The following is a 72,089-nucleotide window of genomic DNA, read 5'->3' as shown; positions in this document are numbered from 1 at the left end:
TATACATTTTGTAAATAATAAATGTATGAGCATGTCTGTAATTTTATCAGAAACTATAATATGTAATTAGTTACATATATTTAAATGAAATAATCATAATAAACGCATTTTTTATTATTTTTTTAAATCATACTTGTTTTTTTTTTTAATATATTAAATAATTAAATGTCTTAAAGTAAAAGCAACTTCGTTCTAATCGGATGTAACAAAATACTTTTTCTTCTTCTTAATTTCTTAAAAAATAGAATCAACTAAATAATCATTATTAATTTAAATAACATCTAGAGGTTTTTACTCCTAATGCGGCTGCCATGTTCTTTACAAATAAAATATGCCTGTATTTCGATGAGTTAATTTCCAATAACTTAATAGAGTAAGTTAAGCCTCATAGCCGGTAAAACTACTTCCATAAATATTATAATATAAAATATTTTTTTTATATAAAATGTCGAGCCGAGATGGCCCAGTGATGATTTCGAGTTCAAACCCAGGCAGGCACCACTGAAATTTCATGTGCTTAATTTGTGTTTATAATTCATCTCGTGCTCGGCGATGAAGGAAAACATCGTGAGGAAACCTGCATGTGTCTAATTTCAACGAAATTCTGCCACATGTGTATTCCGCCAACCCGCATTGGAGCAGCGTGGTGGAATATGCTCCAAAACCTTCTCCTCAAAGGGAGAGGAGGCCTTTATCCCAGCAGTGGGACATTTACGGGCTGCTAATGCTAATATAAAATGTCATTGATAAAAGATACTTTGTCTTATATTTATATAACAATGACCTTACATCTGGAAAGGTCCATAGTTATCCCAATTTTTAGCATTTAAACCAAATGCACGTTCACTTGGAGGTAGGGCTTTTTGCAAGCCTGTCTGGGTAGGTACCACCCATCAGATATTCTACCGCCAAACAGTAGTGATTACTCAGTATTATTGTGTTCTGGTTGGAAGGGTGACTGAACCAGTGTAACTACAGGCACAAGGAACATAACATCTTAGTTTCCAAGGTTGGTTGCGCATTGGCGATGTAAGGTATGGTTAATATTTCTAACAGTCCCATTGGCAATAGGCTATTTTAGCCCAATGTCATAAAAAAATGCTCTACGAACAACATCGGTTTGCTAACGAAATTAAATCAAAAACTATAACCTTCGACACATACCGAAGATCAATCAAATACATTAAAAAATCCTGTCACAAGGTTCAAGGCATAACTTTTATTAGGAGAATTAAAAGTAAATACTTAGAGGATAGTCCAAATATAACGTAACAACTCCAATTATGCTACTCGATATTTGAGTTGGCTGTCAAATACACTTCAGTATCTCTCCTTTATAAGGCTGTACTTGCAAAGTCGTGTGTATAAAAAGTAATAGTGGATTTTAATAACAGTTACCCGTTTGGTCTTTACACGAATAGAAAAAAGATCTTTATACAGCCTTTATATTGAAGACAAACAGATAAAGTTTTTTGGTGTAGGAACTTTCACAAACGAATGGCATACGACATAAAAATATTCATTCATATTTATTATATGTAACGGGGCGCGGTTACTTTGCTTGTTGATTTGGATAATTAATGAATCGAGTATTTGGCGATAAATTTGATGGCTGATTTACTTTTAAGAGTGGGACACCCCGAATGGAGTTGTAAGTGTCATGGCAACGCGAGACGTTATGTTTTGACAAACGACTCGAATTCGCATACGAGTGGTTGCTTGCAAAATCATTTGTTCTTAATCGAGATGAATTATTGTAATCCTTTGATATTTTTGTGTTTATTAAGTCAATTAATGCAATGATTAGACGATATTAAATACGTTTTATTTTGTGAATATCTCCATTGCATGCCAACATAATCTTCCAAATGTCGGATCAATCCCCGAACCCAACTGTTCGGCATCCTGCTCCTCCGAAATATGGATATCTAAAAACGTATTATTTTATTTTTATCATTAATCAAAAATACCTATTTCAGCCTACCGAGTTCAACCTGCTGTACCCATATATCATGTCTTGGGGTATATTTCAAATATCGTAAGCCTAATTTATTTATTCTCACTTTAGAAACAATATTAATCACATATTTACTAATTAGTGTTCCGTATATAAATATATTTATATTTTTTTATATCTAATTTATAATTTCCATCGAGCTATTCATATATAAAATATTATTTAGCCTTTTAAACCGAAGATGGTTTAAATATAAACAAAAATAAGATTTACATATTTCATGCGATTTACTAACAGCTCTGTTATATTATATCGACTTTAATTTTTCCTCCGAAGTTCCAACAGCAACATTGAGAACATACAAAAGGCCTTTTTTGCGAATCCATGATGAATATCATGGATTATATTCAAATTATCGACCAAAAAAATCAGATTTGTTTATATGGGTTCAGTCCTCTTATGGTTGGAAAAGGCTACAGTAACATATTATACGTACATTAACTTAGTTCGTACATATATTTCAGAAGTTTCATCAATTGAGCACAATTATGACGCCTTTCAACAATCGGATACTGCAATTCACGTCTCTTGTTTGTTTACTTTTGACAGTGAATAAATGAATTGCACTTTGATTTTATTTAGTGAATATAACTGAGACATTTCGAAAACCATAATAGAATAGATACTATCAATTACCATAATTACGTTCTGAACTTAATACCTTTATTTATATAAAACATTTTACAATTAAAAGGCATTCAGTTTTAGTTTAAAGTGGTTTGGATTCTAAACATTCCTAATTCACTCGTCTCTTATTTACGGTTAGTTATAAATCAAGCTAGCGATGACTTAGCTTTAAACATTTTGTTAGTATAATCCCCGAACATTTTAGTGGAACCAATCTTTACTATTCAATTTCGCTTGGACGTGGTTTTCACCTACAAATTTCAACCAGCACAATCTACCTCTCGCTTGTCGAATAAAAATATACGTAATTTGAAAATAGAATAAATGAAATGAAGACATAAAATTTATTTCATTTTAAAACCGAATTGTGTTACTTACTTAAATGCCTACAAGGACAACTATTGTTCAAATTATACATACAAATACAATGTTAAGTATACATACATTATAACGATGCCAAAAGCTTATTTTTTTAAAGATCGTACCTTTATATAAATATTTTTGATAAATATATAATTTATTTATGTTTTGTGTAGAAGTAGTGGCAAATGAACCACGTAAGTTGCCACCAGTACCCATAGACACTGACACCTTCTGAAATTTTAAGTTTTTCTTACACAACCGGTGCGAACTAAGGAATTTGGGAACTGAGATGTTATATCACTTGTAACTGTAGTTTTACTGGCTCACTCACTCTTCAAACCGGAACACAACAATACTAAGTATTATATAGAGGCAGAATATATGATAAGCAACTACCTACCTCCCCAGGAAGGGTCAAGGGGAACAAACAAAATTTATACATATTTGTGCATTTTATTTTTCAATTAAAAGCAATGCCTCTTTTTTTTTAGTTTTCCAATTAAACTTAAAAAGCTTGAGGAGTAGGGACTACAATAATCCAAAGGGAAGGTATGGAACCAGCGACATTTTACATCGTTTGGCGGCCTGTAAGCCATCCGTGTTATTGAAGCTTAGATAAATTAAATACATACATTTTGTAATAAATGTACTACATTTGTGTAAAGTCTTAGGAGGATGCAATTTCAACTTTCTTAAGAGCAATATAAAATCGATAAGCAAAATGAGAAGCCTTGCTTAAAACGTAATTTTACCAAAATAGTATGTACATAAATAAATTAAAGTTCTACCAAAAACCAGCCAGCTCTGAATTTGTAAGTCCAAAGTATTAGAACTTTAGCTACGTTTTGTAACATTCTGATATGTATTCAAACTCGCAGAACTAACAATAATTATTCATAAAATTCAGCATCTGACGGTTAAATTTTCAACATACCATCATCACATTCGAAAATTCACAAACTAAGAACTTCACTCGACTAAACTAATAACAATCAGAGTGATAGTTGAAACCAACAACGAGTGATGTGTGCGCTAGCTGTACTTTATTACATTTACTTTCACGCACACATTCAAAACTCGAATATTATTGCACAGGATTATAAAAAAGTAAGTTTAAAGCGCGTGGATAATACTGAAGCATAAAAGCGAATAGAAATTCCCGGTATTGTTGTTAATACGTCAATCAATTATTATATTAAAAATGCGAAATTAACTCTGTCTGTTACTTCTTCAAGAATTAACCGCTGAATTTATTTAGATGAAAATAAATTTCGCGCGTCTAAAGCCGCGGCTTAATCCAGTAACTAATAATAATTAGCGCTTTGAGGTACTCATCATTTTTCATGCTTTTATTTAAATTGCAATGTAAGTATGTACGGATGAAATCTTGCAAATCAATTTTTTAAAATATACAAGTTTAGTTTTGGGTGAGAATGCATGGTTAACTATGTGACGTCATTCTGATCCAACATGGCGGCATACCCAAAAAGGCGGATCAATTATTATAGGCGGAGGATTACAGTCAGTCCATAGGATTTAGTTCCTCGTTAGTGTAGCTCGGATAAGAATGATGACAATAGTAATCAATTTGTTAAAATCAATAGTATATAACAAATATATTTATTTATTACGAATTTTATACCATGAAAAGAAAGGTGAGGCACCACCTACTCATCACTTATTCTACTACCATTCTACCCATACTTAGTAATTTTGGGTTGTTTGAAGGTGAACCCGTGTAACAGCAGGCACCAACAACACAATACAATATCCGAATAAAAACTCGCGTGAAACACAAAGTGTCACCCACATTTTCCCGGGGCTCAAGCTATCTCAAGTCACGCCAAATCTAAACCTGTTCAACGGCTTAAATTGGTAACGAACAGACATATTTTCACATTTATAATATTAGTAGATTATATGTATATAACATAATAAAAAAATATAAGAAATACGATTTGAAAAATAAATAACCAAAATATACCTTCCTAAGATAAGATATCTAATTTTATTTCCGTATTACATAACTATATATATATATATATTAAATTACATTATATAAGCGTAATATCACATTACTTTGGCATAGCATAGTATTTATTATACTTCACATTGTATAAAGTCGCTTCCCGCTGTCTGTCTGTTCCTGTGTGTGCTTAGATCTTTAAAACTACGTAACGGATTTTGATGCGGTTTTTTTAATAGGTAGAATGATTCAAGAGGAAGATATATATATAGTAGAGATACACTGATAATTTTAGAGGTATCTAATGTGATGTCGTAAATAAACACAACTTTTGCGCTTACATTGCAAACGCTGGCTGAACCCTACGGAATATATAAAAAAACCAACAATATTGTACAAATTAAAAAGATCTCCCAATTAAGTACCTTAAATACAGTGTTAGATACATTTAATATAAAACAATACGGCCCTTTACAGCATGTTATTTAAGTGGATATTTTCGAAGATATTACAGATTTTAAATGCAGGGATATTTTTGATTTTTTAGATATTGATAACAATATTTTAATTAATTTAAAATATAGTTTTATAAAAAAGATCTTAATAGACATCCAGATAGAAATTTAAATTTAATATAGCTCTTTCTGACCCGAGGTACAAATTCCCAGAAGTCATAAGGCGATTAAATTACAAACGGAACAAAAACTTTTATGAATTCCGAACAAAACAAAAATTCTATGAAGAAAACTAACTAAAGTCTAACGAAGGAAAATTTTAAGCTTTTATATTAAATTTAGGTTGTTGTTGAGGAGGAGCTTTGCAGATCTTTGGGATAAAAAGAAATGTGCTTATTTTAGTCCAGACTATAATCATTACCGTCTTTACGATAAGGGCAAACGGGGCACGTGCTCAGGGCCCACATCCCGGAGAACCAACAATTTCTCTCACACTTTGACTGCTATGTATATTTCAAAATTGCCATATTTGTAAGAAGTGTGTAACATATGGATCTAAATGCTAGTGACGATAGTCGATATTAAAAGCCGAAAGCTATTATATAGACGTGCCATAAGATTGTACCACCAATTAGATTCCTGCGCCGTTTATTTGAAACTAAACTTATTGCTTGGGTATAAGCAAATATATAAAAAAAATTCTACATGGTAGACGAATTTTTAAAATTAAAAATAAATTATTTCATTGTTATTTTATTAAATATTTTACTAGACATGTAATTTAAGTAAATATCGGGCCCCAAATTCATTTGCGCCTAAGGGCCCCAGCATAGCTTGAGAAGGCTCTGACTATAATCTATCCTTTGATTCGTGATTGAGTCACATTAGCATTTATCAATAAACAGAGTAAATCAAGAGGAGGTTTATATGTATAAATGCATATTATATATAGTTGAGAAAAGTCGAGAATTTCAACTTTCGTAGACGTTATATATTTGTTTTTCAATGTAAAAGTTTGATATGTACCCTTATATTACCGTCTGAAGCCGGGACAGGTAATTAGTTTATTAATAAGATTGGAAGTTACGGTACGATTATTACCTAAATTTGTTTAGTGTATCGCATTATCTACTAACAAACACGAGATACTATTGTTTACCGATGACATTCTATAAGTATTTGTGATAAATACAATCTATCTTATTAGAAGAGGGCATGAACACTGCTCTTTGAATAGTACTAATTTACAGTTCAATGGTAAATAATTATTAAAACGAATGTAATTTTAAATTTAGAATCGACGAATTAATATATTTTATAAAGAATGCAATAGAATATATGTAGATATATATATATCTGAGGACATCAATGAGATCTTTATTACAAAGAAAAATAAATATTTGCGTAATCTAAAATCTGGGACATAGCTTTATTCTGATTTTAATTTTAAGACACATACATATTTACTCCGAAATATTATGTTTATATGTATAAGATATAGTCAGATGCATCGAAGAAATGAAGAAAGTGGGTTATAACTGGATAGACGATCTCAAGGAAACGGATATGCCCAGCAGCGGTCAAAAAAATTAGATTATTTACCGATGTTAATACGGCTCGCCTAGTTTATTTCAGTTACTTTCACAGTATAATGTCGTACGGTATTATGCTTTGGGGTAACGCAGCCGCTATCCATACTATATTTGTGCTGCAGAAGAGGGCTATTCGCGCAATCTATAACCTGGGAGCCAATGAATCTTTGAGGTATAAATTTAAAGAAATTAAGATCTTGACTGTTGCTTCTCAATATATATTCTGTAATGTTTTGTATGTACGGAAAAATATTAATGTTTTTATGAGAAAATGTGATTCTCATAACGTTGGTACAAGGAACAAACACAATCTTGTTACTCCTGTTACTCGACTGCATAGAGTCAGTAACTCTTTTGTGGGGCAATGTATACGCTTCTACAACAGGATCCCAGAAAGCGTTCAAAATGCTTATGTTGCGAAATTTAAAAAAATTGTTAAGGAACGCTTGTGTGCGAAAGGTTACTATACAATTAGTGAGTTTATGTTTGATAGCACACCTTGGGAATGAAACGATCGCCTCCTGGCTGTTTCTACTCATATATAATTATGTATATAATTAATTTGACGTAAAAAAAAAAGTCCCGCTGAGTTTCTTTCGCCGGTTCTTCTCAGGTCAGGGTGTTTTCTTTTTCCGAACCGGTGGTAGTGTTTAACTTGACAATCAATAAGAAAGTGTAATACTTCTATATTGAATAAAGGAATTTGAGTTTGAGTTTGAGTTTGAGTGTATAAATAGAGCAGCTGATGAAGAGATATTATGGTAAATTTTATGCGTAAATATACAAAAGGTTGTTGTCAAAATTGTAACATACTATTTCCCTCTGTTACGCGACTCTGCAGCTATAATAATACAAGATACACATAGTTACAAAGGTATTTAAAGGACTGGTTCACAATTTACGAATGCAATATTAAAAAAAATACAAGGAAATATTTACTCACTAGAAAATTGTTATATATTTTTAAAATAATGTAGTGGAGTTATTTGATTTGATGTTGAACCTAACTTCAAGTAAAATAAACCCCTACAATTTCACTATTTCACCAAATAATATTTGCATTTTATTTATTAATTGTTATTATTTTAAAATATTTATCTAATATATAAAAAAGCGGATATAATTGTATAATTCTACTAAGTAATGGCTACAGTGGTTACGGTCTTATGAGAAAATCGTGAAAAATGTCAAACAGCATCTGTTGCTAGACAAGAGAATCAGAATGTGCTTTGTGAAATCACTCAAAACAGCTACACAACATGCTTGTGGCACACAGAATACAATTTTAAGAAAATATAAAACAGCGTGTTATGACGTCACTCGACGTTCACGTTACGATTTGTGTCACAATTTTGTATGATATAAAAATAAAGAATTCTATCTTTGAATCGAGATGTAACAGTGGTTAGAACGCGTGCATCTTAACCGATGATTTCGGGTTCAAACCCAGGCAGGCACCACTGAATTTTCATGTGCTTAAATAGTATTTATAATTCATCTCATGATCGGCGGTGAAGGAAAACATCGTGAACCTGTGAAAAGTGTCTAATTTCAACGAAATTCTTCCACATGTGTTTTCCACCAACCCGCATTGGAGCAGCGTGGTGGTCTCCAAACCTTCTCCTCAAAGGGAGAGAAGGCCTTTAGCCCAGCAGGAGTAAATTTACAGGCTGCTAATAAAAAGATCTTAATTGTAATGTTAAACAAAATAAAAGGTATGATTGCGGTTGAAAATCAAGTGCCATAGGCATCATATGATGCTTCCCATTAATCATTAATTCGTCGTAATTAAGTCATCGCGAAAGAGACTCGAACAATCAGACCCATAAATAAAACTAATCATTTTAATATTATAAAGATGTAAATTTTGTATCTAGTGGATGAATTTAAAATTGGATCATTAGGATCCAATTTTATAATTCTCTTCACTGATAGAAAGCTACTTTATTCCAGAGCTTATTTAGAGCAGAATTATAATAAGATCATAACATTTTCTTTAATAATAATAAATTACTCGATACAAGATTATAATAAAGGATAATAGAAGATCAATGTAGTAATTGTTGATATCCAGACTGGATATATAAATTAATTAGTATCTTATTAACAACATTTATCTATGTTATATAATAGGTGGAAAAAAGTAGGTAGTCAGTTTCTTCTTGCTGGTTTTTCTGAGTATAATCTTGTAAATGATGAGGAAAAGTGCTTGTAAGGGATAACAATAAAACTGAAGATGCTAAGCAAAGCGAGACGGTGCTTCATGCTGGGAAACGTCTTTTGCTCTATGAAGTGCTGTTTTCATCTTAAAAAAAAACTACTCATAAAAAGTACATTTAGATTATATAGACTACTTAACTTACAAAGAGAAACGATTGTTTTATTTAAATCTAATCGTTATAATAACAATCTAACAAATTACGAACAAAAATACGGAATTAACGACTAAAGATTTATTCAAAAATGTAAATATTTATATATGTTATCGTAAAATTGTAAATACCATTAGATTATTATCTATCTCGCGAGATTGTGAACAGTCGAAAGATTGAGAACAGTAACATACAATTTAACGCATTACTTTTCGGTAGGTTATTGGTTAGGTTATCTACCGGAGCTAATATAAAAACTCTAACCTAACCTGAATATCAAAAAGTATCGAAATTTTTGATGTTTTATTTTGAGTTCAATCTCCGTACACAATATTTCGACTGTTTACAATATACGGTGATATATATTATATATATAAAAACATGGGCAGACTAGTTACAAACTTAATCAATTTGACCAGTGTACAAAGTCCTTCTGTGGCTTGTGAAATATGGCAACGTTGTGCACATAATCCGACTCCGTCCATACATCGAACATGCATCACGTCTCTTAGAATTTATAATTTGGTGTCAAGTCAAGGAGAAGGTGAGAACCGGTCTCTCAAATATTCGCCGCCTTTTTGAATGTGATTTTACTTTTTCATGTCGTAATATCACGAATGAACGAAAACGTTTTTGATCCCCGATTCTAATGGTTCCAACAGACTTGGACTCGAATTTTTCGTTTATGTTAGAATCGAATGAGTTTATTGTTATATTCGACAAAATCTACGACAAAACCTTTATAAGTAAATTCATACATTTAAAATAGCCAGAGGCGTTTCAAAGCAATCTGTTAACATGAACATAGAATTATCTCATTTTCCTTATGAAGCAGAAATGTATTCAACACATATACATATAAACCGGTTATTAATAATGACAAAGTACTAAGTAATATATATGGAATTATTTTATTAGTCTGCATCGTCAAAACTGAGATAGAGTCAAGAAAAAAAAGCATAAAGTACCTAACACCTGATCCTCCCCCTGCCGTTTCACACAAGGGCAAAACCGCCAGCAGAAACTAGTTGTACTATATAAACACAAAATGTGCATATAATTATAAATGTCTTCACAGAAGAAACAGCGCAAAACGAATCGTTCGCTTTGTATTTAGATGTATTCACGATTAAAATTTATCTTTTTACTTATCTACGAGTAGGGTGAGCAAAAATTATCTACATTAGCAATCTTAAAAAAAAAACCTTATTAAGTGTTTATATTTTATATTTAAAAAGGCTAAGTGGGCCACACTTGATTGGTGAATCTAAACCGAACGTAATAGTTCAAGCCTTGTTATATAACACTGAGTTTAAATATACTTGATTTGTCTTTAAAATTCATCTCGTCTTTGTTGTATGAAAACATTGTGAGAGAACCTGCCTGTGTTGTATCAGCACGGTGGCGGTAATTCTCGAGATTCAGCGATCAAGTCTTAGGTTGGTCAAGTCAAAATTCATTGCATTATTCTCAGTAGCAGCGTGGAGTATGGAATAAGGCAGTCCTTACATTTTCGTGTCTCGTAAGGTACGTTGTTCTTAAGGTCTCTCACCGGCCACGTCGAATTTACCCTCATTGCCTTATAAAGATGCTTTTGTGTCTTCAGCACCAGTGAGATTCTGTAAGAATTCACTTCGTATCTCACACGTATAGTGTACATTCTATTAATATGATGCAACAATGAATTTGTTGCATATATACTGACATTTCACGCTCGTGTTCTGCGACGAGTTTATTCTTTCATAATATCTGTACAGTTCACAAATCCACCTGAAAATTTCAGCCAATCGGTGAGTAGGACATCAAAGTTCGAATCACAACTAACGTATTATATATAGTTATTGCATATTTTCCTGTATTGTAGTTGAAAGGAATCGCAATTTCGACGCAACCATAAAAGAGTTTTCCATTGTAATATTTTTATTACATATCTTCTTAATCGTTTTTTTTCTATCATCACCTTCCTTCCCATCAATAAAACTTATGGTTTAATATGAAAAAAAATGTAGTAATATTCATTGTCATTTACTTAGATCAGAACTTTTTTGAAAACTGTAAAAAAACTATTATTGTCGATTCATTAAATTTAGTTATCTATCATAGATCGACAAAATTTGTAAGATTATATATATCTAGTAAGCCATGTAATCTACGACAAATTGAATAATAATAAGGTACTGTGACGTAACATGAATACCCTTATTTAGTAAGATACTTTAAAACACCCGACATACAGTAATGGAGCAGCATACTAATTTATGTTTCGTCTCCGATGAATAAGAGCAACGCTTTACGATATTTTGATGATAAATTTCATTGAAAAATATACTAAGAAATTACGTTTACATCCTGCTATCCTGCGATTGGTGTATTTTATACTAACTCAAGATAAGCTACACGTTATACATGATCTAAACAAACTATTATCTACTATATCCGAAATCACTCAAAAGAAAATCTGGTAATAATGATTAATGAACATTTAACTGTCCTATAGTTTTAACATTTTATTTGAAATTATTTATTTTGTCTGTTTAATGGAAAATATGAAAGATTTAAACCCACTTCAACACAAATCTCCGCCAATGACATATTTTAAAACATCCAAATACAGTGTCCCTCGTTAGCCTGTATTTTCTACACTATTTAAATTATTGGAAGGAGTTAGTCTTAATTTTAACAATCTATTTTATCTTTAGGATGTGATTAATCATATATAATACTCTTTTATATATAATAAGATAATTCGTTTTTCTTTTTCTTCGTTATAAAAATATGTACTGGACGTAAAATTATATTTATAGCATTGTCACCCTACAGTCAATTAAATATCTATGACAAGTTGCAAATACGCTCAGTCATACCTAACCATAATACAATTCTATACGTGTTATAAAATTCAAGCGCCGCAGTGTAATATAATTAAAAAGTGTCGAATGTTTATTTATGTTATTGTTATTTTAGTGTGACAAAGTGAAGTGTGCTGTATCTTAACCTCAATATGACAGAGGAGAGGTTAATATATCATTTATATACATTTTAATATATATTATAGTTGAGTTTGAATTTATAAACAGAAAAAATGACGACGAAAAATGAAAATATAATAATTCAAGTTATTTTATTTTCATAACGAATGCATAATGTTGCGTAATATTTTAATTTTAAAGTCGTGCAAAACGCGCAAAATATTATGAGCATGTTTTGAAATTCCATAAAAAATAAAACAATTAATAAAACGAAAACTTCCCGACCACTTACATGGTATTAAACACATTCGTCCCTTTTTGGAATTGACTTTATATAAATAAATTAATAAAATCGTGAAAAAAATATATTAATAATAGGTTCCTTTTATTTCATTATTTTCATTTTAGTTATATTATTTAAATTAAATTTCATTATTTGATTTCATGTCCGAAAATGCATAATATATCAAATTACTGTGGATGTCACGGTTACTTTAATCCGTGGTTAGTTTTTTTGCTATTGAATAAATCAAGTTTTTGATTTCGGTCTTGTAATGTTACTAAGTGCAAGGCAAGTGCTAAAAAATACCTTCAACTACTTAATACGAAATGAATAGACGACAAAAACTATGGAGTCTTTTAATGATCTCCTTTTAAGACATAAATTTAATTACACGTATGTAATGCATTTGCATTTGAGATAAAGACTACAAATTACTAGTCCTTTGTAGTTTTTTCTCAGTTGAGTTTACATTTCAAAATGGTACTTGCCTTACATATTTATTGCATACTTAACACGTATACAGGTCTTCCTTACTAGACTAAAGTTTGATTAAACGGATATAACGTACGTCGCTCAGTTTGTGTGGACTACTTTTACCTGACAGCTTCACTCGCTTGCATTTACGTTTATCTCAGATAAAAAAGTAATTACAACCGGTCCTGTACTACAAACATGTATCGAGTCCATCCTTGAACCATTGCGCGAATGAAGAAAAAAAATCGAATTTAAAATTGACGCTATTATATTAAAGTATAGGGATTTACTATTTAATTATCACTCGTATTTATCGTGAGACAAAATGTCGATTATAATGACGATTAAACCTAAAATCCTACACTTAACAATGATTATATATTTTTTGCGGAGACTGTTTATGTCGTGATTAAGGAAAAATCAGATATATTATTAAAATTGCGTACTCAGATATTTTATTTTGTCTCATATAATATAATTGCTTACAATATTGAATATTGATAGAAAAATACCGTCGAACAATCGCATCGCTTCCGAGTGAAGGGACACAATAACATTGACCCTTGAAGGTTGTTTCTCCATATATTCACACGTTACTACGTCACAAACGTGCGAGAAATGCGAGTTATGATACCCATTGTGTGATAACTATAGTTCAATTCATAACAATATATGTAAATTTAAAAACACTATCAAAACAAACTGTTCAAAAGACTATCATAAACTTTTGAATTTAAATTTTATATAGCTAATCATACATTATCGTGACCACAGTATCATTGATCACTTTGCTATAATCAGTGATAATAATCATTGCATGGCGTAAAAATAAGCTTATAACGCCAAGTTTCCCGCTCCGCAAATCAATAAATCCTTCTTGGGGCCAGGTATTCGTTTCTATAATGAAATTCCGCAGATATTTTTGTCTATTCCGATTCATACATCAATATAATTTGTTAAAAAATATATAATATTTAAAGCATACTATTCAAAAAAACATTATATAGATGACAAAAAGCATGGAGCTGATACTTGTTGATTTTCAGGTTTTATTATATATATGATAGTATTTAGACAATATAACTTCGTATTTTAAAAGAGTTTCTTGTCGATTCTTCTCGGTAGAATCTTTATTCCGAACCGGTGGTGGTACCATTACTTAATACAGTTTTGTAAAATGACAATTAAAAACAGGTTGAAATAAAAAGCCTAATTGAATGAAGTATATTTTGATTTTAATAAGGCTACGGCTTAGAATGTTGATTTTACCGATAAGAGCTGGCATCCAGTTTAGTATTTACGCTTTAAGACGGATTACAGTAGATGCAGTGATGCATTTACACAATACCATTTCATGCGTTTGACATATCACATGCCTCCTGAGTAACCACTTACCGTACAATTGTCTATACCTAAATGGATAGATGAATTTGCACTAAATAAATCTTATACACAACATAATTTTTACCATGAAAGAGGAGTAGGATATATATTCAGCGAGACATCTCGGAGACTTATTTCTGCTAGACATAAGAGATCTATCTTCGATTTTTTCGTTCTGTCTCAGTAGCCGCAAACGTAATAAAAAATTGATCCCTACATTTACTGCCTTACAAATCTGCCGCTTCAGGCTCAAGTCACACACCCTGCTGGTAAATCGACCGCTGAATAGACGCATAATATAATAATTTGACTTTACTTTAATTTTACTTACCTTTAATTTTATTCGAGTTCCAATTAATGAAATGAATGATAATTCAAGTGTTAATCCCATACCTCAGTTGAATGCAAGATCAATATCATTTTGACACATGGCTTATTAATTTTTTGTTATCTATTTTCGTATAGCTCGGAGCAAAAGAACAATGTTTTTCGAATGGAATCAACCGTTGCTTTGGACAGCAGCAGTTTGGATGAAAAGGAAGAGTATAATCCTTTCGAAAACAGAAACGTAACACACCCGACATCGTAAGTACCTATCAAAATATACATTTATCGAGAAACCACTTTTTACGTAACGAATATCAATTAAAAAAAATAATAACATCTGTCCGTACAACATAACTAATTAGTTACTCTTTTCCGTAAAATTAAGTTTATACATTTCATTTATTCCCATCAGTTTTCACTGCTTTGTTTACGCGAACATGCTGATTTCAAATTACGTCTGAAAATCGGGGAACCAAAAGGCAACCATACGCACGCGGGATTGCGTATACGCGAGCGTGATCTGCATTGATAAAATATAAATAGGAAAGTATCTCTTATTGTCCGTTACGTTGACATAGCTAAGCCAATATCAAAGCAATATTTATAAAATCCGGTAAGGTTTAGGCCTTTAACCCCAACATTTTTAGCATTAGCAGCCTGTAAATTTTCCCACTGCAGGGCTAAAGGCCTTCTCTCCCTTTGAGGAGAAGGTTTGGAGCATATTCCACCATGCTGCTCCAATGCGGGTTGGCGGAATACACATGTGACAGAATTTCGTTGAAATTAGACACATGCAGGTTTCCTCACGATGTTTTCCTTCACCACCGAGCACGAGATAAATTATAAACCCAAATTAAGCACATGAAAATTCAGTGGTGCCTGCCTGGGCTTGAACCCGAAATCATCGGTTAAGATGCACGTGTTCTAACCACTGGGCCATTTCGGCTATCCCAACATACAAAATAGTCTACTTTTATTTCATTCTTCACTTCAATTCACCATTCGAAGGGTGAAATTTTTCAATTTTGAAATTGTAAATGTACAAATATATAGGTTGTTAATGGTAAGGTTTATGTGGAAATTCCATTCATAATAATAAAAAGTAGTGACAAGGGATGAGTTATAGGAGGGCAGTTAACTTTTTCGATGAAGTTCCATTTATTTAGATAAGTACTACGTAGATACACGTGACATGATTTCAAAGTTTGTAAAAACTTCACCCCAAACACGTTTAAATAAGTGATGCGGTAGTATGAAGTTTCCTTTGAAGAATAATAAGTATTATTATTTTTTATGCAAAGTACATTAAAATAAAACGTAATGTAAATTAATGACACCGTGGCAAGTATACCTAAATAAGAATAATAATATTTTTAAAGCTGTCCATAATCCACACTGGCCTAGTTTTTGTTGAGGCGGTACAAGTTTGCAAACGTAAACTTTACACATCTTCGAGTACTTTTTGAAAAGCAAGTTTCTCAAGTACGTTTTCCTTCAGTTTTCATTATTGAGTTATCGAAATAAATACGGACCTAAAATTACTTTTAAAGGGCAAAGGTGCCGTGAACACAATATTTTTTTCTATGTCTACAGATTTGCAAATACTGGCAAGTGTTTATCTCTCACCATAGACGCTAGCAGTGTAAGAAATATTAACCATCCTTTACATCGCCAATGAGCTACCAACCCTTGAACGAAGATGTATACCCCTCGTTCCTGTACTTACACTAGCTCACTCACCTTCCAAACTGCAACATTATATTACTGGAAGTAGCTGTTTGACAGTAGATAGGCTTGCACAAGGTATGGATGGTAGGGTCCACCAAGAAACGTTGTCGTTGCAGTCCACATTATATTGTCGCTGCTCTTTAATAAATTAAATATATTATATTGATAAAATTAAGAAAATAATAATAATAATATACCTAAACTTTATACGTACGTAATTATGATGGCACGGTGATAAATTCCACGCTGACCAATCCGCTACTTGTGTTATATAATCCCGTTTTCTCAATTTAAAAACATTTATCATGTACTGTACTTGATAGCGGTTTTGCCATAATAACAACTAATAGAGTTGTTTTTAAATATATTATACTAATAGATACAATTATACAAGTATTTAAGTTAATCTCTGAAAATCGTGCAGAAATAAATTTTAAGGTTTCTGTCACAAAGGTTGCCTGGACGTGATCGTTGTATTAGTGCTTTACGTGTGATATTACGATTTCAATTTCAATATTTTCAATTTCACAGAAACAGCGACGTCAAAGAAAAATCGAACGGCGGTAAAACAAATGAACAACTGTTTTTTTTTTTACTGATTTCTCAAAGGAATGTAATATTTATATTACGAAATTAATTTGAATTTGGAATTCTGAGTTGAATGAAAATATAAATTTTCACGCTAATATTGATATCCCATCAAAAACATAAATGTAAAAATGAGAGCCAAGTTAAATATTATGATATATAACCTTGGTTGTTGACTTCAACGTCAAAAGAAGTGAGATCTAAATTTGTGCCAAGTTAAATAGTCCTTTCTGAAATTTATTTATAACTACATAAAATATCATTTCTTCTTAAAACTTGGGGTAATATATTGTTGCCTAAGGTCTGACTTGGCTAGTTCTTATATGTTTATAAACACAAATAGTAGTTTGTGTTTAGAATAACAAATTATAACTCAGAACATCTAAGAAGAATGGAGGACAGCTCAGTATTGCTAAGTTAGTATTAACGTACATTAAGAGCTGCGATGGTCCAGTCACAGAAAACATGAATCTTAACCAGATATTACGAGTTCATATCCAGACTAGTACCATTGAATACTTGGGTGCTTAATTTGTGTTTATAATTCATTTGTAACAGGCTTAGAACGTACGAAGGCTATAATATAATTCGTATATGAGAACTAGCCAAGTCAGACCTTAGGCAACAATATATTACCCCAAGTTATAAGAAGAAATGATATTTTATGTAGTTATAAATAAATTTCAGAAAGGACTATTTAACTTGGCACAAATTTAGATCTCACTTCTTTTGTCGTTGAAGTCAACAACCAAGGTATATATCATAATATTTAACTTGGCTCTCATTTTTACATTTATTTTTTTGATGGGATATCACTACTTTTTGTAGATAAATTATTAGTAGGTACTTATTAATAACAAAATTAATACCAAATGGTTTTTGTTAAGCTATTCTATTTTCCTACGTTTACGGGGTATAATTGTCTTTTTTTTGATACGTTCTTATTTTTCTTGTAGGTACCTCTGAAATGTTCGAGTGAATTGCCCATTCAGTGTCCTGATTTTTTTTACGCGTTTTCTGTTTATACTTAATTTGGCCAAGTAGGGGTAGTATAACGTGCGCTGACGGTTGTACTCTACAATAGAGCTCTCTTGTGTCTTGATTTGACTTGGACCTAAATTGATAAGATGTACTCCATCTAAGGTTTTAACTCTGGAGAGGCCAACGTAAGCCTGCTCTTTACTTAATATAGAGGAGCCTATGTCGAAAAGAGCACCGTCAATGCGAAGGCCTTGTAATTTGTGTATAGTAGTAGAATATGCTAAGCAAATAGAGAATTGTTTCCTTTGAACATATATGTACATTACTTAATATCTGTAACTTGGTTTTGACTTCTAGTTCGCAAATTAAAGTATGTTTAAATTGAATTGTTATTTTACGTGCGCTATTGCTGTTGTCGACGTCCCCAATGTACTTTCTCTATTATTCCATTGGACCCATTCACCAGTCCTTTGCAGACATCAGCATACTTGCTCGATACTGTTCTTCCAAGCAATAAGGATCCCCGTTTGTAGCGCTAGAGTACAAACTTAAACCATTCCTGTTACGATATACATACTCTACTACAGTCTCACGAAACCTATTTTATTGTTGTATACTAGTATACTCAAACAAAAAATATGCAGTCGAATAGACTAGGCAGCTTCCATCGGAAGGCATTGAAATAATTCTTATGAGCGCGGTTGCCACTCGCTCAGACACGTCCGCGTTAAGGTTTAATCGCAACGCTCCTATCCCGCTGCTCCGGCGTCGCGTCGCGCGCCGTGTACCGAAATGCCTATTATTATTATTTTTTTAAGTATAATGATTTTGGACCATTGATGTGCGCTAATAACGTAATAAATACGAAAGTCGGCTATACTCATAAGTAATAAAACGGAAATATTTGGATTTAAAAAACTTAAGGGTGGTATCCAACTTGTTATATATTCACGTGAAGACCTTAAAATCCACATTAAGACCGGCTGTCATAAGTTTTAATTGCTGGTTCTTACATATTTTTTTTATTACAGTTATTACAGGAACCAACTATATAAGTGTTCCTATAGACCCAATAAAATGAAAAATTAAAATAAAATGATAAAAAGTTACCAGTTTCAGACTTTTTCCTTTATATTGGCCTAATTATCTAACTGCATGCCAAATTTCAACTTTCCAGGTCACCTGGAAGTAGGTTATAGTTTTGATCTATAGGTCAGTCAGTGATAAAAATGACGATTTTTAGACGTTAATATCTAAATAACTATTTGAGATGCGTTTATGAAATTTAGAACACATATGTATCTCGCGAGTTTCAATATATGAACCAAATTTGACACATTTATGTCAAATAGTTTTTGAGTTATGAGGAGGTCAAAAGTGGCTCCAAATGGTTCGTGTAATATTACACACGGTGCTGCTAGCCAGTTCTGTTACTAGAACTTGGCTGACACGCTACCGCGTGTCTAGATATCAAGCTTAGATATGTTATTTTCTATGTCATATTAGAAGCCGGTCTGGCAAACGAGCCACCTGACGGTATGTGGTCATTTCCAGACGGGATTGCACATTGCTGCAAAGTAAAATTAATATATTCTAATTCCAATAATATCATTTTACTCAAGCGCAATACCGTATCTGTTGCGGAATCACGTATCTGAGAATGTCTTTACAGTCCCTGTGTCAACGGTATCTAACTATAGATGTATATGTCAAGATAAGATTTAGTACTAGTCTGAGGAAGTTCTAATCTAAAAACGTAAACTGAGAACTCGCATGCTTATTCATGTGGATGTTGCTATGTGTTCTGATTTTATAAATGCAAAAGTAACTCTATGCAAACTGCAAAAGACTTATTTTTATTATTAACGAGTAATAACCGAGCGAACTTTAATCTTTCATATTATATTTAAGTATAAGTACATAACTATCTCACATACAACGCACAACCTAAACCTGTGGGTACAGGATGTAATTTTGTAAAGAAATTCCTTATAAAACTTACATTCGGACTGAAGAAAACTAAATAAGAATTTTTCAAAATTTAATTCTCTAAGAGGATTAAATGTGAGATGAAAGTTTGTATGAAGATTTGTAATTTCAGATGTTAGAAATGTAGAAATCGGTATTTAGGCGTCTGTTACAGCTGAACAGATGTTAAACCTTATTTGAAAATTCATCGTCTACGTTCTTCGTCATTTTTGAAAATTATCAATATGAAAACTGATATTTAGGCATATGTTTAGTGCATAGACCAAAAACTCTAGTACTTAAGAAAATTTCGTGGGTTTCTAAATATTTTTTAACGAATAGCATATTCGAGGAAAGTCAAGACCAATTTTGCAAATCATCATAACAAATGGTAATCTAAACGAAATACACTTATGCTCAACTGCAACTAAAACTATGATGAGATTAGACAAAAAAGATTTCAAGGAATCGCCGCACGTTCACCGGTATCACCTTCAGGCATTTCGGCATTTAGCACCATGTTTAACCATTCTTGGAAAAACCAAACGACAATTTACAATAGCTCAGTCACCTAGAATACGAAGAAATCAGTTTTTTCATTTGAATCATTAAAATCGATATTACCAAAACTGTTGTAAATATCGACGTCTCCACGAATTGTCCTTTTTTATATCGTCCGTAGAGTGTGAATGTTCGTTTCTCGCTACCAAAATTATACCTATATATAAATATATTACATTTATATATAGGATTTTATTACATTTTCTTAAAATTAATAAATAGTGAAACTAGCCGATAGTTATTGAAATACTAAACCCAAAGAAAGTTTAAACTAAATTTACACCCAGAACAGTGGATTAAATGATAAACGAAACAATAAATCAAATAAGTTTATTAACCTACTTTCTAATTTTAAAAATCGTTTTGGACCTCCCCTGTACCAAAAACAATGACGTCTTATGATTTCAACCTCTTACTTCACTTTCAAAAGATCATTAACCACTATAATTTTTACTCAATGACGGAAGCTTTAACACTAGTTTATTTATCTCTTACACCAGAAATCACGAATTTCAACCCCAATTTTTACCACTTAGGGAATATTTTTATATGCTTCTTATATGATATAGCCCTCACAGGCTCTTGAAGAATTATTAAATATGAGTGTAGTTTGGTTATATAATTATGAAATCGTTTCGCATTAGAGATACTAATCGAAAGCATATCTACAAATCCAAATACATATGGATGTATTATATATGTATCCACTATGTAACCATATTCTAGAGGTTTTAACGTTCCCAATTATGGATTTGGATACATATGATGCCTCGATTAAATGATAATACAATTACTAATGTCTATTCTGGTTCCGCCACTATTTGATATAGCATAGGTAGGCGGATAACAAGGCCACCTGATGGTAAGTGGTCACCACTGCCCATAGACAATGGCACCGAAAGAAATATTAACCATTCCTTACGTCGCTAATGCGACACGAAACATGGGAACTGAGATGTTATGTGCCTGAGGTTACACTGACCTTAACCTTCAAACTATACATGGGTAATAAGTATTGTATTTGGTTGTGTAATACATGATGAGTGGATTGTACTTTACCAAACGAGCGTCTAGAAAGACATCAAGTATTTTGTATAACAATCAATAAGAAATGGACAAAATAAGGCAATTTAAAATTAGTTAATCTTTCATAAAAAGTAACAAAAACTTCCTCTACGATTTTCAGTAAAAATTCTTATATTTTACAGGACTTTAGGTTCCTTCTTCAACTTATTAAAGTCATCGCTAGGATCAGGGTTGCTTGCAATGCCTGCTGCCTTTAAGCACACGGGCTTGATACCAGGCTTCCTTGGAACATTCCTGGTGGCAATCATCGCTACCCATTGTGTTCATATATTGGTAAGTAATAATATATATACTTTATCACATGAGCTCTAAATCAAGATATTGCTAACTGGGCCTTTTAACAAATTGAAATTCCATGTATTTTTTTTACTTTTTTTTTTGAAGACTTATTTTGCATCAAATAGGTATGTGGATCGATAAATGGGACCACGTGATGGGTAGTACTGGCAACCTAACCTACCTATATATGTATAATTATAAACATTGGCAGTGTTCTCATTGAAATCAGTGCTTAACACGGTTCGAACGATATATAAATATGCTTGTATATCTACTCTCAATACTCAATAGGTAGAATAAACAAGGATATACATTTAAAAAAATACTATTGAGCACATCATTATGATATCTTCTATGCCAATGTGTCGTTTTAGATGTGTGACAAATGAATTTCTTAATATCCGTGAGACTATTACGGTTCGAAGGTTTCAATTGCTGTTTAAATCCGGTCACATGTTCATGTCAGTCCATAGTACAGCACGCTCAATAGTAGTTTTCATACTACTGAGGGTACTGTTAATAAATAAATAAAGACAACTGTTTACTGAGTAGTTACCACCCGCGGATTCGCGTCCATGTGAGAGGCAGATGCTAGGTATATATAATTTTGTGTACCCCTGACAACGTGTAAGAAAATTTTCATGTTGACGTTTGGTAGTTGCGATGTGAAAGGGCGTGAGGGTTTGGTAGTCAAGAAGAAACTTGTCCTTCCTTGAGGTTCTAGCTCGGTTCATACCAAATGTAATCAAATTTTGTTCAGTGGTTTAGCCGTGAATGATCAACAGACAAGCAGACGGAGTTTCGTATTTATAATATTATTGAAGATTGTTTAGTATTATATAATTTATGTGAAAATTATTATTTATTAACTATTCGAATACCCGATGAATAATCCCGTTGGAAACATCGGACCAACTTGAACGAAGCGGATTTTGAAAAAAATAAAAAATCCAAAAAATTAGAACACCGATTTCAAAAAGTTTGTCATCAATTTTGCAATAACGATATATTTCTTTGATATTAATAACTTTCTAGTATAAAAATTAACGAACTCCAATACAAAGTCCCCAATATCACACTCGGTGGTTTATTTTGAGAAGCGCCATACTAGAAGCAATTTATTTATGAACAGAAGCCTTAACGCCGATTTCTATATTTCTCACTTTGAAAAATAACAAACTTCAATTCAAACTTTAACCTCTTAAGTGATACATTTTCAAGAAAGCTTTAGCAACTGTTCTACCATTTCATATTTCGTTAATCAGGAATGACAAATTTTCAAACAAACTTCTGTCCACCATTTAAATTCCTTTGAAGATGAATTTGGATAAATTGATACCGTCTACTTACGTATGTCTCTACGTCATCCACAGGGTCATATCAATTCATAAAGTCATCCAAATAAAAGTAAATAAGACAGTTTTTTTTTTTTCGGAAACAAGAAATTACAAGTTCAAAACTAAAACATCCTTAATATGTCTGGTTCTGATATACACGAGTTCAAATCAGTAAATCATCACATCGTTAAGTATCATGTCTTTAATTTTCTCACTCATTATCATGTATAAATTTACGACTAAAATTAAATTTACTTATATTACATGATACAATATAATAATTACAATTAAACAATAACCACATTATAGTTACAATTTCGTTTCTCGGAAATTCAGATGAATTTCGGTCAACCATACGGTGTAACCTTAGAGATACAACGTTTGTGATGCTCGGAATCAGATAAGCAGAATGATACTGTATCTAAAACGCTGCCTAAACTAACGGGAATAATTTCAACATTTATGCTTTATAAATGTATTTCATAATAAGCCAGTCCCAAAAATGCTTTTTAGACATATTTTCGTTTACGAAATACTAGTTTTCGTAGAGTTTTTTGGATGTTCGAAAGTGTATAATATATATTATTTAGCGTCAAATCGAAATCAAACCAATCAAAACGGACAATTGGAAAATATTTGAAAAAGGTCCATATGTACTTAGATGTTCATCCTTGCGCAGGAAAGAATCTTTGACTTGTGGCCTTAACGATAAAATTCTAAAGAAAAACTTAAAAAAACATAAATGAAAACGATAATAATCTCAGGTATTCTTTTAAAAATCTAACAAATTTATGTGAAAAGAATCTTAAATTTGCAAATCTTTTTTAGATATTCTCCACTCATTATTTGTATTTGTATACACGTACAAGTATTGTAGTTTATATGTTGGAGTTTTTTTTTGTACATAAAATACAAAAGTAGGTGACATTTGTATCTGAGTGCGTTCAAAGAGAAGATGGTTCTGATATATATTTTCTAGAGAGAAATAATTTTTACTATAAATTAGATTAATTTTAGAATTATTATATTTAGAAGCGAGAATTTTATATTTTTTAATCATAGTGCTTATAAGATAATCAACAGCATTGTTTTAATTTTTTTAGGAGCTCACTCTATTTCGACATGGTTTTAGTAAGATTTTCGAAAAATATGGACATACTTATCTACCAATGTTCAAAGAGACGATTGTTAGAACTTTACTAAATATATTCTACTCTTATCTGAAAGGAAAGTGTAGACCCTCGTCAAGTATTCCATCAAAACCAAATTGTTTTATCATTTTATAACATAACCGATTACTATCTGCAATTAAAGCAAGATGATAACTTCACACACGCTCCTTTACATGCTCGATTTGATACCTAGAAGTTCACTATACTTATAAGTGACTAGGGACCCGCCCTGGCTTCGCCCGGGTGAAATGCCGATACTAATATACTACAGAATGTCTTTTACATTTACAGTTTTTCAGTCATTAAACAATACAAACCATTTCCCTGCGTTTTAAATCTGTAATATATTCGAAAATATTCATTTAAATTACATACTGTAAAGAGCCATATTGGTCTATATTCAATGCACAATGTATTTGAGGTACTTAATTGTATAAGGATTAATGCTGTATTGCTTAAAATCGCTTCGAAAATAAGCCATTATTTCTCGTAAAAAGTAGAGAATAAAAAATGGTTATTGTTGGTTATCCCTAAGAGATAGACATATACCATCGGGGACTTTTTTAAGGTGTACAATACTGTAGTACATTATTTTGATCTATCTCGTAGGGTTCAACCAGCGTTTGCAAACGCAAAAAATGTGTATATTTCCGACATCACTTTAGACACGTCTAAAATTTACAGTGTTTCTCTACTATATTGTGCATGTATTATACAAATAAACATTCCTTGAATCAATCTATATATTAAAAAGCCGTATCAAAATCCGTTGTGTAACTTTAAAGATCTAAGCATACATAGGGACAGACGGCGGTAAGCGACTTTGTTTTATAGTATGTAATGATTTGTTGTTACTCCGGGTCAATATAATACGCTGTTGATTTAGCTCTTATTTTCTTTTTCAATCAAATATTATATAAAACTTTGGGAACCACTTGCATTAATAAAATTTAAAAATGATATTCTCCTTTGATTGAAGCAATGAAAAAAATCAAATATATCCATTCCACAGATAATTATGTTGATCGTACTCATATTTGACAATATCTACTCGTTCGGTTGTAAAAATGTGATATTATAACACAGACTAAAAACGTTAATTTTGTTTATTGCCCTTATTAACCTACTTTCTACTTCAAATACGAGATGTGATATTAGTTATAATTCTATTTTACAATTAAATTTAATGTAAGAGCCAGACAGTAGACTAAATGTCTTGGTGATAAAATTACGACCAGAGGGTGAGGTGACCTTGGTACATTTTAGTGATCTGTGTCAACGGGGAATAGAAATATCTATCTTAAAGTAATCATACCTTATCTTACTCAATCTTTTACAAGAATATCTTTTTTTAATTGAAAAGAAATTCATTATAAAACAAATACAACTAGCAAATTTATTCTTTCAAATTGGAATAATGAGCGGAAATGGCTAAAGGGAACAAAAAATCTGATGCCTTTAATCGGCTCAATAAATTCAAATTTAAGATTTCGCCTTTTAATAACTTTCGCTTTGTTTCACTCCCTAATTTAAAAATGTCTTAAATATTAGCCTGACGGTAAATCCCTGAGACATAAATTACACGATAGGTTCCGCCGGCAGGCTTCTATAGAAACTATAATGAGTGAAGGATAAACACGTAATGTTATGACAGATGTTTGCATGAAATTGATGGATAAACATCTCGAAAATTAGCTTTTAACGTCAAACAACAATAATTCATTTAATGTTGTTAAAATTAAAAGATGATATACGCATTGTTCATGTGAAAATATTTCCTATATTTGTTGGTCAACTTTTTTCATTATCTTTGGTTAATTTAAAACAGGAAGCAGTTCCATACGAAAGTCTAAATAGTAAGTGAGAAGATATTAACATTGTGTATGTTATTGCCCTGGCTCACTCAGCATTTACAACGAAGCTCAACGATACAATTTCTGCTATTTGACGGTAAAATAAATAATAGGAATAAAACTCACTATAAAGTGTGGTCCTAAATAAAATCTTTTAATACGATATGTGTTATTTATTTAATACCACAATCGACCTTTTTATAATCGTATTTATATAATTATAATAAAACCGAGAAATTGTAATGATTACCCACATTACTACGAAAAATTAATATTAAATTATTAATGACTACATTTTTTTTAAATCTTTCTATGTAATAAAATGCATTGCGTGTCAACAAATTAACGCGCTATTGTTATTCTAAATTTTAATTTTAATCCTATAATAATTAATTAAATAACACTTTTAATTTATTGAAATAAAAAAATATTATTCAAATTAATAGAATTAATAATAATTATTATAAATATAAAAACAATAAATTTACGATTATAATATCGTTTCAATCCACGTTATTTGCATAATAAGGTTATTCATAACAGATAAATAAAACTTATGATTCCTCCAAATTTAATAAAACGAATCAATATTTCATAGAAGAGACTTCTTAAATGTAGTATAAGATTTAATTTTGATTTCTGATCGATATTATATATATGAGTTAAGTGGAATAGTATTGAAATTATAAATTATATATTTTTATGAATTAGGTAGACGTACAGACAAAAATGGACCACCATGTTATAGATTAGTGGTTACTAACTCCTAGACATCGGCGTCCTTCTTGCCTGTAGTTACACTCACTCACTTCAAACCAGAACACAACAGTACAAAGTAAATTAAATATTAATCAAGAACTGTCTGTAGTTCACAAAATAGCAGAGCTATTAGCAAATAACATTTTATATCTAAGCTTTGTTTTCCTTTACTTCTTGTTCGATTGGAATCGACTATATCTATAATAATAGTATTTCAAACTCATTATCCCAACTGTATCAAATTTTGTGACGTCATTCTTATGATACTAACCAATCCAAGCGACATTTTAGTATCCGTAACTTTTTTAAGGTAGCAAACAATAATAAAAATATTTACAACTTTCTGTAAATAAAAAATTGTATCTCATCATATAAAAGTAATAAAATAGATATTATAAAATCTAAAAGAATAGAATAAGGTAAATTCCGTCTATTATCTGGTATTGCCAGATGCAAAGTATTAATAATGATTTGTACTATTAATTCAAATTCATATTTGAATATAGAAGCATTACATTACACATACTTGTTTATAGTCAGAGTAGCATATACCTTCGGCTAAAAAAAAAAAACAAAGATATAAGAAGGACCGCCGAAAAAAACACAAAGTATATAAAAAGTTCATTTGTATTGAATTATATTATGGCAGGTTGTGGGTTATTCCAAATACTAACCAGGTACACACGAGATATGCTTTTGCGTGAAGCCACAAACATTTGCTTCCCTATCCTATCAGCAAATTATCACCCGTCCAAAATAAAACGATGGTAACACAATTACTGATTACGATAAAATATTATTTTTTTAAAACAAATCATCCAGGATCAGACAAAGACACATTTTAATTATTTTGCTGTCCTCTATTTTAAGTTAAGTTTTCATCATAAACCCTTATGAATTATGTGTCTGGAAAAGATTGCTTCGTATAAGGGGTATTTTTTAACCTTAAACCTGCTATAAATATATATTGTGTTTGTATGCAATAAAAATCATAAATAAAAAAATAATACATAAAAATATCGTCATGAACAAAGTACTACGATATGAATATTTGAAAACAATCAACTACACCACTTGTAATTTTTGTACGTAGATAAATACGAGGGTTTTATCTCTTTTTAAGAATAAATTCCGTGAACATAACTCTTCACTGATAAAACATTCCATTTAAAAACACTCGTATATTTTTATTTACTGTTTCACATTCTCGATCGACTCCGTGTAATTTTTCGATTCAAGCTTCGGTTTATTGCATTTTTCTCGGGTCAAATACCTCATTACCATAACGAAATATAAGGCGTATTTTGTTTATTGTTACTGTGATTCGAAATGTTTTCGTGTATGATTTAAGCCTTTTCAACATTGAGTCTGATTAATTGATTGTGATCACGGTTACATACCAATTTAAAAATAAAATCTTTGATATATTTTTTTTGGTAAACTATTTGTTAATCAATATGTCAATTGTTTAAAACTCTATAATAAATATAATTTTAGTCCGTACATCTAATAATAAAAATGACGAACTTTCATACAAAAATTAATCTCCAGTTTACCTTATTATGGGTTCAATTTCCAAAAACATAATACCGACTATCTTTACTCATAAATAGAACCTAAAATACCGATTTCCATAATTCAAACTTTCAGAAATGAAATTTTCAAAAAACTTTAACATTTGCCTTTCACTCATTAGTAAATAATTAATACTAAATACTAATTTCCATATTCAGAAATAACTAATTTCCATACAATCTTTCATAAGCCATTTAACCTCATTAGGAGATGTAAGTTTAAAACTCCTTTCTTAGGGATCATCTACGTTCAAGGAGTTCCTGTGCAAAATTATTCCCGTTAGACCCATCAGTTTAGGCTGTGCATTGTATGTCAGACAATAATGTTAAACTTAATTGTAGATTCATTAAGTAGATTATTTTAATATCAAAACTCTGTCATAACTAATCAAAGTATTGAACTTTTTTAAATACAATAAATTACAATTTGATATATCCCAAGACAAGTTTATCATTACACAATGTCTAACCATCTAAGTCTTAGAAGCTGACTTACACTTCACACTAAAATACAACAATGTATAATATTAATGGAATATTCGATAGAAGCCATTATGAAATTATTGCAATTATGTAGTTACAGTTGGGTTAGGTTAGCTAACTACATAATTGCAATAATTAATACAAATATTACGTGACTACATCAATGATTTATCAATTGGTCTTGGGATATTTCTATTAATAAATCATAGAACACGTGGATGAGTTCTATTTAATCAGACGTCCCTGTGACTTTTCAAATCAGGCTGAACTGCGTAAAGTTTCTATTTTATATTGGAAAATATCACAATACCACTTGGTGGTAGGGCTTTGTTCAAGCCCGTCTGGCTAGGTACCACCCACTCATCGGATATTCTGTCGCCAAGCAGCAATACTTGGTATTGTCATTTTCCGGTTTGAAGAATGAGACCAGTGTAACTACAGACACAAGGAAACTTGGGAACTAAGATGTTATATCTTAGTTCCCAAGGTTGTTGATGCATTGGCGAAGTAAGGGGTGGTTAATATTTCCAACAGCGCCAATGTCTATGGGTGGTGGTGACCACTTAACATCAGGTGGCCCATACGCCAGTCCGCCTACATATTACACAAAAAAAAATCGACAAATGGTTGCCTACTGGTACTAAGCCGTAGGACTAACGGTCTATATATTCTCCTGCGCTGAAAAAAGTACTTTTTCTTTTATTACAGATAATAATATTATAATTATTATCAAATACTTCTACGGATAGTAGTTGAAATTAAAATAAATACAAAAGTGTAGATAACAAATTTACACGTATAATAAGAAACAGAAACTCCACACAGTTTACGAGTACGGTTGTAAATGCTATCAGTACAAATACAATAAATTTCGGGGTCTTCGCTGTTGACTTATACTAAAAGGGTTTTTCTTATTTCATTCATGCAAAGAAAATAAATATAGGATGTCGTATTTTGTCATGTTTTGACGTACTTCCGAAAAGTCCGTACCATTATTCATAAGTATTGCTTCGATTCATCTGATTTTTGCTATACATATGTTTCTAGGAGCTGATAACGAATTATTTATGAGCAAAATTCGCCTTTTTTATGTTTTCAAGCTCGTGACGTGATGAAATGCCCTCGAGCCAACAAAAAAAATTTGTTAGAATGTGCTCTTTTAATTTTGAAGATTTTAATTAAAAATATTTATAAAAAGTTGCGAAGTAAGATGTTGGGGCGGAAATATTTCTTAGATCAATTCCAGTCGTGGATTGTTTTTTGTTGGAAAAAATATAAACAATTTCTGTACATAATATATAAAATGGCAGTGATTAAAATTCGATATCTTTACTCAAATAATAAATGGGAAAGTAACTGTCAAACCGCTAAACCGATTTCGATGAAATTTTGCGTGGAGATAGTTTGAGTCCCGAAGGAAATAGCAACATATTTTAAGTCATCTCTCGAGGGGGTGAATTCTGGACTGACAATTTGTGTATTTTTTAGGTAGAGTTTTATAAATATCGAGCGGGTAAAGCCGCAGGTTTAGTTAATTTAAAAATAAACAAGTCTGTTGAAAATGTTCAAAAGAGTATTAAATATGCAGATGGGTGGAGTACAAATCAAAAAGCCTTAAAAAAGCCAGTCTAGGTACCCGGCTATATCGCAGCCAAAAGGCCAATCCTTATCTTCTTCATCCTCATTTTCTGGTTTTTTTTTTCTTTATTTAAAATAGGTAGTCTTACACAATGGGACCGTAAGTAATAGTTACCATTCCTTACATCGCCTTTGCACCCCAACTTTGAGAACGATGACGTCATGTCTTTTGTGCCTTTAGTTACCCTAGCTCACCCATCGTTTAAACAGGACCAAACAATTGATAGCCCACCGGACTGGCTTGCACAAAAACCTACCACCAAGTGAGTAGGTCCCTAGACGAAGTAGAACGACTTAAATACAATATCCCTAACTACGGTAATTTTGACTGACTATGCTATTTCAGTTTTTCTTTTTTTTCGAATGGGCAGTTGCTGTTGCCCATCGTGGCCTCCACAGCGTCACCGGGCGGGCGGGCGAGTCACGGAAGACTCTGCCGGAACTACCCCAGTGAACATGTAGTTTAATGTTATACATGTTATGTTATACACATTGTGTGTTTGTTTTAACTTTTATGTTAACGGTCAAGGAAGTTTTGAAAGAAAACTCGTACTAATCAATGTTAAATATGATATAGAAGCACCTCCAAAATATATTACAAGTATTATGCATGCATTAGCAGCTCCTAAGGCCTCCTCTCCCTTTGAGGAGAAGGTTTGGAGCATATTTCACCACGCTGCTCCAATGCGGGTTGGTGGAATACACATTTCGGCAGAATTTCGTTAAATTTAGATACATGCAGGTTTCCTCACGATGTTTTCCTTCCTTGTTAAGATGACCGCGTTCCAACCACTGGGCCAACTCGCCTTATATTTTACATATTACCTAAATAATGAAATAGTGTTCAGTTTTAGATCAGCGAATCAGGAATCGTTCTTGGGACATTAAATTAATTAGAGAATGTAACTTTTGCGAGTATATTGAAGCATGTATTAATTTATGCACAAACATTAAATCATGGATGGACCTACGCTTCTCCAATGTGGCAAGTTCGAAGTGTTTCAGTCGTGTATATTATACACTGCACGATATGGACAGCTTCTATCTTTATAAGCCAAAAACTTTTTGAATTCTTTCCAGTCGAGTAGCGTGAGTTTTATAAGTAGGATTCTATGCAAGTGATGCGTATACAATAATACTACGGCTTAGTGAAGAATATCAAGTTAAAACGGCATTTATGTTTTTAAAATCGTGACATGTTCTTTTAATAAAACCAATTATTTTCAAGTATTTCTTAACTATTGCATCTATGTGATATTTCAATTGTATTTTTTTATCTATAATTACATTTAAGTCTCGTATCTTTTCAACTTCGGATAGTAATCTATTTTTAGCAAAATTTTATATGTTGACAGTTTATTAATATTCAGTACGGTTTTATTATGATTAGACCAAAGCAGTACTGTATCATCAACAGTTTCAATGGACCTAATGAACAAGTTTTAATTTTATTGAATAATTACCTATATGGAAATTAATTAACTTTAGGAGTTTAAAAAAAAAACGTTTTTTTTTTATGTTATAAATATCAAAAATATCATCGTGTATTATAAACATTTTTGTTACTTACGTGATTTGATTTATTACTAAATTAAGGCCAAATGCACTGCCTTTTATTTAGAATACACATAATTTATAATAAAATCTTTTTCTATACAAATCGTCTTTAGAGTAAAAGACGCACTGCTGGGCAAACGAAATTCTTGAGGGCTTTGAGCATTACACCAATTTACATGTGGCAGATTTCCTTCAACATACAATGCAATGAATTACAATATTCCATTAAGATTCACGTGTTCTAGCATCTAGGCTCTCACTCGTCTGCAGTAGTTGAGTTATACGTGTAGTATTTCAATGTACGTAACGACTAGTATATTTTCATTTAAATAAACCTTATGTCACTGTTTTTGATTAAAATAATGTCATAAAGTAAAATTTCCTTCCTTAATAACAATTTGTATGGTTTCAGGTACAAACATCAAGAGACATTTGCAAGGAATGTCGTAGGGGTTACCTGAGCTACACTGACACGTGTGTGGAAGTATTCAAACAGGGACCGAAAAAATTGAGGTCATACACGGAATTTGTGAGGTGGTTTTAATTGTGTAAATCTATTTTATATTATATTTAGAGCCGAGATGGCCAGTGGTTAGAACGCGTGCATCTTAACCGATGATTTCGGGTTCAAATCCAGGCAGGCACCACTGAATTTTCATGTGCTTAATTTGTGTTTATAATTCATCTCGTGCTCGGCGGTGAAGGAAAACATCGTGAGGAAACCTGCATGTGTCTAATTTTAACGAAATTCTGCCACATGTGTATTCCGCCAACCCGCATTGGAGCAGCGTGGTGGAATATGCTTCAAACCTTCTTCTCAAAGGGAGAGGAGGCCTTTATCCCAGCAGTGGGAAAATTTACAGGCTGCTAATGCTAATGCTAAAAAATGCTAATTATATTTATTTACCACTGTGAAACTATCTCGTTGTTCGAGTGGCTAGTTTATAAAGCTATAGAATACAATTCTCGGTTGACAAAAAAAACATCTGAGTAAGGTCAATTTTTTCTGTCAATCTCTGCTTGGAGTTCAAAAAATAACTCCCTTTCAGGCCTCGGTCTCGAGTCGAATTAGGGTTGCGTCAAGATTTTACATACCCTGTGTATAATAATATCTCTTGCACGGTTAGTTTATCCTTGAGATAGTTCGCAGTTGCCATTCGTTGAGGAGTACTTTAATATACATATGAAATTCCCATTCCATAAATCATGCAACTCTTAAAAGTAAAGCGTGAACTAACATGTTAAATTTTTTTTACAATTAAATTATCTCAGTATATAACAAGAACTTAAATTTATCACAAATAATTTTAAACAAGATTTTGCAAATTCTTTAACATACAGAGAAATGGAATGTTTACATTTCATTTTCCTCGTAGAGGTTTTCGCAGAGGAATATTAAAGGTAAAAAAACGTTCTATCTATATCATAAATTTATCATAATACTGATTAAGCTGTTCATAAAATTTTGATCAATACGGTAATAAAATGAACTGTGAAAGATCTAATGACCCACATGAGGGCCTCAGTGCCATTCCTTGGCGGCCATTGTAATTGGATACCTCTCGCTGCCGAGTATGATAAACGTCATGATCGACAGCAAGGGGTGCTGGAAGAAGATGGCCTCGTTCTATGAAAAGGTCATGTCATGTTGTAAATTAGTAAAGACATTAAAAATGTATTGCTAATCCAGTGTTAAACTATTTATTAATGAAATGATTAAGTTTAATCAAATAAATTCATGATCTATATAAATATCGTCATGGTTTTGTTAACTCTACAACATAATTTGTCTGAGATGATAAAAGTATCATGTCAAGATTTGTTTAAAGTTTAGTCATTCATGATATTTTATTTTTAACCCTTAGTTTTCGTATTATTATCTAACAATTAAATAATAGATAGCCACCATAACAGACCGCCACACCTCATTCCGATATCAATAGCATCTCATAAAAGCCCTTTCGAACCCTACTCAAGCTTTCTTAACGCAATCCGACTGAAATCCGAATCGATCGGAGGATATCAAACATCAACAAAAACCAATTTTTTAGCAATTTTTATCGAGGAAAATTTATTGAACTACTTTATCAACAACAAAATTTCCGTTAAATACTAGCATGCTATTAAATACTGCCGACAATTAAAAAATAGCAATTCACACACGTAACACTTCAGTTATTGTAAATTGCATTCCAATTATTGTAAATTAAGTTTTATTACAATAACTTGTTATTAAAATATGCATTAACTAATTTATTAATGATTAAAATAACAAATGCAACTTATTGTATTTAAAACAAAGTGTTTTTAATTTTCCTTTCTCGTTAATTAGCTTGCTTTATTTGCCGATAAAGTTATTATTCCCTTAGCATAAATCATTTTTTGATTAATGTCCCCGGTCCTGTTGCTGAGGGCAATGATCGGGCGCTGAAGCATCATTTATATTGAAACTGTAAACAATTTATGAAATAACACAATAAGAACTGGTTATACCTTGAATTAATATTTTAGCAATATAAAATTAATTTAATAGATATTTTTATTTAATGTAGATTAGGCAAATAAAGACGATTATAAACTAAACTAATATACTTTTAAATATTTTAAGCTCTCATTATGTACAACTGATATGACATCATGTCGCTGAAATTTGACACAAATTTCTTCTCTTCTCTCTTCAAGACTCTTATTGAAGAAGTTTCAATAATGACTAGCGGGTCGCACGCTATGACACGTTTGTTTTACTTTAATTTCATTGTAAGCTGACGACGTCTATTCGCATGTTTTACGTTTGTTTTATATTTACACAGCCATAGCGCCAGTGTCAGCTAATTTTAAAATTAATCCTTTATTAAATCGTAACAATTTAGTAAATTGCAATCAAGAATCCTCTTTAATTGTCTGCACATTTAAGACTGAAGCTCTTCAATATGAGACCATAACCGATCTTTTATGTGCAGCTATTGTCCCATAATCACTGGGACACAAATCGGCTTACGATATTAATATATAAGATGTAATCTTTATGTAAATCTGGTATTCATTCCTATTCAAATTACCATTTAAATATCATCATAAAAAAGAGTTTTTAATGACAGTTGTTTGTCTCTCTCTTCCGGCAGAAAATCTTTTAATACGAAATTGATATGATATCAATTAATGATTTTTAATAAATCATACGTAGTTAAATGGAAGATATCTTATCTCCAAAACTCGTCTTGTACTGCATAATATTACGGAGCTATAAACAAATCTCATAATTGGTAATTTGCCATATAAAATTAGTAGGTCGTCGATCAAATGGGCCATCACCTACAAACAATGGGGCCATAAGAAATATTAACCATTCCTTAAAATCATTGCTCTACCAATCGGAGCTAAGATGTAATGTTCTTTGTACCTGTGGTTGTACTGGCTCACTCATCCTTCAAACCGGAAAAAAACATTCTCAATGATACTATTTAGCGGGAGAATATCTGTTGAATGGGTGGTACCTACATAAATAGGCTTGAACAAAGCTCTATCACCAAATATATATCAAATAATCTACGGCTAAGGCAAGCTACATGAATTTATATGCACTTTTCTTGGCTAATTATTTACCCATTGTATATAATCATATTTATCATATTATTAATAAGTATATATAATATTATTCTATTAATCATTTTTGAGATAACATTAACTACTCGTAGTAGAAGTTTTCACTTTTGTTATGCACTTTAAGTACAAGTACCTTCATAGAATAATCGTCTTACGATATAATTATAATATACATCATTTTATTATAAATAATAAAAAACATATTATTTATTAATAATATAATTATTTTATTTTTATAGTCGATTATTATTATCTACTAAGTGGTAGAGTCATGGTGTGCTAGCCCGACTAGGTAGGTAAGGTACCACCCACTGACCAGATATTCTACCGCCAAACAGCAGTACCCAGTATTGTTGTGTTTCGGTTTGAAGGTTGAGTGAGCCAGTGTAACTACAGGCACAAGTAACAACGTAACATCTTAGTTCCCAAGGTTGGTGGCGCATTGACGACGTAAGGTACGTTTAATATTTCTCACAGCGCTATTGTCTATGGCCGGTGTTGACCACTTACCAGGTGGCCCATTTGCTCGTCCGCCAGCCTATTATATTAAAATATATATTTAGTAATAATAATCGTATATAATAAAATTAACCTGATTTAGCTCTTAAGTTCTATTACAACTTCGCAAATATTGTTTACAACAATTAAAAAGTAAAACTATTCGGTTTCGACTATCAAATTCTGTGGTCTGACTCAGATCCGTTAAATTAAACGTTTTTTTTATATATAAAAATTCTCCCCAAGGTCATCTGATAGACGCCTTAATGGTTCACAAAGAGCCTTAATTTTTTATTCTAAGGCTTCATAGCTATAACATATTCTATCCCCACCGTCATCTATACATATATTATAAATGCAAAATTAACTCTGTCTGTCTATTGCTGAAATTTTATATAAAGCAAGTTTGATCTCCAAGGCATAGGCGAAAACAATGTATTTTTGCGTAACACGCGTAACGTGAGCGAAGCCACTGGCGACAACTAGTATGTTTTATGTAGATTTATTTATTCATATTCACACACCAGATTCTAAATGAAACATCAGGATTCAATATTTAAACGACTATGATTTTTATCCTACTCTACTTCTTTAATGTTCCCACTGTTGGCAATAAGGTATAAATATTTATGCCATGTTAAATATTCAGCTTACCTGTTTACAGGCACTTCGTTGATTACGCAATGGCGGGAGTGTGCCTCGGAGGTACGAGCGTGTACGTGATTTTCATTGCCTCTTCTTTGAAAAACGTGAGTAAACCTTTCCTGAAATTACAATTAAATGTTACAATATTTACTGACACAACCTGACAGTTTATTTTTATTGCTGTTCATCGGGTTGAATGGCGACTGAGTCAGAAATATCACCGGAACAAAGGACATAACATCTGAGTAAGCACAAGGTTCACCTTACAACGAAAGGAAAGACTTATCTAGACTTAATAGAATCTAAAATATATATAAAATCAAATGAGCGTGTAAAAAGATACGTTATGTACGTTAACAAAGATACGAAGTAAATGGCGTTACAGTTCAACTTAAATACGTAAAAACAAAACAATCTTGCTATGGGAGACTAAATTGCTTTAGTGTGTTATGTTATGATATATTTTTTTTAGCATTTGCAGCCTCTAATTTTCCCGCTGTTGGGCTAAAGGCCTCCTCTCCCTTTGATGAGAAGGTTTGGAGCATATTCCACCACGCTGCTCCAATGCGGGTTGGCGGAATATACATGTGGCAGAATTTCGTTGAAATTATACACATGCAGGTTTCCTCACGATGTTTTCCTTTACCGCCGAGCGCGAGATGAATTATAAACACAAATTAAGCACATGAAAATTCAGTGGTGCCTGCCTGGGTTTGAACCCGAAATCATCGGTTAAGATGCACGCATTCTAACCATTGGGCCATCTCGGCTCTATCTATCTATCGTCTATGATAAATATATAATATTTATTAATAAATATCTCTGTTATTGATAAATATTATAATTGTTTCTTTAACTCTAAATTTGTAACAGAATTCTTGGTCATTGTTTTCTGAAAATTTGAATTGACCATACCGTTAGCTTATTAAATCCGCTATTTTTTTCTGAATATATATGTTTATTATATACATATTTCTGTGAATGAAAGTGACCTACATATCAAACTCAATGTTTCTGCTTCAAAAACTCTTTTAAAATTGTAGAGCATAAAAAAAAACTTGACTTAGGTCTTATATTCAACACACGTGTACGTTAAATCGATAATAAAAAATAATGAAACAATACAAAAAATAAAAATATTTTTGTAGTATTTATTGTTTTCAACATCACTTAAGCGGACTACTATTCCAAAATAGTCCACGCGAAGCGGCAATCAGCGAAGCCATGTATTCACTCTCTCTGATATAGCCTCGGCCGGTACTAATCACTAATATACGCGGTATTAACTTGCATAGAGAAAAAATAAATCATATCACTCAAAAATCTAAATCAAAATATACTTTATTCAAGTAGGTTTTACAACACATGCAGGTTTCCTCACGATGTTTTCCTTCACCGCTGAGCACGAGATGAATTATAAACACAAATTAAGCACATGAAAATTCAGTGGTGCCTGCCTGTGTTTGAACCCGAAAGCAAATCGTCGTTTAACAAACTATATTAAGTAAATCTACTACCGGTTCAGAATGTATATTCTATCGAGAAGAACCGGCAAGAAACTCAGTAGTTACTCTTTTTTCAATATCAAAAAATACAGTCATGCTAGTTAAATATATGTATATTTTATATATCCTGCCTGGAAGTCATCAAGCATTATCTCTTCTTGTAACTAATCTGTATTTATAAAATAACACATTCTGACTGACAGTTTAAGCGTTTCTGGATATTTTAACTCTAAAGGGGTGCAATAAGAGTTGAAAGTGTCTATGGAAGTTCGTCATTAGATAAGTATTTAAGCGTTTCTGAATATCCTACCCCTAGGGAGTGAATAAGGGTTGAAAATTATTGTGGGAGGCTGACATTTTTTAAGCTAGAAACATGGAACTTTAATTTTGGAATACTGATTAAAAATGAGTAGATACGTATTTAAGCGTTCCTGGATATTTTACCCTTAGGGGTGAAATTTTGTATATCACCCCTAAGGGTAAAATATCCAATCATATAAGATCTTAAATTAACGTAATATTTTAAGTTAAATATATTCAATTACTACACGAGCAAAGCCGCGGGTAACAGCTAGTATTATTATATAAATTGAAACATTGTTTTAATTTATAACAATACAAACCTAGTATTGCATAAAATTATTATATTTATCAAATTATTGTTTTGTAATTATAATATCGTTAATGTTTTATTTGAACTGAAATTAACTGATGGTAACTGTACGTTAATATATTAATAACTTTGTAATAAAATGAATAAGCAAAACAAATACAAACTAATGACAAAAAAAAATATTGTTTTAATGAAAACAATCGTATCTTTTGAGTTAATTAAATAATCCTATAATGAGACTCGGAAAATCCCACAAAAGTTGTCTAATATGATTAATTTTAAAGATAAGTATTAAATTCAAGGTCAAATTTAAATTTATCTTTTCCCGTGTTATTTCTTCTCTTTTAACATTACATCACATACTTGTCACGCGTTACTATATATATAATATTTTTTTAACGTAATTAAAAAAGTTTTTAACATCAAAAAGTGCAGTAAAGACTAAAATAAAGTTTTAACTACAGTTTCAAGGCAAAGGGGTAAAGATGAGATAACTCAGACGGTTATACACAGCAAACAATTATTTTATTAACATAATTGATGTTTATGAAACTTATTTTGATATTCACAAACGATTTCGCTAATAGTAAATAATCTTTAACTACTAAACTAACGCTGTTTGTTCTACATCTCTCCCATTCATCCCCAAATAAAAGCCTGATGCACGTTTTGCGTCAAAGCCGAATAGAATAATAAATTTACTCCAGCTGTGTTTACAATTCAAACGATTTGAGCATCTATATATATTTTATCCGTCAAGTTTAACGAATGAATCGTTGAAAAATTGTACATGAAGCATAATATTGTATAGGAAGTCGTAATAGTATTTTTAGCAAATTCTGAAACAGTAGCACCGGTGGTAGGACTTTGTGCTAGCCCGTCTGGGGAGGTACTACCCTATCATCAGATATTCTACTGCCAAACAACAGTACTCAGTGCTGTTGTGTTTCGGTTTGATGGGTGAGTAAGCCAGTGTAACTACAGGCACAAGGGACATAACATCTTAGTTTCCAAGGTTGGTAGCGCATAGGCGATCTAAAGAATGGCCCATATGCTCTTCCGCCAAAGTATACCATAAAAAGAAGACTCCAAATATTCTTCGTCTCAAAATAAAATCGGTTGTTTAAATATTAAGAATAAATATAAAGTCATATTCCTTAAAAAGATTCAAACAATATTACCTACTTTAATTTAATGGTTTTTTTTTAATTACTTTACTGACCACTACTTGTCAGCATTTTTAAAGATGTAGTTAATAGGTATAGCTATAGGTAAAAGGTACATATTTGATCCAAGATAGACCAAATAATAGAATACGTGGACACGAAACAAACAATTTATTTCTTTTTTGACAGTGCTGGTAAGCATTGTAAAAAATCTCTATATACCGTATGAAATTCTGCCACATAGCTAACGAGTTTTGGTCACTCGAACAGCGTGGTGAAAATACGTCCCAACTTCTCCCCTTAAGAGGACTTTTATCAAGCAGTGAAATACTTTCTATGATCAAACCGAGTGTCTTATTCAGAAAAATATTGTTTCTTTAAGCCCTGACCGGCCAAGTTCAAAACACTTGATGTTCATTAAAAATCAATGACGACTATTGTATATGAATAGATATAAGAAAGTATAACAAACAACGAGGACATCAATCAATTATTCATATTTCAAAAGGTTGGATATAAACGTGAGGTTAAAGTAGGGAAAAGCCATTATAGGTGCTCAGTGTCTGATTTATTCTATATAGAAAGTAAATATTGTGTAAAATATTCACAAACTTGACGGCATTTTCTTTGGAACACATTGCTGACGACCGAAAAGTTGACATATGGTATATATGTTTATTTTAGTTACGCAATCTTGAACCGAAATTGCCCAGTAAATATAAGGAGCGTACATTTTGAACCGCAACGTGTCAGCTTACACGGCACATAAACGATAAGTCTTCTCGTTCTTAATTAAACGAGAAAACATCGTCCTGCGAAAACAAACACAATTCTAAATACATTTCCAAATCACAGTGAATATATTTGTTAAAAGACAAGATTGAGATTAGCAGTGTGACATTTATGTTGGTAGGTTAGGACTGTTAGGAGCGACTATATTGAAGATATTAATCTAGGTTTATATTAGTAAATAAAAGGTACAGCATATAAAAATACAGCGCACATATATCTGACGCTAACGCTTCTACAACAGGATCCCAGAAAGCGTTTAAAATGCTTATGTTGCCAAATTAAAAAAAAAATGTTAAGGAACGCTTGTGTGCGAAAGGTTACTATACAATTGTGAGTTTATGTTTGATAGCACACCTTGGAAATAAAACGATCGCCTTCTGGCTGTTTCTATTCATATACAATTATGTATCTAATAATTTGACAAAAAAAAAGATCCGCTGAGTTTCTTTCGCCGGTTCTTCTCAGGTCAGGATGTTCCTTTTTCCGAACCAGTGGTAGTCTTTAATTTGACCATCAATAAGTAAGTGTAATGCTTCTATGTTGAATAAAGGAATTTCCATGTTGAATTTGAGTTTGAGTTTGTAATATTCCCTGAAGAAATACAATAAATCGCAAGTATAATTCGACTTCGGGCTTCTCAGATAAGAGCAAAGGAAGGCATTCCGTGAAACGGCTCGATCGGCAATGAGAAATCGTCTTATTACACAGATTATTCTACGTGCAAGAAGAAATACTTCAAATGTTGGTTTGAATTGAGCCACGTTTCTATAAGATCGTACGATTGCAAATCGCATTCTTCCCTTCGTATTAGTCCAATGGACAATGTTTGCTGCCTCTCTGACAAAGTGAAATTGCCATTATTGACTTAGCCACCTGCCAACCAACCATTCGTTCATTACTTCCTGGAATCACGATAATTTCTAGCGAAAATTCAAAAATACAAAAATTCAAAAATGACTTCATTTGAAAACATTATCAAAGAACGCAGATGTTGAAGAGAGTAACTTTTCTTTTCAATAAAATATTTAAGAAAAAAACATGCTTAAATTTAGTTCCGAATATAGTTGAAAAAGTTTTGTTACATCTCTGTAATTGTCTCTAAAGTAAACTGATATTAAAATATATATATATATATATATATTATAATTATATATCAGTAATACAGTTTAGCTCAAAATGTTTAAGCACTTTCAGAAAAAACAAAAAAGAACTACCTGAACAACTTATACAAACCGGAGGAAGATAGACCCACGAAACTTAAATTTTTGAGATAGCTACCTTCTGATAACTTTACACGAAGAAATTTTATCAAAACGGCTATTTCTCTGATTCAACCATGCCTTCCTGAACGAATGTTTTTCACAAACATTCCACAGAATATCCAAAATCGTATCCGACTTATTATACCTGTTATACCAACTGCGGCATCAAGTTCAACAACCCCACCGATGTCGCAAAAAAAAAAGTGTTTTTTTGCAAATTGCTACGATTAGCAATTTGAGAACACATGAAACACGTTTGCCCAAGTTGTTATAACTAAATTAGATAAAAGGAGATACTGAACAATGTGGAACTAAGATTTTACACCAAAAAATATATTTTAATTTCGTTAAATTTCTTAGTAGATTTTTTCTTTTCTATAATTATTGATCACACATTGTTATTTAGGCTAAATAAATACATCATAGTAGCATAAGAAAATATAGAAAGTTCTGTTTAAAATAATCAAACACAGAAAATTTAACAATTATACCTGATCTTGTCCTATAGATGTAGTGAATAACGTTAGTTTTTCATAATAGATTGTTGTATAAGAAAAAAACAATAAATATTGGTATTTCATTCAATATTGTCTTTATATATTAACATATTTTCCATAAAATTCATTATCATCCACTTTAATTATTCGTTAAAAAAAAAAGAAAATAGGATATTATACTGGGGCCAGTGCACCCGGTAGCGAGTATGTGTATTACACTTTAAGACGCCAGTCCTTATGTAAAGTTATCATACATTGATGCACATGCCAAATGATGACTGTAAAGACGTGATCAGATCAGATAAGGGAATGCAGTTTGAGTTCACGAACGCTGATTTACGGCTCCAACAATAGATGTATTTGTAATACAAACGTTATATTTTGCAAACACGTATATTTGTGATATTCAGCAATAACAACAAAAATATGGAACACACTGTTCATATCACGCTCCAATAGCCAATTACTAATAAACTATTGAACTTAATAATTTATTTTCTACTAATTTTATTACGTTAATAAAATTCTAAATAAATTTAAGCTAAAAGTTAACACGACATTGTTTTACTGTTAGGCGTGCGTTGCCCAGTCTAGTTGTGTATGATATAAATATTATGATAAAGATATTTGAAAGTTTAAAATAAATTCATGAAACGATACTACTATATGGCATAATATCTTACAACATATTCGGTCGGTGTTTGCAAACAGATGTCATGAATTGCATTTACTTGAAACGAAGCATTTACGTGACCAAGGTTAATATTGCTTACATAGACAGTGTACATTTTGAATATAATAAACACATGTAATTTATTTGTAACACAAATACATTTCAAGTCATTTCATTGTGTACTAACTTTTCGCATGCGGCTTCGTCTGCGTGTGGAAGAGTGGAATGTCAGGTGTTATTGGTATAGTCGTTTTAAGTGTCAGCACAAACGTTTCAAAATTGAAAACTTTCACCTGCACAGAAAATGCTTACGCTAAATACCCATCAATCTCTAATTCTGTCATTTAGGGTAAGCCTGAAAGGCCGTCCAGAGTAAGTTTTGTAAAGTTGATTCGTTACTGATCAACTGTTTCGAAATTTACTAAATGAAAATTTGTTTACGAAAAGCAAATTAGCGAATATTTTTAAACAAATTCTATTTCTACGAAGGTAATTAACATTTCGGTGTAATGAAGCATTCGTTTCACATGACTGGTTATTTATTTAATCGTTTAGAAACTGACTGTAAAGGATAATCTTTTCACATTATGATAACCATTATAAATAGTAATCTGCAACTAATAAACGCAAGTGTCATATAACATAACCTAATCCATCCAATTAAACTAACAATTATTATTTATAAAGTCTTGACTCAGCACATTTTTTGAGATTTTTGAGCCGAGATGGCCTAGTAGTTAAAACGTGTGCATTATTATGCTTAACCGATGATTTTAGGTTCAAACCCAGGTAAGCATCACTGAATTTTCATGTGATTAATTTGTGTTTATAATTCATTACGTGCTTGGCGGTGAAGGAAAACATCGTGAGGAAACCTGCATGTGTCAAATTTCAACGAAATTCTGCCACATTGGAGGAGCGTGGTGGAATATGTTCCAAACCTTCTCCTCAGAGGGAGCGGAGGCCTTAGCCCAGCAGTGGGAAATTTACAGACTGCTATTGCTATAAAATTTTTGAAATTCACTAACAAAGAATTATACAGAGCAACATGCAATTAACGACAAAAATCGATACTATTTCATTACTTACAAATATCGAACGACATAAATGGGACGCCATCTGTAACTGTCACTTGCAAAATTGTATATAACAATAACACGTTTTTTATTATTATACAATTAAATACACTCGATTGATGAACGTTTCACTCAAAGGACGATCGATGACTTGCAAAAGTTTGTACGGTAAGCGCGTAAAATATCTAATCGAAACGCTCGCGTGACAACAATATTTTTAAACAAAACAAAACATTGAAATCGTTAAAAAAAAATGTATTTCGAATGGGACTCTTTTAAGGCTTACCAAATTCTTCTACATTGAGGGCATCATAAATTTACGATTGAAAATAACTATTTTGTAAATGAGATTAGTGTCAATTTGGAATAAGACGATTAAAAATCTATTAGTACCCAGTAGGTCACGTTTTGTGGAATACCAGCTATCTCCGGTAGAAACAAGTTAGTTCGGTAGGGGTTTTTATATTTATTAAAAAAATATATATTTTGCAAAACAGATTTCGTTAGGAAAACATAATTATCTATCTCTATGTACTATCAAAGCGATGCCATTTAATGTAGATTCTACCGAGAAGAACTGCCAAAAAACTCAGTAGTTACTCCTTTTCAACATTTCTTAAAATACAGTCATGTTAGTTAAATACAATTATATATGTATGTAATATATACTGCCTAGAAGTCAACAACACATTCACAAATCGAATCCAGAGTCATTCAACTCATAAAGTAGTACTTTTCAAGCTGTACTTTATATAACAAAATAACAGGAAATGTATTACGTCGTGTTTCCAGAAATTAATTGAATTGAGTAACTTTTATTGAATTTTCTGAAGTAACCTCAGAAACCTAGAAAGAATACTCGACCGTTTCGAAATGAATTATCGGTATAACTAATTGATGGAATGTTTTACTAACTGTTTTTCGCTCATAAAATATTATATAAATTACCTAATAAAGTACATTTGAACGTGTAATGGCTGAGATGGCCAAGTGGTGAGAACGCCTGCATCTTAACCGATGGTTGTGGGCTCAAACCGAGGCAAGCATCACTAATTTTTTCATCAATGACGCCAATGCGACACTGACTAAGATTTTATGTCTCTTGTCCCTGTAGTTACACTGGCTCACTCACCCTTCAAACCGGAACACAACAATACTGAGTAGTGTTGTTTGGCGGTAGAATATCTGATGAGTGGGTGGTACCAAACCACCACCAGCTCCACCTACTAACCATCGTAGCTACATTTCGTTAAGTAGGTGTTCTGTCTGGCTTCTTTTTTTTCGATTCCTCGTGTTAAATAATTGAAAGTGAATACTAACCATTGTAAATCTGATTATTTTAAAGAGTTTGCTTTCCGAAACGCTGGTAAGTTGATATTTTGACGAGTCAAAAACGCTTTATTGTAAAGTTTACTTGTCTTAAGTAAACATGAATCGAACGGAATTTGACTCAACGCCGAAACCTAGTGTACCTGTACTCGAAACTGTTTACTACGGTTATGTAAACAACAATATCCTGGCTGACTAACTGAATCAATGCTCAACCTTAACTGTATTGCGTAGGCACTCGAGAATTGGATGTAAAGGTGAACTTAAAGGATTTTAGAAAATTTTGATATCGAAGGAGTGCGCCGAAACTACTCGAATTATAAGTTACAATTAGCTAGTTTGACCAGCTTAAAGCATATTTTATAAGCGCGCCTAGGTTCCAATGTTTTCAAAACATGTTTACATGAAATGATATAGCAAAAATATATGTATACAAGGAGTATTTGAAATGGGACATTTAACATGTTTTTTTATTTTTATTTGGTGGAGCTTGATAGTTCGACATTATCTACGAATGTCTTATTCACGAGATGTATGTAATGTAAACTGTAAAAAATGTAAAAAACATGGTAAATATCCCTTTTCAAATACCTATAGTAATAAAAATAACCATGTTGATTTAAAATTTTAAATATATACAATTTACTAATATATAATATACAAAACAAAAAATATATAAATTTCTGCTAACAAAGCCGGTAGGTAATTATAATTAATCACCATGTGACATCTACTGTCTCATATTGTACCGCCAAAGCAATACTTATTAATTCTGTATTCTGGTTTGAAAAGTGAATGAGCCAGGGTATGTACATACACAAACTACGTCCATACCTTTCAATGTAAGAAGTGGATAATATGTCTATGGGAAGTTCTGACCACTTCTCTGTGATGACTTGGTCGTCAGTCTCCTTACCTATAAGAAATAAAATAGTAAAGTAAATATTAAGTATATCTATTACATATGCTGGTAAAATCTTGAAAATATACTTTAAAGAGGTTCCACGAAACCAAATTGAAATGTCACAATTTTTGTACAGTCTCGTATACTTAATTCATTAAACAAGTTTTTTATTCCGTTAGATAACATTATTACTAAAAAAAGAAAACGAAAAATATTTTAGCTCAAATTTTTAGCAAGTGTCTGTCAATCTACAAATTATTATTTTTTTGCTAACACAGAAACGCACACACATACACACACATCCATGTTTTTACTCGCATTTATATAAAACTCGAATAAAATTTTTGTTTAAAATACTCATGTATGCAATGTTACTTTAAATTTTCCATTAGAGGATGGCCTAATTATCCTTAATACCGGTTATGTAAGTAGCAAACTCACACGTGAATATACTACTTAGCTTATAATATTTTATTAAAGACATACTTATTTTGTGACTTTTTATACATACAAACTTTTTTTGTAATTCTTGCTTCAAATTGTTATTTTGATACTTTAAGTATTGTTATTTCTCTTCTTTTTTTAAGAAGGTTTCTGTCTATGTACGGGTATGACCAAAGTACATAGCTAGTTGAGTTAACTTAAGAACTATCTGACAATTCGTTTTTAAACTGACATAGAAACTGTGAGTTATAATTCCTGGAGGATGGAACTATAGACACCATTTTGGTGTTCTTAGCTTTATACGGTGCTATAATAATAATTATTTTTTTACATAATTCTTAAATCTTGCAATTCCAATATATTCATATCCTAGCCTTATCGTCAGATGTAGAAGATCGGTCAAAAGCTATGTCCAATGACTATTAGGATATCCTCCAAACTAAATCTGCTCATTTTGGTTATTTCCACGAATTCTGACATTACACCTGATTATATTATTACTGATAAAAGCGTCTTATTTAGTTCATTTTTAGTATAAATAACTTTTTGTTTTCAGATTTTCGACTACTTCTTCCCAGCTCAAAGTTATCCAGTCGAAGTATACTGCGCCATCTTACTTGTACCTCTGATTTTGTTTACACAAGTGAGACATCTGAAATTTCTCGTTCCATTCTCAATATTGGCTAACTTTTGTCTCCTAGTGACATTCGCTATCACGTGTTATTATACTTTCAATGACATTCCAAGTCTGTCGCATGTAAAACTAGCGGCAAATATAGTGGAGTGGCCTTTGTTTTTAAGGTAAGGATTTATTTATTTAAGGTCAATTTGGGAAATATATGCAAATTATAATTACAATGACTAATAGATGATAGAAAAAAGTAACATCCTGGAAATGTTCCAGTGCTGGGCTTAGGCCTTTAAAAACCAGCTTCAAAAGTCATTTGTGGATATACCTACTGTGGCAGAATTTCAATGAATTCAGACGCATGCAAGTTTTCTTTCACTGGTGAACACGAGATGAATTATAAACATAAATTAAGCTAATAAAAATCGGTGGTGTTTGCCTGGGTTTGAACCCGCAATCATCGGCAAAGATCACGTGCTCTAACCACTGGGCTATCTTGACACTCAAGTACGTGACGTTACGGGTCAATATACGGAGTTAAAATAATTATAAAGCATTCTGCGTTCATTAAAATTCCAAGAACATCGTTCAAATTATCGAGAACATAATTATTTGCACTTCCCTTTAAAATATAACAATGAACAAGAACTATTTAAAAGTAATTATTTCAGTACGTGTTTTGATTTTATTCAATAAGAGAAATAATTATATATAACTTTGTTTGAAATATAGATACATTGTTTCCAAAATCCTAAAAGTAACCGAAATCAAAAATGAATCAGAATCAGTTTTCACGAGATTGTCTGCGTGCATTTAGTTATTAAATTTCATCGCGCTCGTTAGTGGCAAAGCCTTGTTTAAATTCTACGTGAAAACTAACACACCTCCGAGCAGCGTAATGGAATAAAATTAAAAACTGCTTCTTAATGGGAGAACTTTGTCCAACATTGGTACGTTTATGGGTATAATTAAGCCAGATCCATACCAGGGGGATTATGTGCCACGCAAGTCATTGCATTATTAACACCATGCAAAAAAGTCCTAAGTAACAGTCCAGGTTGTTTTTTATAAACGTTTTATTTGCCTCATATTTATTCTTGAACACGACGGATAGCATCGCCCAGTAAGTTAAACAACGAAAAAGGTTCGAACCTTAATCCTTCGTTCGACATTCTTTTAAATATTTTTTTGATGTTTTATCTATTTAATATTAATAGGCACTATAATATATGGCAAAAAATATATTATGGATTTTTTTTAATGGAGATCATTTTATACTCCTTAGTTGTAACTCGTCATTTGATGGCGCAGTAACTTATCAACTTCTATATCGTTCAACTGAAAGTCATGGCACTTAAAAGGACCACGTTTGCCGTGTTTTCTGGTATAATGTATTATAGGTACTCGTAGTTCAAACATGGCGTTCGAATCTTGTAATTACAAGCGCACATTAAGCTTTGGATCGATATGCAGGAATCATTTTATTCTGATTAATGAATAGCCTTCTAAAGAATTATATGGATATTACCATATCAAAGATCAACGTTTCACTGTGTTCATCCTCGGGAAATAATCACGTATACTAAAATTATTTTTTTACAGTTTTTCCAAATCGCTTATATTTAACGAATTATTGTGCTAATTAATTCATGTGTTTATAATTCATCTCGTGCTCGGCAGGGAAGGAAAGCATCGTGAGGAAACCTACATGTGTCTAATTTCAACGAAATTCTGCCACATGTGTATTCCATCAACCCGCATTGGAGCTGCGTGGTGGAATATGCTCCAAACCTTCTCCTCAAAGTGAGAGGAGGCCTTTAGCCCAGCCGTGGGAAATTTACGGGCTATTAATGTATGTATGTAACAAGTTATATATTTCCAGTACAGCCATATTCGCAATGGAAGGCATTAATGTGGTGATGCCTGTTGAAAATGAAATGGCTAATCCTGGCCATTTTCTGGGTTGCCCTGGCGTCCTCAATATAACAATGTGCCTTGTAGCATCCCTCTACGCTGTGGTCGGGCTGTTTGGGTACATGAAATACGGAAACGATGTCCTCGGAAGCATTACCTTGAACCTGCCAGAAAATGAAGTGTGAGTATGTATTCTTTTTATACTATTACTTATTCAATATATGAAGTATAAAACATCAAGTCTCACAAGAACTGTTCATATTATATAACTGTTTCCTTAGAATTTCTTAATTTCAAATATAAATAATATTATTTTGGATGCATGGGCGTAAACATATTAGAATCATGTAAATATATTTCTCACTAACTAAACGATACTAAATATTGCTGTTTATCGGAAGAACGTTTGATGATTCGGACCCAGACAGTCTTTTTTCATTTCATCGAATTCTTGTAATTACAGAATTCCTGCTAATTTTATTTTTAAACGTATTATACAAATTCCTTAATTCCATTAATATCTTAAGGATTTTATATAGAAAAAAAGCGTACATATGGCATAATATGATTTGATTTCATTATACGATGTTTTAGGAATATTTCAACCTTTACTTCGGTGCCTCAATCGCCTCCTTAATTGGATTCCTTGTGATCTCAAATTCAGCTATCAACGTTTGCTTCGAATCATTTATATTGAATATGGACAAAGCATTTTCAATTAAGTTACGAAATGCTGGTAAATACCGACATAAAAGTGTAAGAGAATCAGACGGTGCGGTCAATTATTTCACCTTCTTTGAATTTTCATTATTTTACGTCACCGATTCTTGGAGCTCCTACAATTAAAACATTACGTAATGGTAACAGATACTCTCGGGTTTGTTCCTTTCTTGTAAATAGTTAATTTTGTAGAACTATTAAATTGAATTGGCGATGTTAACAATTACAATTTAAAACCTAACCTAACAGATCAACAAGGTATCTGTATATATATTTCAAATATTTAGGGACATAGCATCTCAGTTCCCAAGGTTAGTGACGCATTGGCGATGTAAGAAATGGATAAAACTTCTTACGCAGCCAATGAGTGTACAGTTGCTTACCATCAAGTGACACGTTCGCTCGTCCGCCGACCTGTGCTGTAAAAAGTCAGCAGACAAAATATACTGCTAACAAAACGTTCAATGTTTATTTTATAAAGATAGTAATCAAATGTCAACACTATAATATTAGAAAGTGATGTGATATATTGACAGTAATTACAATATTTCAATGACACGCATAAAATGGACGATCGCCATCGGCTTTCAATGTTTTACGATCGGTACGAGCATCGTGTGATAAATTGGTCTCCTACAGAATAGCTTTACATCCCCTTTGTTTATGTTCCAAATTGTTTTTTGAAGAGCAAACAACGACGTGTTTATTTATTTACTATTAAAAAGTTGCATTGTTTGTCAAATTCTTGTTTACTATGATAAGGCTCCTCTCAATTTGAGGTCTATTTGTTAAAGCTTATTTATTATCATCCAGCAGTTTCCTAACGACGTTTTCCATAAACGAAACACACATGATAGACAACAAATATAAATTAAGCACATGAAAATTCAATGGTGCTTGGAATAAATATAATAAATATTATGTGTATTAACAGCTGCTTCACAGGCTGATACTAGCACCGATCTCAAAAGTAAAGGTAAAGCTATTATTATCTACGAGAGCCGAGATGGCCCAGTGGTTAGAACGCGTGCATCTTAACCGATGATTTCGGGTTCAAACCCAGGCAGGCACCACTGAAATTTCATGTGCTTAATTGGTGTTTATAATTCATCTCGTGCTCGGCGGTGAAGGAAAACATCGTGAGGAAACCTGCATGTGTCTAATTTCAACGAAATTCTGCCACATGTGTATTCCGCCAACCCGCATTGGAGCAGCGTGGTGGAATATGCTCCAAACCTTCTCCTCAAAGGGAGAGGAGGCCTTTATCCCAGCAGTGGGACATTTACGGGCTGCTAATGCTAAAAAACCGTTAGTGAACCCTTCACTACTGAAATAATAACTTATTACCGAATAACAATACCGTTAAAGTTATTGCTAATAATGTAATATTATATATTATATTCTAATATTGTTAATGCGAATGTCACCCTTTGTGTTAAAATTTCATATGTAAACTACACAATCAAATGTGATAAAATTTGGTACGAAAAATACTAATTGAAACCTTGAATTTTATACCCTTAGAGAGGGTATTTTTACGGTCAAGGGTTGGTAAACAAGTTATTGAAGCATTTCCTTCACTCACTGAATTCCAAGCTGGCGATACCGCGATTTTGCTAGTTACGTAAATTTTATTAAAATATTCATTATTATTCTTACTGGTATACCGATCTTACCTTTTCAAGAGCTGAGCAAGCACTTCGGCTCACTTTTGTTTTATTGATCTATCCTGTCGCCGAATATCAAGCTTGTATTTGATACATTCTTGTTTGAAAGGTGAGTGAGCCAGTATAACTCCCGGCCTAATGACCAAGGATCATTTCATTTCAGATCCAATTTATCGTAGGTTCCAAATGGTGTACGCTTAGTGTTAATGTCTCCTTTATCTGACTATATTTTCGCAATGGATTAAAAAAAAATATTTGAATGCAGAATTAAAAATAAATTAGTATATTATATTACGTTATTAGTCTTATTTAACTAATAATTGAATATAAACTTAATTATTATTACTAAGTTCTCAGACATAGACCCTACTCAGACATATGCTTCTGGCGTACTGTCAATTATAATAGATACTTCACTGTATACGTAATTATTATTACAGAATTCTCAGAACATAGATTCCATTCATACAAAGCATTCTGACGTGCTGACAATATATACCATATAGACAATAATGAATCAAAGACAATGAGAATTAGACATAAACGATTTCACAATATTTTTATGATTTGGCATATTTTTTTTTATGAAAAAGGTGGACGAGCAATTGGGCCAACTGATGGTGAGTATTCACTACCGCCCATAAACATTGCCAATACGCGATTAATCTTGGGAAATAATTTGTTATGTCCCTTGTGACTGAAATTACAATGCCTCAGTCACCTTTCAAACAGGAACAAAACAGGAGTGAGTTGAACCTACCCAGACGGGTATGCACAAAGCATTACCACCAAAAAGACACTTTGCAATAGTTTTGTGGTTCCTATAAAAGTAAGTATTAATCACTAAAAAAAATTCTAACGCCTGAATATGTCATCTGATGGAGAAAGGTCGCCACCGCGTTGACGCTATAAAAATTTACAAATATTTTAATTTATCTACTTTATAAATATTTACACGAATAATTGACCTACAACGCAAAGCCTAAGCAGTTTACAATTTTATGCGGTAATCTATCGGTAGTAAGTCTTATGGGACGTAAATGAACGCTAAGATTTTATTAGAATCCACTCTCTGTAAACATTCTTGAAAATTAATTACCGAAGGGAATGAAATTTAGATTGAAAGATCGCCATTATTTAAAATGAATTATATGGATATCGTTATTTAGGGGTTTGCTAAAGAGGCAAGCGTTTCTGGAAATAAGTCACCTAAAAGGGTCAAATTGGGGATGAATGTTTGTATAGGAGTTCGCCTTTCTTCGATGTTTTCAAAATGAAAATCGGTTCTTTGCCTTTTATTTTAACATAGCGGTATAGCGTTTTGGTAATTTACCATTTAAAAATGTGAAATTGCGAATAAATATTTTGATTTCTATGATGCTAGAAATATATAAATCAGTGTTGCTTCCTTTTAAAGTTAAATATATTAATTAAACGTTTTAAAGAAATCATTAAATATAAGACCTCATTAAGGATAAATATTTGTATGTATGTTCATCATTTATAAAATTTAAAATGTGAAATAAGTTAGTTTGGTAGTTTCCGTACAATTACATAACAAAATATGCAACTGCACTGCAAACTCCAAATTTTGGTATATCAAACCAATGCATCCAAGTAAAAACAGGAATCGAAGATTAACAATTTCTTAAAGGTACAAGATAAAAGGTAAAAGAACATGCTGTGAAAAGTCCTGCCTAATATCAAAACTCCATTACTATTATGCACAGAAATACTATTTAAGCACAAATTAACAAAACAAATGTAAAATAGACAAAACTAACAGATATACTCGGTATATTGAATATGAAGTTCGAATTTGGTGCTAAACTTATGGTAGAAACACTCAAAAAGAACAACAACGAAAGTTTTCGAAAACTTGAAATCTCCCGAGCGCAGCCAGTACAAAAATTAACCTTTAACAAACAGATGAACCTTAAGTTCGAATACACTTTGGAAGAGACGGCGTATTCACCCTAAAGGTATACAACAAACAGTTTACAACAAAGTTTAACTTAGGGATAAAGTTTATTTCTGAGTCTGATCAATGCCTTGAGATTGAAGTGAAGTAGTAACAAATTATATCTAAAACCTACCTAATAATTTTTTTTTAAATTTTATTTTTAGCTTTCAGTTCATCTACATAATTATCTTTCTTTTCATTAAAACCGTTTAACTAAAACTATTTTTTTGCCAATTTTATTTTAATTAGTGTCAATAAAACTTTATATAATTTATAACAAACCGTATAGGTTTCATTCTGTGTTCCTTAAATTAATGATCAAGTAAAACGTTAATGATTACAACGGCGGTAACCGAATTGGACTTTTTATTAGACCAAATTAATCCTTTATTAGACAAAGTAATGTAACTCGAGATTTTACATCTGTTTTATCGCGTTCCTACCTTTCAGTTACTTTCGAGAGTCTGTCAAGGATTCTGTAATGATGTAAAATAAAAGATATGACGATTATTAATTTTGTGTAGGTTACGCATTTGACTCAACACGAAGACTGATTAAATATTTCTGCCATACCAATTTTGTTACAGTCTACGTATATTCGTGCGAGAATTTTAACACTGAACCAAATAAAATAGTTACCTATATATTTTCACTTTTAAAATACTAGTAACAGTTGAATAAAACGACTTCGTACTGCTGAAATTTTAACTGAGTTCCCCTTTCGATTTCTGTGCGGTAATTGTTAGTCAAATCAAACTATTTTATATACTTATAAAGATGGTTAATAATTTTCTTATATGTAGCTACCTAATAAAAAACTCATTTGCCATTTTTTTATTACTTTGAGCATGAGAAAATTTATACATGCGGCATGTAATGGATGTGGTCACGGTATTGTCTCTTTTAGTGAAATCAAAATTTCGAGATGAAAAACGACTACGCAATTGCTGTCACATACGGTTGTATATTTCAACTGGTTTATCGCAATTAAAGAATATTTCTTACCACACTCATTGAACTGGTTTAATGAGAGACAGTTTCTTTCAACCTTATTGAATGAAACCACAACCAATTCTGAATCTTACTGAGCCACTGGACGTATAGGATGTATCATTAATGATTATACAAAAGATTAATTAGGGTCATTGAGCTTGAAAATATAAGCCCTTTTTACCACATCTAAGGTACATTGCTATCATTGAACAAACATAATATTAGCCGTTCTCTTATCATCATCATTACATAGTATAAAACAAAGTCGCTTACCGCTCTCTGTCCCTATGTATGCTTAGATCTTTAAAATTACACAATGGTTTTTGATGCGGTTTCTTTTAACAGATAGTTTGATTCAAGAGGTAGGTTTATATGTACAATACATGCACAATTTAGTAGAGAAACACTGATAATTTTAGAGGTTTCTAAAGTGATGTCGTAAATAAACACATTTTTTTCGCTTACAGTGCAAACGCTGACTGAACTCTACGAGATAGATCAAAATAATATATATATTATAGTATTGTAAGCCTTCAAAAAAGTCCGCAAAGGTAAATGTTTATCCCTTAGGAATAACCCACAATAACCATTTTTTATCCTTTACTTTTTACGAGAAATAATGGCTTATTTTCGAAACGATTATAAGCAATACAGTATTAATCCTTATACAATTAAGTACCTTAATTACATTTAATAAAGATCAAAATGGCTCTTACAACATGTAATTTAAATTAATATTTTCAAAGATATTACAGATTTAAAACTCAGGGACATAGCGGTTTCTATTGTCTAATGACTGAAAAACTGTGAACGTTGTAAGACATTCTGTAGTATATTTAGTATTAGCATTGCACCCGTGCGAAGCCGGGGCGGGTTGCTAGTTTTAATATAAATGAAAAAGCATCCAATTATTTCTACACGTAAAGGCGTTGGCACATTTTTACAGTCATATTAGATTCCTGTTGCATTCGACTGTACATAAGAGTGTCGGATTATAGAGTGCACCTGCGTTGACACTCGCTTTTGCAACTACGAGTACAATATCCCCCGGAAAGATAGCCTGTAATGATATACTTGTAGAAAAAATTACATACGTCGGTATATTTTTTCTTTATTATATCCCATATTTAGATCTACTTGGATTTCTTGTCAATAGCTAAGCCAAAATTATCCAATGGATGGGAAACGCAGACATTGAAGGTTTTTTAGATATAGTGAAAACGGTTACATCAAATCGATGACATCTAATTTTCGTTGTGTTTCGATATATCGACACATGCCTCATATGTAAGAAGTGGTTAAATTTTCATACAGTGCCAATGTCAACGGGCAGTGGTCAACACTTACTATCAGATGGTCCATTTCCTCATCCACCCGCCCATTCCATAAAAAGGCGTCTAATTGTAGTAGCTTAATATATAAATGTATATAATACTGTCTTATATGCTACGTTTTTAATATTTATGCCTACTTGATGTGTGACTGTACATTAAGGAAATTCGTGTATATAGATGGCCCAGTGGTTAGAGCGGATGCCTCATAACCGATGATTGCGGATTTAAACACAAGAAAGCGACACTGAAAAGATATGCACATATAACAAATCTGTTCATATTAACTATTCTTGCGTAGTAAAGGAAAACATTACACATCCACATGCATTGCCACCACCATTGCCATTGTCATTGCTGTTTGGCTGTAGAATATCTGATGAGTGGGTGGTACCTACCCAGACGGGCTTGCACAAAGCCCTACCACCAAGTAAATTAATTACTACAATATAAACTCTTATCTAGTATAAAATCAGAATTTTTGTGTTATTTTTTTATGATGTTCTATTTCGCAGGTTAGCCTTAACAGCGAAGGTTCTAGTGGCGATAGCTGTTTTCTTTACATACTTTCTACAAATGTACGCGCCAATGGACATATTGTGGATGAGACTAAAAGGGAAAATAAGTCAGAGGTTTCAAAATCACGGGCAGATTTTGATGAGGTCGTTGAGTGTTATTCTAACTGGTGAGTTAAAGGTTAATTCTGAATCAATCAAACAAAGGTCTTACTATATGAAGTTCAGTCCAAACAAACGAGTTCCAAACAGTATTTTTTTGAATTGTTGTATTCTAAGCGTGAGTTCTGGCACATGGGAAATAACTTTATTTCCACAATTGACGGTACATTGGAAAATAGAACCAATAACAGGTGACCGATTTACTCGTCTTTCTTCCTGTTTCCAAAAATATAAATAACTAGCTATTACCCGCGGCTTCGCTCGCATAGAATATGAATATATTTACAAATTAACTTAAAATATTACGTAAATTTAAGACCTCTTTTTATACCACATTGGTGTTTCTTTCAGCCCTAAGGGTAGAATATTTAACGCTTAAATGCGAATCAACTCATTTTTAATCGGTAGCCAAAAATAAAGATTCCTGCTTCTAACTTCAAAAATGACGGTCTCCCAGACTATCCTGTATACGAAATGTCACCCCTATTTCCCTCATTGGGCGTAAAATATCCAGAAACGTTTAAATACGTATCAACTAAAATTTAATCGGTATCCCAAAAATAAAATTTCTAGCTTCTAACTTTAAAAATGACGGACTTCAAGACTAAGTTATATAAGAAATGTCAACCCCTATTAATCCCCTTGGAGGTAGAATATCTAGAAAGACTTAAATACGTATTTAATCATTTTTAATCCGTATCTCAAAAATAAAGTCATCATCATTTTCAACTTAAAAAAATGACGGACTTCCATAAAAACTTTCATCCCTTATTTCAACCCCTCAGCGGTAGAATATCAAGAAACGCTTAAATACGTATTTACTCATTTTTAATCAGTATCTCAAAAATAAAGTTTCATGTTTTTAACTTAAAAAAAGACTGACTCCCATAAAAACTTTCAACCCTCATTTTACCCCCTTAGTTGTAGATTATCTAGAAACGCTTAAATATGTATCTACTTACTTATTTTTGATCAGTATTCCAAAAATAAAGTTTCATGTTTCTATCTTAAAAATGACGGATTTCAATACAAACTTTCAACCCTTATTTCACCCCCGTAGGGGTAGAATATGCAGAAACATTTATTTATAGGCATGTATTGCTATGTATATTAATTTCTGTGCACACCCTACTGACTACTCTCCTACACTTTTCTGGGTTGGCTGGCAGAAAATGCTGTTATAGCGTTAAGTCCGCCCTCTGTACATGTTTTATTTGTACAATAAAGAATAATAAAAAAAAAAAAAACACTTAAATAAATATCTACTCCTTTTTAATCAATATCCCAAAAAGAAAGTTTCATGTTTCTATTTTAAAAAATGACGGACTTCCATACAAATGTTCAACCCTTATTTCAACCCCTTTAGGGGTAGAATTTCCAAAATTCGGGTGTCATGATATATTAGTTTATAAGTATACAGACTATAATATATAAGTATACAGAATATAAAACATAAGTTTTATGCTTTTAGTCCTAAAAATGACAATACTTTCAACAACTTACAACCTTTCATCCCCCTTTTCAACCCCTTACAGCACTTTTTCCAAATAAAAAGTAACCTATGTCCTTTCTCAGGCTCTAGACTATTTGTGTACCAAATTTCATCTAAATCGGTCCAGTAGTTTTAGCGTGAAAGCGAGACAGACAGACAGACAGAGTTACTTTCGTATTTATAATATTATTAATAATAATATGGATAATCAAACGTTTATATACAATAACATTCATGACACTATTTTTAAGGGCAGAGAGACCTTTTCTCAGCATTGCTATATACGTATGTTAACTTTTTGATTAGGATACGCCACACATCTTTCATTATAGAATATAACAAATTAAGCGCTTTAATATCTAGTATAAGTCAAAAGAAGAAATTTCTTTTTTAATTATTTTTCCGAAATTATTACATTTTAATTTTTAAGTATAATGTAATTGAAAGTCGACAAATTTGCTTTTAATAATAGACAAATTATGGAGAAGGATGTTTTGTTTTCATAGTTTTCATCAAGCTTACAGTTTGCGAGGAAAACTGATAAATGTAACATAATAAAAAATGCATAATATGAAAATTTACACACGTTCATAGAAATGAATGAACCGGTAATAAATAAACGTAGTCACGTAGTCGTCAAAATGACTAGTCCCAAAAATAAATTTTGTCTAAATAATATAACAACTAGGCCCTCATACATTATTCAGGTAGGGCAGTTTCTACAACTGTTCCAAAAAAAGATTTACATGGCCGTTTTTTCTCTTACTTAACTTATTTTTGTTTTAAAAGATTTGTTCTTACCTTTCAAATGAATAAATTCACTTTTATAATGATGTAAGGACACCGTAAATATTTATTTGACCTTTTTTTAATAAAAAATGTGACCGAAAAAAGTCCGAGACAATTTATACACACTCACGAAGCAGAAGAGAATAATAGGAATTGGAAAGCGAATCCATCCCCCCCCCCCCTCTCATACCTAATCACAGAAAATGTTCGAATATAATGTAATTTCAAGAAATGTTTCTTTATTTTCAGTTATATTAGCAGTTGCTGTGCCAGATTTGGAGATACTTATTGGATTAGTGGGCGCCATTTTTTTCTCAACACTTGGCCTACTAATTCCTATCATTGTGCAAACTGTTCATAAGTGGGATAGGGGCTTAGGAAAGTATTCCTATATACTATTTAAAAATGTGATATTAATTATATTTTACATCATTGTTTTGATATCTGGATGTTATTCGTCGATCACAGCAATCATTAGTCGTTTTTCATAAAGTAGGTAATTTCTTTGGCCTCAAGTTTGTTTAAAAGCGTGAAAAAGTAGTCCAGCTGGAATTGATTCATTTATAGCAGATCTTTTGAAGGAACTTAGTTCAACTTCGGAATAGTTGAGTGCACACATATATGGCCTATTCCAGTGGAAGTAGGAATAAAAATAAACAAACCTTAACCTTACAAATACATATTTCATGCGATTTGTTAATAAATCGTCTATATTGTGCACTACTAAGAGTTTATGATTAATTATATATATAATACAACATATATCCACTATAATTTTACTTCCAAAATTCCGATAACATTTTCGTCAACGTTCAAAACGCCATTTTTTCCATAGTGAATATCATAGATTAATCATGATCTCGACCAATGATATCGTTGTTTATGGATTTTTACATGTTATGGTCGGAATAGAGTATAAGTGTTTATACGACATATTTTATATATAGTATTAGTTATTGAAAATTATTGTGATAAATGATCCATCGAATTATGCATGATTGTTAAATTTATACAAATGATTCGACAATCTGTCCAACATTATCATGTCCTTAGACCTTATAAAACAATCAAGAATTATGCGACAGCGAAATATATTGGTTGCAAGTACCTTACGTAATCACATAGTTGCGATCACCGAGTGTTGCCACGCGTGATTATTAACATAGGCTTAAACGCTTGGTTGCCAAATGTAGCCGTAGCTTAACAAATCATTCGGCTACCATAAAAAAGCTGCTTCCGTTCCGGTTGTTTGATTTTCAAAACAAATTATTTAAATAAACCTATAGTATTTATTGTAATGTAATTTAATTGTAGTGTTATATAATTATACTGTCTCGAATTAGCATTGAAACTATTAAGGTATTTATAATTTTAAAATAAGTTTTGTAATTTGTATAATTTATATCTTTTTCACAAAAATGTGTTCGTGACTTTTTGATCCTTTGTTCTATAAATATTGATATTTTAAGGCTCCATAACATTAATTATTAATAGGAATTATACATAATATATATTATATGGCTGATTTTTATTAGGAAAGTTACGTGTAAGTTTTTCATTAAAACAAATTCTACCAGGTTTCTTAAAAAAATTAAAAAGGCAAAAATTTTACCACAAATATTTATTCTTACGCAATAACAATTAATATATGAATAAGTGCATACATTTCACTATGACTAGAGATATCAAAGGAACCACAGATTAATAAATAAAATTAAAATCAATAAAGCTTACATATTCAGCAATTATAAACTTTTAACTGGTTGTATTAGATATAATTATATATATATATATATATATAACAAATATACATACAAATATATACAATTATTAAATATATATAAATATTTTTATATTTGGCTTTTTATTTTAAATACGGTTACATACAACTGCATTATAATAATGTTGCATCTCATTCTAAATCAATAATTTAGTATAAATTATCTGATTTTAGAACGGGATGCAAAATAAGCTAATAAAATGAATAAAATTAATACCATTCGCGAGCAATGATTTAAATTGTCAACACTTACAAGTTAATGAATAATCAAAGTTTAATATTGGCTCTTTTTCATTCTAAGTAAGAATTTGTGACTCAAAATATGTACATACATAGAATTGTGCGAAATATCAGTGCGATAATTATTATTAAAAAAAAGAAAAAAGCAACATAAACTTCAACTAACATTTCTAGTTTAAATTAATATCACAAATAAATAGTATTGAAAAAATGGACGGGAAGCATTCACCTTTTAAATTTAAATGCACAAAACTAACTCAAATTTAAATCTAACAAAAAAGCTATATTTTGCATAAATATAACTATAAACGTTTTCGGAGGTAATTTGGTATATAAATATTTTTATGTGCGAACGATAAATATTTTTTATCTGTACATAATATAATCTGTGACATAAAATATATATATAAATTTTTACTATTATTTAAATTGTATACAAAAATACGGCAAACATAGATTATTTTTGATCCACAGAAAATTCACATAATAGCATATACGGAAATAAATAAAATAATATTAGATTATATAATTACTTTGGCTTTACATTACAATGTAATTTCCGTATAATTAAATATTTTTATTATTTATTAAATGGAAATCAAACCATTTATTTATAAATATTATATACTAAGAAGTTTAATAGTTTATTTAGTATGTATGTTTAATTACTAATATAATCACTGTCACATTTAAAGTCCAGCAGATTTATTCTATAAGAACAATTATTAGAGTCGAGTGAGTTATGAAGTGAGTTCTTAGAGAATAGCTCGGCTGTACACGCTCATGGAGGTTTCAGTCAAATATTAGTATCGATTGAATTATGTAATGATATAAACATTTCATCAATAAATCAATTTCATCAATTTTGTTTTCATTCATCAATTGAAGCATTATGAACCCAATTATATTAAAAACGTTTGGGTATACTTATTTTGCAATTAATAACATCACCTCCTGGACTATATTGATGAGCGTTTAAATGATCTATGACTAGACGACAAAGGGTATAATTATGTAATATTTTATTCTATATACTATAATATAATATTAATTATTTAATATATTTGATATGCTTATTTAAACGAATGTAAGATATAATTTGTATGGAATGTTTATTTCAGCCTTAGAAGTCCTTAGAATTTTTATTTTAAATAAAGAAATAATATTTTTATTTTGAAGACTGATTGACTGACAGAAAGAAGTAAATTTGTTATTAAAAATCCTGTTAGGATTAAAACAATTACAAAAAAAATAATAATAAGTTTGAATAATTTTATATAAACCCGTATTTATTGAATAGAGAAAGAGTTAAAAGTTGCCTTGAGCTAACACTTTTTCCTTACAATATCTGACTGATCAGTGTACTGTAAGCCGCGTAAAACTAAAGTAATCTCTATCATGTACTACATAAGGTTTAGATTTAAATTCTGTATTACCACGTTATGGCCCTTTTAAGTTTTTAAACAGTAATAAGGTATAGTGCATGAAAATGTTGGTCAAAATAGTTTTGTTTACCATCAGTTAAATTGGCCATTGGCCAAAAGAATCATATTGGTCTTACTTACACTGTTTATAAATCCATATTTATATAATTTGTGACATACATATTAAGAGTAGGAATTGAAAATTAATTATAATATCTGACCATTGCCTTTTAAGGATTCACGGGACCTCATAAAACAGAAATTATTATTATAAATTATAATTATATAAAAATATATTAAGTAACATTTTTGTGCTTTACAACTTTATACTTAACCCACTTGCCGAGCTTATATCTCCAATTCTTGTCGAGTCTGACGTATTTCTTTCCAAATGATTAATAAGGCTGACAAGTGAAACGAACGAAAACGAAAAGCTGACTACAGTGCGAAATGTTACAATATAAAAAAATATTTCAATGAATACATTCGATTTAAGTTTGAAATATTCCGTTCTATAATCATCATAAACTTAAATTCGTACATTATCATAAAATTGCAAATGAACAAAAATATATACATTCCGTTACCTCTTACTAATTAAGCCATATTTGTACATGTAAATATTGTTTTGTCAAATATTATACATTGCTTTCTTTGTATGAAAAAAATACAGATCAATCATCCAATACTTTGCAATGTACGTTTAAATTGTAGAAGTTTACTGAGATTCACGTGTACCAAATCCTGTGGATTTGATATGACGAAGTAAACCAATCCTAGTATAGACAACACTGCGCGCCATATTGAAAAGTGCGTCCATGTATGATAAAAAGTTGGTATTGTAGGCTGAAACAAATAGAAACATTTTCTATACATGATTAGGATATTCTAATTAAAAAAATGGGGATAGTTTTCAGAGAAAAAAACTTCAAATAATTTGAAATAAGAATTTTAGAATATTAAAAAAAAATATATAAACATTTTTCGTTATTAATTAAAGTTTTTTTTATAATATTGTATAAATAAAGTAAGCCTTAAAAGACTCATAACATGTTGATGCGACAAATATCTTAACAATGATTATTAAAAAAAAATTAATGGCCGAGAATGCGCCGCAAACTGCATCATCTATTTTACGTTATTTCTACCTGTAATCACACTAGCTCGCTAACCTTTCAAACTAATTTTGGGCTGTAGAATAACTGGTGAGGGAGTTACATTCAGATAGTTCTGAAGTATCAAATAAAATTAAACAAAACTCACAGTGGTGACATTGCCAGTAAAATTGGCCACCAACGGTGCATACTGGTACACCATCAGCTCGTCGTACATCCTGGCAGCGGTACAAACCAACAGACACGCCGTGTACAGGATGACAAGGACGATGGGTTGGAACCATGGTTGAAGACCACGGGTCAGGTCAATGCTGGTTACGTCCAGCCTGAAAATCAAAGTATTTACATATTGTATCAAAATATTATCACTATTACTACGTTACTTGTCTCATTTAAGTATTTATTCACTATATAAGTATTTATTACAACATAGATATACGGCATAGAACTAATCAAAGACAATAAGATAAGGACATAGACAACTTTACTACTTTTTACTTATTTGATATTATACACACAATTATTATAAAAGTGTTTTATTTTTAATTGTACTACAAATAAAATTGATCTGTTATATTAGATATATTAAAATTAGTTACTCCTGGGTGTGGAAGGCTGTTTTTATGTACCTTAAATGTATATCCTGCATGGGAAAATTTGTGATGATCGATTGAGTACGTAACAAACAAAGAAACAAATTCTCTGTGACTTTTATAATGTCAGTTAGGTTATTGTAATTAGTGTTGCATATCGATAATCCACTATCGATAGACTATCGATAGTTTAGTTAAGGTGTTAGCGATAGTATCGATAGTCTATCGATAGTACTGTCACGTGTCAAAACAATAGTATCACTGCTACCAATAGTAATTCTTTAAGAGAGCTAGCGATGCTAGCGATAGTATCGATAGTATTGCCGTAATCAATATTAGTATTGCTTACGGAGAACTATCGATACTATCGATAGTACTATCGATATCCTGAATAGTTTTCGAATCAACTATCGATAGTAAAACTATCGATAGTTCTGCAACGCTGATTGTAATAGCTATTGCTTCTAAATCGTACGAGTTATATACTACTCGATACATTTTTTAATGCTAACTTGAGTGCTTATCCACCTTACACTCCTAAAGTAGTAAATTGACAGTGCAATAGACAGTAATAAGGAACCAAATACCTATGCGTAGATTATTCATCGATAATTATCTATTGTTTGGTCATTTAATTTATTTCTATTTTAATTACAAGTATAATTTACAATTAAGAATATTTTATTTGGGTTGTCTGGAAGTTGGGTTGTCTGGAAGAGATGTCTAATTAGCCATAAGTCCGCCCATTGTACAACACTTTTTAGTTTTTACGTTTTTTATTTTTTACTTTTATTTTTACTAATTTTGTTTTACTTTTATTTCTGTGTGTTTCGTTTTGTGGTGTACAATAAAGTATATTTCAATATTTCAATTTCACTATATTATCAAAATTCTTAACTCACCTGTCCAATACAGACAACAAACTCAGCACACAAAATAAATAGTAAGAAGCTACATAGGGCATTGTGACCACTGCATGGAATGACAAGTGACCAGCATCCAAGCTGTCGGAGTAGCTTATAAGCAGGAGATGCATGAGGGACAGCCCGCCAAGTATCCCGTGACAAGCTGGTGCACAATTACGCCAAGCTTTCTGGACCGTGATAGCGACATCTAATGGGGTCAGATCTCCTAATCTGTAACATATTGAAGATAGAATATTTATTAGATTATGTCTCTTAGTGATACCATTAAATGAATATTATTTTTATATTAAAATGATATCTAAAACCTTACCTTAAGCAAACTAACACCAATAAAAAAAATCTTATTGAATAAATCATATAATCCATACTTAGAGATTTCTCTACATGGTATAAAACACAGTTGCTTTCCGGCATCTGTAGATTACACTACTTTATGATGGTAGGGCAAGCCCGTCTAGGTAGGTACTACCCAATAATCAAATATTCTACTGCCAAATAACAGTACTCAGTATTGCTGTGTTCTGGTTTAAAGGGTGAGTGAGCCAGTGTAACTACAGGCAAAAGGGACTTTACAGCTTAGTTCCCAAGGTTGGTGGCGCATTGGCGATGTAAGGAATGATTAAGGGCAGTGGTGACCACTTACTATCAGATGGCTCATTTACTAATCCGCTTACCAGTATCATAAAAACAATCTTTTAAGCCATGCAATGGAATTTAATGTAGTTTCTATGAATAAATAGTGATTCAAAAGGAAGGTTTACATATTATGTAATATTTTGGATTACTCTACTATAATATGCATAATATTATTGTAGAGAAAGTGAAACCAGGACAGATTGATTTTTATAGCGAACTTAGTACAATTTGTGTTGTGGAAATTAAAAATTTGAAAATGTCTAGCAAAAAATTGTTAGAGAAACACCTCTGTAAATACATTTACTATAATAAAACAATAACTATTAGTTAAAAATAACAATAACTTTATATCATCAACACACACACATTCTTATTGTAGTGCAATTCAAAAAAGTTTATGTATAATTTTATTGTTAACTAATAATTAAAATAAAGTGGTAAATGTTACCAGTAAAATAAAATACCTTAAATATTTATCTCCATCCCTTGATTGTTGTGACTCTAATATTCTATCGCGAGACACTGCCCTAAATGTACCACCACCTTGCAAGTATATCTTTTCAGGTCTACGGCCAAAGGGATCCAGTCTTTCATCATTCGGTGAAGTAAGTGGTGATGGTGATGAAAACGGATTATCAATATACTGGTCATGATATGGAACACTTGCTTCTAGGCTTTCCAACATAGTGGTCAGATCTGTGGGTCGGGCTAAAATAAGAATATTTTTTTTATATAATATTAATAATTAATAATTGAATTGATATTTTATAATATTTATTTAAAATAATCTCCAATTTTTTAATAAGAATTAATTAAGACAGATTGATATGTTAAAACATTTTCAATTAAAACTTTTACTTCTACCTTAAAAAATGTAACAAATGCATGTAAACACAATGAATGATTTTATTAATTAAGCATTTTAAGCATTTCAGTAAACTCACTTGCTTTAGCACTTGTCTTTGCCCGGGTACCAGTCTTAAAAACCTTAGGACTAACGTCCTTTCCATTGGCAATAGCATCCTGACGTTCCTCTCTCACTTTCCGTCTGGTCTTCCTTGGCTTGTGCCGCAGCTCTTTTGTCATACCATTATTATTTTCAACATCATTCGCTTCAATCTCCAATTCACCGCTGAGAGTGACCACTTCTTCTTTATTGTATTCTTTTAAATAGTCATCAACCTGAAGTTACATAAAGTATTGCTTAGTAAGCTTAAAACTAGTTCAGTAATAATTACAATTAAAGTATACTTTATTGAAGCAGGCTCTTAGAATCACTACCACCAGTTTGGAATGTAAATTAAATACATGTTTGAATTCTTTATTTAAAAATAAACATACTTAAAGTGAAATATATTTCATAATTGTTAATTTAATCATATTAGATGTAAATAAAAAAATTATAAAGTATTTATTTTTTAAAACATCAATAATAATAAGTTATATTTTATGTATATACTCACCTTTTCTAAGGCTATAAGACTGGAACCAGGTATTTCAAAATCATGCAATTCTCTGTCTCGGTGTTTTGATGAATGTCGTTTCTTTTTTCTATATGAAGGGCTCCGTTTCTCTTTGTGACCACTCGATGGTCTTGAAAGTGTCTTCATGAACTTCTCATCTAAACCATTAGGATCATGAGAATAAAACACAAATGATGGATTCTTGTCGGACTTCTTAATTTCCTTCTCAACAAAACCTAGTATACCCATTTTTATTTGATCATGGATCGGTAATTCTGTGTCGAGTGATTCCTGCTCTGATTTCGTCCAGTTATCTCTGGACTTTGCCTTCTCTGGTGGTTCCTCGGTTGTTATTTCAGGGGTTTCTGGATGAGCATGACCGTTAGATAATTTACGTGAATCCGAACGACTTCGTGAGCGTTCCCTGCCTTTCTGCTTCGGCGATGGAGACCGAGCTGCTGTGTGAACTTCTACTATCTCCTCCTTAGTTTCCAAGCTCTTACCTGGCTTCATATTTAAAATTTCCTCACCCACGCACACCTAAGTATTTTAAATCAACCGCGATATTTTAGGAAGTCTAATATATTAAACTAAAATCGTATGTTACAACTTAATATGTTCCTCATGTTTGTTTATGTTTATGTTGTAGTTTTAACACACTTTTCCTATTATTTAACGTTCTTGCACAACTTTGCTCATATTAAAAACAAAGGAACTTCGAAATACCAACTTAAATGCCAAATGTCAATCGCCAATGACGTCACGTTGACGTCATCCAAAAACATGCATTCCTTTTCACACTTTAAGCTTTTAATTTCTTCGAACTGCATTATTGCTAAAAAGTATTTTGTAGTATGTCGCAATAGACAAACACAACTAAATGAAGTTACCATGTATTTACATTATTTAAATATAACTATGACTTAACTTCAAAATCTGTAGAGATTTTGAAGTTCTACAAATCCAACTCGCAAAGTTTATTTTTTATTTTTGGCAGCATTACTTGGAAGGTGCCCAAATCGACCACTTACTCTTCAAGTATTTGACACTGCGAGGCCTTTATGGCTAGTATCATTTAAATTTGTAAGCGTAAAAAAACTTGTGAGAATACGTCCTTTTTATCAGTAATACCTGATATTGACGATGCATTTCATAATACAAGTCAATAGAATTTTGATTATAATAAGTAATTCTTCATTAAAAAATCTCTTATTTCACCTAATATTTCTTTCAACAATTATTTTTGTGACTCTGTGAATGGAAATCTAATTGAATAATCATCAACATCATTACATAGTATAAAACCATCGCTTACCGCTATCTATTCCTATGTATACTGAGATCCTTAAAACTACAAAATGGATTTTGGTGCGATTTCTTTTAATAGATAGATTGCTTCAAGAGGGAGGTTTATATGTATAATATAGTACATGTATGCACAATATAGTAGATAAACAATGATAATTTTCGAGGTTTCTAAAGTGATGTCGTAAATAAACACATTTTTTGCGCTTACATTGCAAATGTTGGCTCAATCCTACAAGATAGATTAAAATAATGTACTACAGTATTGTACACCTTGGAAAGGTCTTCAAAAAAGTCCACAATGACATTTGTCTCTTAGGAATAATCCACAATAACCATTTCTTATCTTTTACTTTTTACGAGAAATAATGGCTGATTTTCGAAGCAAGTTTTAGCAGTACAGTATTAATTCATATCCAATTAATAAGCACCTTAAATACATTGTACATTTAATATACCTAGATGGCAATATGGCCCTTTACAACATGTAATTTAAATGAATATTTTCGAAGATATTACAGATTTTAAACGCAGGGACATAGCTGGTTGTATTGTCGAATGACTGAAAAACTGTGAACGTTGTGAGACATTCTGTAGTATAATTAGTATTAGCATTGCACCCGTGCGAAGGCGGTGTCGCTAGTTGAAATATAATTAATGTAAAGGCGAATAAGAATATTTACCATTACAGCCACTTCCACACACTTTTATGAGACAAAACTACAAGAAGCATTTTTACCCGCATGTTGTGAAATTATTTCACGTAGTTTCAGTAGTATGTTGAATTTGCATTCGGCTCCAAGGGTTTTTTTTTCGTCTCGGCGTTATGACAAAATTTAACTTGGCACACCAAAGTTTGACATCACAAATAAGAGTAAGGAAAACCAGTCTTCTTATAGATACAGTGGCAGCCTTAAAATAATTGACGCCTACAAAACGGACAGCTAAAATGTAAAACAAATTATTCTAATTTATATACCTAATTGTATTAAAAATATGATGTAAATACCGTAGCAAAGGATTAATTTTGTTTCGGGTTAATAAGTATTGAAACATATTTGAATAAATTACCTAATGGAGCTCGAATGAGTTATGAACAAAAAAATGATTTTATATAATTTTATATAAGCTTACAATTTAGTTCATCAACTCCTAAAAATAATAAGTTGGACCGTGGAAAGGAATGTAAGGGCGAGTGCTTTTTATATGTTATCGTTAAAAAATCAAAAACGAATAGACCAATTTGGATGATTAAATTAGAAAATCGGGAACACCTTATATACTAGAAGCAAACATGTATATACGTACGTAAGTATACAATTATTTAAGCTGTCATATTAATTACAACATTTATTTTGTCGAATTTTTGCTTAAGAAATGTACTAACTGTAATGAATATTAATTCTTAAAAAATGAATGTACATTCATTTTTTAAGAATTAATATTCATTCGAAACAAAACATTCGAGGTAAATGTAAACTACACACTAACAATATACAAGGTACTAACAAGGTACAATATAAACTAACTATATCGCTACCATAAGAAAACGTAGTGAGCATAATTTGTTTATTAGTAATTTTTATTGGTTTGTACCTATAATTACTTATAGTAATCTGCCATCGCCTGTCGTTAAACTTCGTTTCATTATCGTCTAATCTTGTTGACATATGTCAGATTCAATCGTTGAATGCAGGTTTGTTTAAGCTGGTGACGATTTCGATCCTCAGAGTTTCTCGGGATTCATGCGTAACGTGTGGTTTATAATTCCACTGCATGTATATAAGTGTTTACTTGTGGAAGACAGCTAAAGTATTCGTAGCTATATAAAATTGCTTTAAGTTAACGCGTTTGCTTAAAGCACCAATAGCTTAATTATGTAAGGTAGCGATATAAAAAGTCGCAGGATCAATACCGACCCCTTGGGCTGTTGTCGTCCTCATCCCCAACACAAGTTTTAAGCTTAAATGTTGCGATAAATAGGAATATTGCTCCTATTCTTTCTTTTGAACTACAAACTGCTGATACGTACCTACTACCCACATATTATAACGCCTTTATTCTTTAAAAGACAGTAAAAATTAATCAGGCAGGTAATATATTTTAAATTTGACTGTCTGTCGACTTGCCTTTAAGAATAAATTATGTAACTCTGTTAGTAGTAAGTATGCCCTGGGAAACTCGTCGTATTGTCATAAGCTTTCAATTTCCATACACTTGATTAATCATATAAGTATAAATTTAATATTCATGAATATATTCTAGTATTATATTTTAATATAAAATGCCTACAATAGTTATGGTATGGTTAGCGCCGTACCAGGTGGAGATTGGACTGGACTCACAATTTTGGAATGTAACCGACCTTTAGCCAACGCCTATTTTCCGTCCATAGAAAGAGCGGCAAGCGATTAAATAAAAATATATTTTACACTTGGTGGTAGGGCTTTGTGCAAGCCCGTCTGGGTAGGTACCACCCACTCATCAGATATTCTACCGCCAAATAACAGTACACTGTATTTTTGTGTTCCGGTTAGAAAGGTGAGTGAGTCAGTGTAATCACAAGCACAAGATACATAACATCTTAGTTCCCAAAATTGGTGGCGCATAGGTGATGTAAGAAATGGTTAATATTTCTTACAGCGCCTTTGTCTATGGGCCGTGGTGACCACTTACCTTTAGGTGGCCCATATGCTCGTACGCCAACCAATGCCATAAAAAAAATCATTAAAAGAAATTAATAAAAATAATCTTCTTCGAAGATATTCAATATAAGTTAATATTCAACAATGGGAGGAATTTTATGACTAATGTATACTTTTAAAAGATCTGTTGATTTAAATTTAGAAATAACTTTAAAAAAAAATTATTTAACATATTATAAAAGAAGTAATAAAAACAAAAATGCACAACTACAACATTTTTTATCAATTCGACTACGATCAAATGCTTTTTTAAATAACATTAAATGGTCCATATCATGTGGCTCTGAATAAAGGACGCGTTTTATATTACGAATTACTACCAAGTTTTC

General features: G+C 31.6%; 2 protein-coding genes across 2 annotated transcripts; one reads left to right on the top strand and one right to left on the bottom strand.

Moving 5' to 3' along the window:
* Window positions 1–12,277: 12,277 nt before the first annotated feature.
* On the top strand, window positions 12,278–60,285 carry LOC125077695 (proton-coupled amino acid transporter-like protein CG1139). Its single transcript, XM_047689698.1, has 9 exons — window positions 12,278–12,407; window positions 14,967–15,086; window positions 21,863–22,013; window positions 32,805–32,926; window positions 37,158–37,242; window positions 47,956–48,200; window positions 49,910–50,122; window positions 57,131–57,300; window positions 59,823–60,285. Exons 1-9 carry the CDS (start codon window positions 12,394–12,396, stop codon window positions 60,062–60,064), a joined length of 1,362 nt encoding a protein of 453 aa, XP_047545654.1. The 5' UTR covers window positions 12,278–12,393; the 3' UTR covers window positions 60,065–60,285.
* A 2,590-nt stretch (window positions 60,286–62,875) lies between these two features.
* Window positions 62,876–68,441, bottom strand: LOC125077764. The gene is made up of 6 exons (XM_047689808.1): window positions 67,751–68,441; window positions 67,232–67,469; window positions 66,752–66,995; window positions 65,628–65,861; window positions 64,281–64,458; window positions 62,876–63,863 (listed from the first exon to the last, which is right to left on the bottom strand). Exons 1-6 carry the CDS (start codon window positions 68,261–68,263, stop codon window positions 63,696–63,698), a joined length of 1,575 nt encoding a protein of 524 aa, XP_047545764.1. The 5' UTR covers window positions 68,264–68,441; the 3' UTR covers window positions 62,876–63,695.
* Window positions 68,442–72,089: the final 3,648 nt, after the last annotated feature.

The sequence above is a fragment of the Vanessa atalanta genome, chromosome 4, assembly GCF_905147765.1.
Source record: "Vanessa atalanta chromosome 4, ilVanAtal1.2, whole genome shotgun sequence".
In the NCBI taxonomy this organism is placed as follows: domain Eukaryota; kingdom Metazoa; phylum Arthropoda; class Insecta; order Lepidoptera; family Nymphalidae; genus Vanessa; species Vanessa atalanta.
The sequence above is the reverse complement of the archived record's forward strand: the minus strand, read 5'-3'. Positions and strand labels throughout refer to the sequence as shown.

Coding starts and splice junctions, on each gene's coding strand:
- LOC125077695 (XM_047689698.1), top strand. Junction 22,014..32,804: donor CCCATTGTGTTCATATATTG/GTAAGTAATAAT, acceptor GTATGGTTTCAG/GTACAAACATCAAGAGACAT. Junction 50,123..57,130: donor AACCTGCCAGAAAATGAAGT/GTGAGTATGTAT, acceptor TCTATTTCGCAG/GTTAGCCTTAACAGCGAAGG.
- LOC125077764 (XM_047689808.1), bottom strand. CDS start 68,263: ATGAAGCCAGGTAAGAGCTTGGAAACTAAGGAGGAGATAGTAGAAGTT. Junction 65,862..66,751: donor GATGGAGATAAATATTTAAG/GTATTTTATTTT, acceptor AATATGTTACAG/ATTAGGAGATCTGACCCCAT. Junction 63,864..64,280: donor TTACTGGCAATGTCACCACT/GTGAGTTTTGTT, acceptor TATTTGTTTCAG/CCTACAATACCAACTTTTTA.